Here is a 72,089-nt window from a genome sequence, read left to right as displayed (position 1 = left end):
GTGCGAAATAAACCACCTATACAAAAGAGATATGCAGCAAAGAATATACCCACGGCCCTTGAGAGTCCTGTCATGAATGGCGTGGTAGGTATCTGCTAGCAAAGTGGGAACCGGATTCCTGGAATGGAAGATCTCAATAGCATTCATGTCCACAAAGTTGTCGAGGTTTGGAAAAAGAATGAGCCCGTAGATAAGCAAAGCGAGAATAGCCTCGAGTGTATCCTGACAAGTAGTACTGAGATTAGCCTGCTCAAGAAGATACTTCGAAGTGAACCCCCGGATGTGAGACTTGGTAATAAGATGGTGGGAGACATCGGACGTCTTGAGGTAGAGATCCTTAGCAATAACCAGAGGAGTAAGAGAAGTCCCGGGACCGGTGAAAGGCGTCTTCTCGGCTATAGGTAAACCCACTAGATTGGAGTAAGCCTCGAGAGTAGGAACCAACTGGAAGTCCGGGAAAGTGAAGCAACGGAAGCTCGGATCATAAAATTGCACTAGGGTGTGTACTAGCTTCTCTTCCACATCGGTTCGGAGCAAAGTAAGCAATCCCCCATACCGGAGTCGGAACCCTGTTTGACTCTTGACCTTGAGTGCCAACTCTCTTAAACTGACCAAATCCACTTCCTTGAACTTGTAGCACTTAGTCTTCTTCATACCTGTGATTATTTACAAAAATTTCCATTTGTTTAAGCCCTTCGATGAATGCATGAAAAATGTTTATGCATGAATGCATGTATGCATGATTGTGTTGTTTAGTTACAAAGAACAAGGTGGGTCGAGATTCAAAGTAACAGGGCCACGGATGGACACGGCGTCCGGTGAACTAAGGCTTTGGATAGTAGTAACCAAGGTTCTAACACAGTTCCCAAACTGCAACCTCTCTCACATATATCATGGTAGTACAGGACGACACCCGTTCCATGATTATTTGTGAGAAGGTCTAGTTTTAGTGTAGTATCGCGTGACGACTAAAACTCGAGACAACACTCGGTTTAGCCACCGCACTACGTCCTAAAAAAGGCCAGGGATGGGTTTGGTAACTACGGTCCATAGCATCGTCGAACAATTGAAAGCAAAGTGCCTAAGCATGACAACACACGCCGACAATATTACTTCCAAAATGCCTCAGCTATGTGAGATTGATCGCATAATCCAATACACGAGGCAACCCTCGGATCGAATTGTCGATTATATCTTTACCTATTCATAAGTTCACTCAGCCCGGGTATAGGACTTTTGATATTCTCACCCCACACGTCAAATGAAAGTAAACAAGTATTCACATATGTAAGCAATAAAACAAAGCGTAAATATAAACTAAGGAAAACTAGGCGCGACCCGCTAAAAAAAAAAAAAGTCCCCAGTGAAGTCGCCATTTCTGTTATCGCGATTTTCGGGTGTCAAGTCATAAATTAGGCTTGAACCTTTCAATCTTTGATATTCTCTATTTTTCTTGGGAAGGGCAAAATTGAGAAAAAACCCTTAGATTCGAAGTTCGGGGGTCGTTTTCGCTACGGGAAGGTGTTAGGCACCCGGAACGATTATGGTATTCCATAAGAACCGTTCTCCTAAGTTTATTTCTACGCTTTATTTTTATTGCCTACTTATTTAAAAGAGAAATTTTATTTGAGTGAAGAATGGGGGGGAGAAAGTGTTTGAGGTTTTATTTTAGTGGACTTGGAGAGGTTTTGACCTCATGCCTACATACCCATTTAAGGGATCAAACTCCATGTAGTTCTCTCTCAAAAAGGTTTTTGGTGTGTTTAGTTGATTTTAATTTTTTGTTGGAAAATGGTTTTGAAGAAAAGAAAGAGGCCTTAAAGGCATAAGAGAAGGAAATGGTGAGTGTTGGTTCAATTGTTTATCAAAAAAGTCTAAGTAGAAATTAGGGTTCATTTGGATTTGTTTAAGAAAATAAAGGAAGAAAATCAATGGAGTTTTGACTCCATGGTTTGTTTGGAAAAATTTGAGTGATGGAATTGTTTCATTATTTTTTTTGAAAATTGGCATTTGTCTAAAGATCGCGTTTCCTAAACATACATCTAAACGGTAATCATGCAACGTGTGTGCGTGTCGGTGCTTGTGTCGGTGTACATCCCTTATAATGTCCATAGTCCTTTACATTGTCCTAGATACATGCTATGGTCTTTGTGAAGAATTTTAAAAGGAACTAATCTATCTAAGATTATTACAAACCCAATTGATATAGAAATGAATAGAAAAAATGATGCCAAAACTATAGGATGAATGAAATGTGAGATGAGATGGTTAGTATCATAAAGCATAAAAATAGTAGAAAGGTAAACAAAATTGAATAGAATAGCAAGAGAGAAAAAAAGTAATGAAATGAGATAAAGTGGTAAAAATACACCTAGAATTTAGATATAACACTCATACATGCATATGACCTATAATTCCCTCATTATAGCCATTTTTTGAAAGGTTTGAATTTAAGCTACAATGTGAGGATCATAAGAGTACACACAAGCAAAGCATTATATCATATTCCTAGAGATATTTTCACACATTATTTCACATGTCAAAATATCATAATATGAAAAAAAATGCATCAAGAACATATATGGAATTTAATGAGCAAGAATTAAAAGAACAAAGTAAAGAAAATAAATGCAAAAATAAGCAAATAAATTCTAACACTTGGAGGAAAAATTAAAATGATAGGGAAATATTTTTAGAAAATTTTTTAGGAGCATAAAATGCCAAGAAAGTGTAAAAAAAGTATTTAAAACACAATTAAAAAGCAATTAAAAAAAAGGCTCAGCAGGATTTAATCTGGTCCGCTGGATGAATCCAGAGGTCCAGATCTAACTCCCAAGATCACATCACAGCCACTGGATCAAAGATCCAAGGGTCCAAAAAAAAGCACAAAAGATAGTGTAAAAATGCAGGAAGCACAGTGACCGTTAGATCAAAGATCTAACGGTTCAAACAGAAGATATACCATATTCCACACAAAAAGTCACACACAGGATTCAAAATCAAACACACAGCAGCCATCAGATCTTGGAACAATCCAGATCTGATGGTTCACAGAGCGAGGGAACACAACAAGAGCACGCACGCGCGCGCGTGGGAACGGAGGGAGTATAAAAAGGATTTTTCACACAAAAAACTCACAAAACTCTTCTCTCTCTAAGTTAAACTTAGAGAGAGAAGCTCTCCCTTCTCTCTAAGAACTCGCCGCCGGCGAGCATGAGGTGGTGGTGGTTCCGGCGCGGCGGCCGGCCGGTTTCCGGCGGCGGCGCCACCGCGCCGGAAAATTCAAACTACTTTTTTTTTCAAAATTTTTACATCAAAAGTTCCGTCACCACCTCCTCTACACAAATCCGGCGTTAGTTTTAGCGAGAACGGTTCGGTTCGGACTAGATCTACATTTTTCTTTGAAAAATTTTCCACACTTTTTTTGAAAAAAAACCACGGATCTAGATATCCTTTTCGCTCTAGTGTCCGAATCCGGCCTCAAAATTTCCAAAATCCGAACGTACAAGCCTAGATCTACAAATACATATCCGTAACAAACTTTTTCACACCTTTTCTACACTACGTGCGCGCGCGAAAATGAAGAAAAAGAGGAGAGAAATGCGTTACCTCTGTCGTAGAACGGAGAAAAATCTTCGGAAAACTTCGAATCTCCCTTTTTCCCCTCCGTGCGCGCGCGCGTTTTGCTCCGCTTGTGGTTGTTTTTGCTCGAAAATCCGGTACGTTTTTGTGTTGATGTGATGTTTCGCGGTGGTTTTGAGTGAATCCGGTTCGGATTTGTTGATTTTGTGGTGGTTGGGGCTGTTTTGGAGCAGATCCGGTTTGGATCTGTTGATTTTGGTGATGAAGTGTTCTTGGTGTTCTTCCTCTTTTTCTCAGCTTTTTCTGTTTTGATTCTGTTATGGATGAGAGAGAGAGAAAGATTCTGTTTTGAGAGTGATTGTGATTGATTCTGATTTTTCTGACTGATTTGACTGATTGTGATGGATCTGACACATTTACTATTTATAGCCTGCCATGTGTATTGGAGACCCAATGGAAAATTGACACCTGGACTGTTTTGGACTTATGGACTAATCTGCAAAAAAGTTAATATGAGGACTAATCTGCAATAAAAAAAAAAGACTAAAAAAATGCAATTAAAAAAAGTATTGGACAAAAATGCAATTTTGGGACTCTTTTGGGGGACCGAAATGTAAATAAAAAATAAAATGAATTAAAATTGGTAATTGGTAAAAAGGTAAAGTGAAACGAAAAATAAAATCAACAAACGGACTAAAACGAACAAATTACCGACATGAGGTATTTTAAAATACCTCCCTGTCGGAATTTTAACAGGAAAAGACCAAAATGCCCCCTAGGGACTAAACTGACTCAGATGCAATTTTTGAAATGATTTTAAAAAGAGACTCAACAATAATTCGTACAGACAAGTTGAAAAGACTCAGAGGCAAACACAGGGACTAAAATGGGTTCCACTGCAGGAAATGACCAAAATACCCTTTTGTATGATTTTTTGAAATAAAATGCAAGAAAAGTAATGCGACGTTTCAGAGAGTTCTTAAATGACTTGTAATGTCAGAAAAGACAGACAGAGGCAGTAAAATATGCTTAAAAAAAAGAGTAAAGATTCAGAGAAAAAAAATAACAGAGAATTGACAAATATCAGTGTAAAAAAAAAAATTTGAACGAGTATTTTTAGGTTCAAAATCAGGGTATAACATAAGGTAAGTTATTTTTTGTGAACTCTTTATGGATTAACGGTTAAGATTTGCCATTTGATATCAAAGATAACCGTAGATCCAAGTATTGTTTACGATTATCACATTTGATTAAACAATGTCCAAATAATGGAGTTCATGATTAAAACAGGTATCGATCAGAAAATCACATTGCATCGAATGAAGCACTCACGGACACTGACTTATGGAATCCGTTAATAATTAGATAAAATAGAAGTGTGATAGTATGTAATCGCAAATGTTGCACGTATAAATATAGTAAGCCAAACTTTCCTTAACAATGCTTGGTTGAAACATATATAATTTAACCTATAAAATAGCATTACAGTTTGTTTTTCTTAAACAGTTTCCTGTAAGAATCAAGCTCGGTTTTCCAAAGCTACTGCTGCAGAATCAATATGTACAAGCAAAGAAGAATAAATTTTTTGCTTCAATCTGTCAATAGTCTCAACCAGACCGTCACTTTCCGAGTTTAAAGCTCTTCTCAAATTTTCTAGCCACTCATTTGCATTCTTAAGGTGGGACAATGTTACCGCGATGTGGTTGGCGTGCGCCATTTCTCTTCCTGCAATAACCTTACTTTCCTTACCCTTCTCTTGGAAAACCCTAGAAAATCCAGCATCCAATGTCTTCTCCAAGTACTTAATGAACCATGATCTTGTTTCATTCAAAAAAACTTCTTTGAGTTCATTGATCTGTTTTATACCATTCTCTTTCGCCCATTCTTGTTTTTCGTTTCCTGATAATTCAGGTAAGGATTTTGCAGTCTTTGATGTGTTTTTCGCATGTGCTAGACCTGCTTTTTTGCCATATTTATGTTTTTCTGCAGGAGATTGAATGTTATGTGACTCAAGAGATTCGGCTTTCAACTGAGTTGTACCATTTGGCCGGTCCATGAGCTGTAGGAGTGCAAAAAACTTGTCCAGGATGACATGAGGGTTCTCCGATGCCGCAGAAGAGCAGATATTTGCAAATGTACTGAAACACAAAGATTGATTTAAGAATTAACTTATTTCAGTCTTTAATAACTAATGTCATATTTTTTTTTTATTCTTATATCTGTGATAAGGTTTAGATTACAACTTTACATACCTTAAGCACTTGATTATCTTTGCTGCTTCCGATGCTTCTTTTTGAGCTTCTATTGCAACTTGAGACGCTAGTTGTTTCCTTCTTAGAATTCCCTATAAAATTAAAATAAGGCGATTAAATGGGAATATATAAATATTATGACGGAGAAATTAAAAAATTGTTCACCTTTCCTGGCTTTAAAAGATTAGCTGGCAAAGCGGACCATGAAATTGTCTCGGGGTAATTGCTTTTTTCTTGACTATGTGACAAAAAGTTCAAGTTCAAATTTTCCTGTTTAGTAGAACTGTGCTTGGCGGAGGTGCTTTTAGAAGGTTTTATTACTGTCTCCTGAATGTTTGATTGAGAAATGTCTTGCTTCGTTGAAAGTGCTTCAAATCGAGTACGAGTTGAGGTTGTCGGGGGTACCTGTTATGCTTAAATCATTCAGTTTCACTTTTTGTCCTTTACTAAGGATATCATCAGAACTAAACTTGGTATTTTTTTTTATTTCAAGGTTATCTTTTATTCAATTACGATATATTTGTTTTCTGTGATATTTTATAATCTTGGAATGGAATTAAATCATCTTCAGCTACTGTGCATATAAGGATTATGCGGTTTCCCTCTCTGCCTTGATCATCAAGTTTCCTAAACTGATATGGTGTTAGCTCGTAATTTTGCTAACTAACATCCAACTTTGTGGTAACATGCAACTTACATTGTTGTTGATTGATAATAGAAAAGAAAAGACTCGAATTGGTGGCATCCAAAAGAGTTTATATGTTAATTGAAATTCTTTACAATTTTGATTTTAAGGGACTAGTCATACTTGAGAGAATAATAATTTTCATTTTCTAACTATTTCATATCCACTTTAAGGACGATTCGTTCGGGAGAACCCGAGTTTTAATCCTGACTCAAATAAATCTTAGCTAGACTTCAATTTCTTCTGGCCGAACTCCAAATTATCAGGGCCTCTTCCCTACGGAAGTGACCAGAGTTAAAATCAAACACTATTTCATAGCCACAAGAGAGGGAGATTTAGTTTTTCAACTATACACATACTTGAGCCTTCGAAAATTGAAATTCCGGATCAAGAATCATACCTGACCTTTAATCTCTAGCTGCTTTCCTTTGGTAGATCCCATTTTCCTACCATCTACACCATTCTCGAAATCATTTCCTTTGCTTCCTATATTAGTATCCGACGCATTCACTTTTGAGTTTGGATTTAGAACACCCTTCATGTACCTAGATGCAACAGAAACCTTTTCTTCTTTAATAACAATCTTCTGCCTTGAACTTGTGTTCTCTTTGGCTTCTATTTTATCGGTCGATTTTGAACCATCAACTCCATCGTTTTCAGGATGCATTCTACTCTCCGATGACTCCATCATCTGCATTAAATCCTTAGGGTTACCTTCAAAAGGGTGTCTTCCCGGAACAGGCCTAACCGATACAAGAACTGGGACCGGTGTACCAGCTTCCATCTTATCAATATAAAAGAATTGTCCAAGCTGCAACTTATTATTCAGAATAAGCTCATTGTCTTCCTTGGAAAGTGAAACATAGGTTGAATGAGAAGAATCCGAGACTTTTATAAAGAAACCGTGGTTAGGCCATAATTCAGAACCGGATAATGCAGGAACGATGCTTATCACTTGAAGAAGAACTGAACGGTGTTCACCGCGAACTTTCACATTAGAGTTCATTGTTTGGAGAAGCTTCAGTAGAACTCCAGGTATGAGAGATGCCATCTTCTTCGCGTTTTGTTTAATTATATTTAAACTTTTACCTGTTAGATGGATCATATTCAAAGAGTTGGTAAAAACAGAAAAAAATTATCAAAGAAAAATTATTAATTTATTATATGGTGGCCTACTTTTACCATGAACTGACTTAACTGAATTTTCAATCTTATAACTAGATCTTCAAAATATGAAAGTTAGGTTGCTAAATTGTTTTCTTTGATATAAAAATCAGTTTTAATTTAAATAAGTGAATAGATTTTTAAAATAACATTTTTTTTCGTATTAAAGCAAAATATACATAATCATATATGCAAAAATATATTTTTGAATGATTACAGGCTAAGTCAATACAAAGGAAAAAGATATAAAGCCCTTTTCTGTTTTCTAATTATACGGTTTTCAAGAGAAGAGGATTCTGATAATACGATGTTCGACTGGAATATAAGTAAAGTCTTATAACCGATTCTTGACATAAGGCCTTTTTTGATAAATCAATACAAAAATTGTTGAAATATGATATTAACTTTGTATTCAATAACTTGTATTGTTTCAAAATATTATTTCCAACATTTGTGCTATAAACACTAAAATTTGATTCCATATTGTCAATGCTTGATTATATTATTTAAACCTTTTTTCTTCAAAAAATTATTTAAACCTTTTCTACTTGAAAATGTATGAAACATTCAAAATTTGAACAAAATTCTTATGGAAATCCGAAAACAATATATATTTATAAGCAAAGAATTAAGATCTTACCGTAGCACACTTTATAGACACAATCTATGCTCCTCAATTGTCCAAATTAAACCAAATTCAAATCATACATTTCTTCACTCTCTTCAATCCTATACAAAGAATGTGGTTTAGAAATAGATATGAGGAATATAAAATGCATAAGCAATTGAAACAAAAATTTTGAGAAATATTTAAGATCAAGTAACAAATAAATTGAGTTAGTATTGTAACATACTAAAAACAATATGATAGAATTAAAAGCCAAGAACATGAGAAATATGAGCTTAACAAGAACGTGTAAAGCTTTGCATGCTAGACAAGTAACCATCGAATTCTACTTGGCTTCAAAGCTAAGTGACCTTTATATTACTTTACTTAAGTGTGACATTAAATATGAAACACTTTTGTGAGACATGAAATTGACATATTAATTAGCTCCTAACTTGTGTGTGTTGTTTGGTGCAAAAAGCAATTTTATGAAAATTATGGTCTCTAACTCTCTGTGCGTGTGGGGCTCAATATGGTAATATTTCACTTTAAGTTAGTGGCAAAGTAACTATTAAAAAAATTAAGGATATTCCCATGTCAATTTCATGTGTGATTATTAGATATGTTCTCGTTTATATTTTAGAACGTATTAAATATTTTCGTGAACATAATTCAGTTGGTATAGATAATACATTGTAATATGTAGGAGTCGAGTTTCGAATCTTGAGAACTTTACCAAATCGTCTTAAAAGATGAATTTTACTTATTATGTCACTTGAAGAAAAGAAAAAAAAAGTCTATCAACAACAAGTCTTTTTTACGCTAAATGAATGTGTTAAAGTGAAACTTAAAACTACTACCAAAGAAAAGTGCAATTTAATTTAAAAGAATTTCTTTTTTCTTTTCTTGCATTAAAACTACTAACAAAGAAAAGTGCAATTTAATTTAAAACAAAAACAAATTTTATTTTATTTTTCAAGAATTTTTCGTTTTTGTTTGGCATATTAAGAGGTAAATCAAAACAAAAAAAAAAGAAAAGAATTACAGGGGGTAAATCAAAAAAAATATTTTACAGCAGTAAAATCGGAAATGACCTATATTACAGGAGGTAAAGACATATTAACTCTTTAATATATATAATATATGAGTTTTGTTACAATAGATCCATTTATTTTTATAAAAATCTAAGTTAACAACTAAACTTTATCCCAGTAAGTAAATATACCCGGAGTTGTAGAATCATTTTGACTTTGTACGACAAAAAAGTACTAATCAAAACCAAAAAATATATTAATGAAGGAAAACAAGAGGACCAAGAAGGTTCAAGGTTACGGTGATGAATCTGTGCAACTTGCCGTAACTAGATTGAAAATTTTGAAAGAGAAATAGAGAGCATTGTGACTGAAATTATGCTATTTCTTAACAAAAATGTTACAATGAGGGTGTATCTCTTTATTTATAAGCTAACTCTAGTGGTAATGATCATTGCATTTTTGCAATAGTCTTGTCTTGTTTTTTTATTTTTTGAGAGAATTTTACGCTTAATATATAATACGTTTAGTATGTATCTATATATGTCCTTGTGAACTTAGCTCAGTTGGTTGCATGATATATGTATGATCTAGGGTTTAAATCATAGCCACCACAAATGTGGAATGGTATACCGATGCAGATTGAGGTGGATATGCATATTATCAAAGAAAATCTTGAGAAAAAGGTCATGAAATATATGTTAAGAAAAACTGTCTCACGTAAAGTCTTCTACAACTCATTAGATAATCATTGAGCATTTGTGTATTTAATTCATGTCATGTTAGATTATATGGTGTATTGCACATTTGCCTATAAGGTGTGTCATTATATATTTCCTTATTGCAATTATGTCCCTCATTAAATCAAAATTAAACATGGATTCGCATTTGTTCATTAAGATCGAAATTTCTTTAATATTTTGTATGAGAACTGATTTATAATAAGGTAAAGTTTAGTTTTAGAGTGGTCCACTAGCAGACACTAACTGACATGACTTCCACAGTTATACTATTAATTAAATAAAATAATTTTTCCAAAAAAGATAATTTTATGACTACTTCGTAGAAATCCCTATCAAAAATATCTACCTACCAACTTGAGGGGGAGTGTTGGTGTGAGTTGTTTCCTATGTTATTAGTCAATGTTGAGGAGATACTCATTAGTGTAAATCGGTGATTTATAGGCTATTTTATTTTCTTGTCAAATATAGCTTTTAGTCAACTTGTATATGTTATAAATCCTATTTATTACATTGTTGTATATATACCCAATAAAGGGCTATGCTGTATATATACAAAAATATAGAAATACACCCTCCAGTCACTAATATAAGCAAAAAATTACATTTTCGATTCATTCATTTAATGATGCACATGGTCTTTATTATAGATCACATACATCATTAAATGAATGAACCTAAAATGTAATTTTTTACTTATATTAATGACTGGAGGGTGTATAAGCAAAATAAACTTTTTTCTCTAAAATGCTATTGTTCTGATTTAACACAACAAGAAGCTAGGCATATATATAAAACCATCAATCCTACAAGATTACTTGTCAATTACAGATTCATTGTACCTGCCAAAAGCCAGTCTGTTTTATATAACTTTCATTAACATTAATTCATATTATAGCTTCTTATAAAGAAAAAATATATATTAACTTAGATTATAACAATGTTTCTCATCAGAAATATTCAAGGAATACCTGTGCAATTTCTCAATCAATTTTAATTTCGTTTTTTGTGATAAAATCCAAAAAGAATATTAAAAGTGAAATAAAAAATGCAAAATTGGGAGACTATGCTAAAACCCATGTCCAAAATAAAAATTTGGTCAAAAACAAAGAACATAAAGCACAAAAAAAAGTTAATTTCAAAGAGAAAAATATGAATAAGAAAATGGCAACATAAGTAATCACAATAAAAAACAACATAAGAATAAGAAATGTTAAACAAACAATAAAAAAAATATATATATGAAATAAAGAAAGTAGCAATACATAATTAAGTATATGAGGGAGATAAAAGAAAAGAGAATGAGGTTGAAAGTAGAGACTTCAATTGTGGTGGTTTTTTGATGTAGCAATGCTTCCTTTATATACTAATGTGGGTAGAATGAATCTTTGCATAAACCGTGGAGATTGATTTCTTTAAAATCAAAGGATCATAAATTTTTAGGAATGAAATTAGTGTCGAATTTCTTTGGTTGATAAAATTGCAGTAAAATTAATAGCATTGAAGACATTGATTATTTTTCTAAAAAAAAAAAATCATACACTTATATGAATAAAATTTGGCAAAACAAAAGTGTGATAAAAAAATTGTAAATGTCCCTCTAAAAAAATTGTAAATGTCAAGTAAATAGATTCAATAACAGAAAATCGTGGATTTGAATTCTCGTGATTTTGTTTCTAAGTTGAGATATATGAATTGATGAACATTAAAATATAGTATTGACGTATTGTTTTTTATTTACTGCATCTTGAATCAAAGAATGATTATTTTGATACGATGTTTGTGGCTATAAATATTGGTTTTTTTCTCTCACACTTTTCACGACACACTTTCAATTCACAATTCATATTATTGAAATTTTCTCAAAAATTATACTTTTTTTCCTCATTGTTACATTGTAACTTTTTTTGTTTTTTACCTAATTCTCTTATTTCATTTCACTATTGTCTTCCGTTGATTTAAGTGGGAACTGACCATATTTTTCATTTCTCTATTATCTCCACTTCATTTCCATTTCAACCTATAACCACTACTTTATTTTGACTTCATTTTTATTTAGGTTTATTATAGAAAATATCATCTCCCTCAGTGTTCCTTTAATTGTTTTTTAATCACAAGAAATTGATGCACTGAATATTATGATTTATGTCATTGTTGCATTCGCTTATATAGTTTAGTGATTAGTTTTTTGTGTAGAAAAGTTGGATACATGTGATAAACCAAATATACTCCTTGAAGTATTATGGAAAAATATAGGAAGAAAAGTTATTTGTATGAGAAGATGATACAAGGTTATAGATATGTGTAGTAATTAGTAATTATCATTAGTTATTAGTGAGAAATACGTCACTAAGTGAATGAAATTGTACTATATAGTTAGTTCTGTTTTTTCTTTCAATCTATGTATATGGGCAAAGCAAGTTTTTGCACACCTTGATTTTGAGTTTTCAATCCAATAAAGATAATGTATAAACATTTAAAATTAATAATTAGTACATAACTAATGACAACCAATTTAGAAATAAAAATTTCTTCCACTCATTCATTTCACCTTTGTTATGTTTTTTTCCTTCTTTTTTGATAGGCAAATGTTAATTGTTAGTAAGTTGTTCAAGGGAAGGGGATAATGTTAGTTTTCATTGATCAAATCTGGAACCTCTGACTTAAATCTTCTTTATTGAAAACCATAACTATTATTTCATTTATTTGCATTCCTACCTATTTCATATCTTGCAAACCTTTATATATATATATATATATATATATATATATGGGATAGGATCAAATGACACCATGGTGTCAAAATTAGTTTGACACCAAATCTTATCCATTCATTTCATTTAATCCAAAGGCTTAAAACTATCACCAAATTAATTAACATACATCAAATACTCCCTATCACCTAATTAAGAAACATATCTATTATCATTAATTCATAATCAAACAATACCTTCTTGTTTTTTGTAGATTCGAACCCTTTTTATTTTCCCCTAATTTTTTTCTTTTGGCCATAAGCACAAACTCAAACTTTATAATTTTTATAAAATCACGATAAATCTTAATTCAGTTAAACATGAGACACAACGAGTCCTCTAAAAAAAATTAGACCTATGAGTCACAAAATAATCTAATTAGCATGAACAATTCAAGAATCATTTGTCGAGCTTGTTGGTTTTTTTTTAATACAATTTAATTCATTATTAAAAAAATATGAGTATATGAGATAAAGACTAAGAAATATCATTGATGGTGATGATGACTCAAACAACCATAGATATATGAGTTCAACCATTCATTTTATAAAAAAGTTTAGAAAAGAAGTTTGAGTATGATTATAGAAATCTGAAAAAATTTATAAATTTGGGGAAATAAAAAAGAGGAACAAATAAATTTGAGGAAATAAAAATGGAATGTTTGATTATAAATTAATGATGATAGATATTTTTCTTAATTAAGTGATAGAGAGTATTTGGTGTATATTAATTAATTTGGTGATAGTTTTAAGCCTTTGGATTAAATAAAATGAAGGGATGAGATTTGGTGTCAAACTAATTTTGACACCATGGTGTCATTTGATCCTAACCCTATATATATATATATATATATATATATATATATATATATATATATGGGATAAGATCAAATGACATCAAGGTGTCAAATTAAATTTGACATCAAATCCTAGCAATTAATACGGTTTTAATATAACGGCTCTCATCAATTCATTAAGTGCTCACATGCTTGATTAAGTGATCCATCTTTTATTTTTAGAAATAATTTATTCTTCTCTGATTTTTTTTATTAAGGATTCTACATCTTTTATTCTTAGATATGAATTACTCACAACATTGCATAAAGAACTTACATTAAAGAATTAGTCATTATTCATTTTGTTCATGTTTTTAGCATCATGGCCCTTCTTTAAAACAATTTTCTTTTGAGGCTCTTCGAAAAAATAGTTAATAGAAATAAACTCAATAAAGAAATAAGGTTGTTATAGGATGAGCAAAACGATAATTAAGTTTTGGACAGCAGCCACAAAATTAAGTTTTCGACTAGCATAGGAAAAGAGAAGATGGAAGGTGTAATGGTGAATAGCTTGGGAAGTGAAGCATAAAACAATGGTATAGCAAAAAAAATGGCAATTAGGTTTTGGAGTAATGAAATAGGGGTAAATCATGTGCAAGAGAGCCCTAAGAATAAACGATGTAGAATCCTTTATAAAAAAAAATAGAATATTAGAATTTTTGGAAAGGAATTAACCAAAAGAAGAAAGAATAAATTATTTCTAAAAATAAAAGATGAGTCACTTGATCAAGCATGTGAGCACTTAATGAATTGATGGGAGCCGTTAGATTAAAACCGTATTAATGGCTAGGATTTGGTGTCAAATTTAATTTGACACCTTGGTGTCATTTGATCCTATCCCTATATATATATATATGGGGTTTGCTATGATACACCCACCAAATTTTATTAAGGTGTGTTTTAGCAAAGATATAACTAAAAAGTTGATAAATACACCTTAAAGTGAATGTTGCTAAAACACACCTTCCAAAAAATAAGTGGGTGTGTATATATATATATATATATATATATATATATATATATATATATATATATATATATATGTGTGTGTGTGTGTGTAATTCATTTATCATCCATCAAATTATTTTTCCTAATTTATTAATTATAAAATTGTTTAATAAGCATTCATTTTGTCAACTAGGCGTAACAAATTAGCATTTTCGTTGGTTAGATCCCATCAAAGACAAAATGTGAATGAATTTAAAATAATATAAAAAACTGAAATAACTTTTATATTTAATAAAAATATAAAGCAAATGGACTCCAAAAACTAACAAATGAGTTTAGAGTTTTGAGGTAGTCTTCAACGGGTTGATGATTATGTTTGTCTAAGAGAAACCCTACAAGTGAGATTGACACTACATCTTCATCCAAAAACTTAGGACATTTGGTATGTTCGTCATCTCACTTATATGTTGCTCAATATTCACACCTGAATTTAATATAGAAGTTTAACTTAAACATGACACACTAACATTTCACCTTTAAATGTGAGACTCTTTGTGTCTATGATATGGTGTCAGAGGTACAAATGGTAAAAAAAATAAAAAAAATATGGATTGGTTGCGGTTTAATAGAAGATTTTTCTCCTTTCTTTCATGAGAAAAGAGTAGGTAAATTAGAAAATGAATGAATATGAACAAAGAATTTGAACGTGAAAGAAATGATAAGGGAAAATATTAAGTTACCGATAATTTAATGGTTTTATTGATCGAGTTGAAGGTTATTGGGTTATTATACTACAAAAATATTATAATCTTTGAAAAAAATGCCACATCATTTTCAAATGTTCAAATTGACGCCACATTTGTTTTTAAATTCTTAGGTACATGTATATGGATCATATCACTGATATGTTATTCAACATCTACTCTTTCATCCATCGTAGAACTTTAGCTTAAATTTGACACATTAACATCTCTCATTCAAGTGTGCAAATCTTTGCTTCTGTAATTATGTGACATAGTCAAATAAGATGAAACGAAGGCAAAACTTGGTCAAAAAGGTCATTTGATTGTAATTTAATAGAGAGATGTTTATGTTCTTTTCTCTAATGAACATGTATTTTGTTAACTTAACAAAACACACACTTTTTCATTGTCAGATCCTACCAAATACCAAAAGTAAAGCAAATCAAAATAATGAAGGTTGAAGTTTTTTTTCACGAAAGAGAATGACATAAAAAGACTAAAATTTACGATAAAAATTTAGACAAATGAGACCCAAAAACTAACAAAATAAAATATCATAATTTTAGGACTTCCGTGGTAGACTACATTAGGTTGCATAATGATGTTAGACCAAGAGCAACCACACAAGTAAGATTGACATCACTTTTTCATCCAAAATCTTAAAACAACATGTATATGGGTCATCTCACTTATATGTTGCTCAATATTTACTCTTGCATACACTGAATTTTAACTCACTTTACACATTAACATCTCTCCACTAAGTGTAAGACTCTTCGTGTTCGTGTTCCACCATTAAGAGCCACTCATGGTCTCCCGCAATGTTAAACTGGGACATCATACAACTGTTAAGCCTTATGAGGAGGCAACACTGGTGTGCATTGACACATTTGAGAAAGAGAAACCACAAAAATGAGAATGATACTACATCTTTATCCAAAAAAATTAAGACTAAGTATGAGTTTTGTCACTCTTTTATCTAATGTTGAATTTAAATGACATTTTGATACATCTCAGTATCCTCTCCGTAATTATGACGAATTTCTAGCCCGTGCTTGGCACGGGTGTCCATACTAGTTGAGGTGATATATGAGGAGGAAATTTGAAGAATGAATATTTGAAATTTTTGATTTTTAATATGATTTGAAATATTAGAATTAGAATTGAATTTGAATTTAAAAAACTTCCTATTATACATAAACATGAACATTAAATACAAATTTGTGAGGAGATTGTGGTGAGAGCATTTTGTGAGGATGAATATGGTAAGACTATTTGTAAAAAATAAAGGGACACATGTCAACATCAAAAGAATAGAAAATCATTTCCATAAAGGGACTTGAAAAAGGGTCTCAAATTTATATAATATAAATATAAATATAGATATAGATTAATGCATATTTTCTTTTTATTTGTTAAAAAAAATGCATATTTTCTTTTAAAGAGTATTATTGTGGTATTTGGTATAAATTTTTGACAAACAGATATCTCTTTTAATGGGTTGGAAACAAATTTTCTCTCATAATAGTAACTGAAATGACACTAATTTTTTATATGGATTTTGAGTTTTTTAGGCTAAACTACTTTTATTATAAAAAAAAAAAAACTATTCATGTGCTGCCACCATCCTTTTTTTACTCAACATGTTGAAATTATTCAACACAAAAGGCAAATCATATATATATATATATATATATATATATATATATATATATATTTGTTTAATTACTGGGACATCGAAAAGAAAATTATATATATTCATGTGCTGCCAATAGTCTTAGAAACAGTCCTTAAAAAAAATAGTCCTAGAAGTGGTATAATTGCCGGTTATAGATCATAGCATTGGACTTTTACAAATGAAAATCATATATATATTTAATAATTTAAATTGTATTTTTTTTTTTTTTTTGGATAAGCAAGGAAAAAAGACAAACATCAAGAGGAAGCAACGACATTTCAACTAGGTTGACATCCCGAAGAACCTCCATCATATGCCGTCAATCTCAAAATTTTATTAAAAAAAAAGGAAAAATATATACAAAAGGGAGACTATACCAAAACCTTCGAAACAAGAAAGAAAGGAAAGAAAAACAGTGGACTAAGCTTATACCATCCATTCCTAGTCATTGACAACTTCAGACTTGAAAACCACTGCAAGTAGCACCTCAGGCATAAGCTAGTAGTAATGGTAAATACACTTATCCCATGCCTAATAATTTATCAATTGAATAGCTCTTTCTCACTTGGACTACTGTCAGATGACATTCGCATTACACAAGCTATATATGATAACTATATAATAGCTGCAAGCAAACTCTTCATGGGGCCACATCCAGATATGCAACCAGTTTAGAATTTTTAAGTTTTGAGGCCATAGCTTTAACCAACACTGAAATGTCTTCTACACCTTGCAGCAATGATTCTGCATTTTTTGCTGCAAGGATGGTTTCAAAACAGCTTCATCCCATCCTTCAACAGATAGTGGAGCCTTATAGAGATTCAGAACTTCTGTATTCAATTTGGTAGCATCATATCAAGCACGTACATTCTAGAGTGAAAGACCCTCGTACATTCTAGAATAGCCATTCTAAACTGAACTATTACTCTAAATTAAGAAAAGTTAGCTTATGTTAGGCTTTCTCCTTTTCTTTTTTGTTCTTGTTTGTTTTCTTGTTTTCTTGTTGTCTCCCAATTTTTTCAATTTCACTCCCCAACTCAGTTTACAGATATGAAATGAAATGCTGTATGCACTCAGAACCTATTTCTAACATCAAACCAGTGATTCCTACACTCAATTCACCCAAAAAAACCAGAATTCAACTTAAACCCAAAATCCCTAATTTCTACCATAAACCTGTTAAATCAAAATCAGAATTAAACATCTACACTACTGAAGCAAACCTCACCCTTACCTTAATTCAGACGAACAAATGCACAAAAATCTGGTTCACTTGGCTCTACTTGTCTCTTCTCCCTTTTCTCCCAAAACTTGTTTTCACGTAAAACTGCTTTCTGACTGTTTCTTTTCCTAACTCCCAATACATAACTCCCCTTTATTTCATTTAACTCCCTCTTAATTCTATTAATTTCTAATTAAATCCCCAACCTCCAAAATAATAATAATTCTCACATTATTCTATTAATATTAAAATAAACCATATAATAAAATAATACACACCACATAATCAACAATAATTATTTAAAATCATATAAAAGACTCTAAATAAATCATAAATAAATAAAATAACGACTAGGGAGTTACACTAGAAGAAAGATTGGATATGGCTATGGGAAACTCTGAATGGCTGCAATGTTTTCCAGAAGTCAAACTTACAAACTTGCTTACTTCCCACTCTGATCACACTCCAATATTGCTTGATATTGCCCCTACGGTTCGTCAGAGGTATGTTCATTCTTTTAAATTGGAAAACAGTTGGCTCTTAGAGGACGATATTGAGGAGGTGGTGGTGGATGGTTGGGGTGGTAATATGGGGTTAGAGCTCGGAGATAGAGTTGTGAATTGTTCTACGAAGTTGCAAAGTTGGGGTAGAAGGAAGAGAGTTCGGTTTAAGGCAGAAATTAAGCAATGTATTCGTATTTTAGAGGATCTCCGTACCCAGCCGAATGGTATGATGCGTACGCAATACGTTGCAACCTGTGAGAAGCATGCTCGACTACTTGTACAGGAGGAGGTCTTTTGGAAGCAAAGAGTGAAAATGCACTAGTTGAAGGAAGGGGATATGAATACTAAGTTCTTTCATACATCAGCGATAGCCCATGGCAAAGTGAAGAAGGTTAGTAAGCTCCGCACAGATGATGGGAGGACGGCTACATCGCAATAGGATATGTGTATCGTGGTACAAGTTTATTTTGAGCAATTATTTTCTGCTAATGCGGAAGTCCATAAGCTGGTGCTGGATTTGATGAGCCAGTGTGTTTCGATGGATGACAATATCATGCTTACTTCACCTATTACAAAGGAAGAATTGCGTCAAGCCCTTTTTCAGATGCAACCAGACAAGTCCCCAGGTCCAGATGGTTTTAACCCGGCATTTTACCATAGATTATGGCATGTGTGTGGTGATGATATTTTTCAGGCAGCGGTTTCTTGGTTTGATCGTGGTTACTTTCCCTTAAACCTTACATAAACAAACATTTGTTTGATCCCGAAGTGCGGAGGCCCGGATAATATGAAGGATCTTAGGCCTATATCTCTTTGTAATGTTTTGTATAAGATGGTGTCGAAAGTGCTCGCTAATCGACTGAAACGTTGTTTGGATAAATGTGTGTCAGAGGAGCAGTCAGCGTTTGTCGAGGGTCGCTCCATATTGGACAACGCGTTAATAGCTACCGAGATAATCCACTTAATGAAGAGGAAAACAAAGGGATGGAGAGGGGAATTGGCTCTCAAGATTGATATTAGCAAGGCTTATGATAGAGTGGATTGGGGGTTTCTTCGTGGCGTGCTTATGCAAATGGGATTCAGTAAGAAATGGATTCAGTGGATGATGATGTGTGTTAATTTTGTTACTTATTCGGTGCTTATCAATTTTTATAGAATGGGGCCTATTGTGCCCGGTCGAGGGTTGCGCCAGGGTGACCCATTATCACCATATTTATTCATATTGGTGCTCGAGGGTCTCTCGACTCTAATACATAAGGTAGTTAATAGAGGCGATATTCATGGAGTACAAGTATGTCGCGGCGCACCAGTAGTATCTCATCTGTTGTTTGCAGACGATTGTTTCTTGTTTTGCAGGGCTAATGTGCTGGAAGCACAAAGTTTACTCAATATTCTTAAAATTTATGAGGCAACATTTAGGCAAGAAATTAATTTAACAACAAAAAAAAAATTGCTGGTATTTTTTCTGAATCAGCCTTTTTTTTTTTTAACTTCTCTTTTAGGTTTAAGGTGGGATAATCTAGAAAGTAGGTTTAAAAGAAACACCATGGAGTTAGGCAAATCCTACTCGTCTAAAGAAGAAGATTCTCGCAATCTATAATGAGTTTAAGGTATTAGAGAACTAAATTTACATGACTATGATCAAAATTGTAACTTTGTCTCGTAACAAAAAAAAAGTTCCAAAAGCAACCTCAAACTTGAACACTTTACATATTCAAACACATACACCATGTCTAACTCTAAAATAACATTTGGGTTAACATTTCTAAGGTCTCTAGGCTTGTAATATGGTTCGTCACCGAAACAAGGGGACTAACCTATATGCTCAACTTGGCCTAAGAAAAAGGATAATTCAAGAACAACAGATTGGCTTCAAAAGCTAGAGGTATAAACAATTTGCTTTAGTGTGCACAAAATAGTTAACTTCTGATAGAGAAAAGTTAGCTTATGTTAGGCTTTCTCCTTTTCTTTTTTGTTCTTGTTTGTTTTCTTGTTGGCTCCTTTCCTTTGTACCTCAGAAAAGGGGGTCAAATTGACCCGTTTTAAAGTTAAGGATCAAACTGAACTATTACTCTAAATTAAGGAACTAAATTAACAAATTTTAAAATAATGGAACTAAACTGGACTTTTAAAATAACGTAAGATATTAATATAGTATTTAAGTCACTTTTTCTTTTACGAAAACTTACAATTTTCATCTGGTATATTGTATAAATGATATACTAATTTTGTTTATTAAAAGATAAATCTTGTATCAATTATTTTTAATTAATTTAATAAATATTTTCATATTTTAAATAAAAAGACAACAAAAACTTAAACACGTACCCAAAAGTATAAAAACTGTATACTTAATCTAAATCTATTTTGGGTAAAAAGAAAATGTGTACTCAATAACTTAAACAAAAAATATTTCGTATAGTTAACCACAAATTGCTTTAAATAATGAACTGCAGATGACAAAAACAACTCAAGCAGGCTTGCCCGAGTGGTCTAAGGGGGTAGATTTAAGACCTACTGCACTGAGTGCGCGTGGGTTCAAACCCCACAGCCTGCACAAAAAAAAAAATTTATAACTACGTAAGAATAAGATAACACAACCATTTCACAACTTCTCACAACCTATAATAATCTAGAAATTAGGTTTAAAAGAAACACCATGGAGTTAGGCAAATCCTATTGGTCTAAGCAAAAGATTCTCACAACCTATAATGAGTTTAAGTTATTAGAGAACTGAATTTACATGGTTATGATAAAAATTGTAACTCTATCTCATAACAATTTCTTTTTAGCTAGTATTTTTGATGAATCGGCTTTTTTAACAACAAAAAAAAATAATTGGTATTTTTTATGAATCAGCCTTTTTTTTTTTTTTTCACTTCTATTTTAGGTTTAAGGTGGGATAAACTAGAAAGTAGGTTTAAAAGAAACGCCATTGAGTTAGGCAAATCCTACTCGTCTAAACAAGAAGATTCTCGCAACCTATAATGAGTTTAAGGTATTAGGGAACTAAATTTACATGACTATGATCAAAATTGTAACTTTGTCTCGTAACAAAAAAAAAAAAAGTTCCGAAAGCAACCTCAAACTTGAACACTTTACATATTCAAACACATACACAATGTCTAACTCTAAAATAACATTTGGGTTAACATTTCTAAGGTCTCTCGGCTTGTTATATGGTTCGTCATCGAAACAAGGGGACTAACCTATATGCTCAACTTGGCCTAAGAAAAAGGATAATTCAAGAACAACAGGTTGGCTTCAAAAGCTAGAGGTATAAACAATTTGCTTTAGTTTGCACAAAATAGTTAACTTATGATAGAGAAAAGTTAGCTTATGTTAGGCTTTCTCCTTTTCTTTTTTGTTGTTTGTTTTCTTGTTGTCTCCTTTTCCTTTGTACCTCAGAAAAGGGGGTCAAATTGACCCGTTTTAAAGTTAAGGATCAAACTGAACTATTACTCTAAATTAGGGAATCAAATTGACAAATTTTAAAATAATGGAACTAAACTGGACTTTTAAAATAACGTAAGATATTAATATAGTATTTAAGTCACTTTTCTTTTACCAAAACTTACAATTTTCACCTGGTATATTGTATAAATGATATACTAATTTTGTTTATTAAAAGATAAATTTTGTATCAATCATTTTAATTAATTTAATAACTATTTTCATATTTGAAATAAAAAGACAACAAAAACTTAAACACATACCCAAAAGTATAAAAACTGTATACTTAATCTAAATCTATTTTGGGTAAAAAGAAAATCTGTACTTAATAACTTAAACAAAAAATATGTCGTATAGTTAACCACAAATGGCTTTAAATAATGAACTACAAATGACAAAAACAACTCGAGCAGGCTTGCCCGAGTGGTCTAAGGGGGTAGACTTAAGACCTACTGCATTGAGTGCGCGTGGGTTCAAACCCCACAGCCTGCACAAAAAAATTATTTTTATAACTATGTAAGAATAATATAACCCAACCATTTCACAACTTCTCGCAACATAATTGTGTATTTGAAAGGTTCACACACACAACATGCAAGACTACATATTACCAAAACTTGAAAAGTCTTAAGCATCAATCAAATACAATATCACAGTGTACACTTTTTTGGGTTTTATCAAGGCTTAGATTAAAGGTATGATAATCTAGAAATTAGGTTTAAAAGAAACACCTTGGAGTTAGGCAAATCCTATTGGTCTAAGCAAAAGATTCTCACAACCTATAATGAGTTTAAGTTACTAGAGAACTGCATTTACATGGTTATGATAAAAATTGTAACTCTATCTCATAACAATTTTTTTTTAGCTAGTATTTTTGATGAATCGGCTTTTTTAACAACAAAAAAAAATAGCTGGTATTTTTTATGAATCAGCCTTTTTTTTAACTTCTCTTTTAGGTTTAAGGTGGGATAATCTAGAAAGTAGGTTTAAAAGAAACGCCATGGAGTTAGGCAAATCCTACTCGTCTAAAGAAGAAGATTCTCGCAACCTATAATGAGTTTAAGGTATTAGAGAATTAAATTTACATGACTATGATCAAAATTGTAACTTTGTCTCGTAACAAAAAAAAAAGTTCCGAAAGCAACCTCAAACTTGAACACTTTACATATTCAAACACATACACAATGTCTAACTCTAAAATAACATTTGGGTTAACATTTCTAAGGTCTCTAGGCTTGTAATATGGTTCGTCACCGAAACAAGTGCACTAACCTATATGCTCAACTTGGCCTAAGAAAAAGGATAATTCAAGAACAACAGGTTGGCTTCAAAAGCTAGAGGTATAAACAATTTGATTTAGTGTGCACAAAATAGTTAACATCTGATAGAGAAAAGTTAGCTTATGTTAGGCTTTCTCCTTTTTTTTTTTGTTCTTGTTTGTGTTCTTGTTCTCTCCTTTTCCTTTATACCTCAGAAAAGGGGGTCAAATTGACCCGTTTTAAAGTTAAGGATCAAACTGAACTATTACTCTAAATTAAGGAACCAAATTGACAAATTTTAAAATAATGGAACTAAACTGGACTTTTAAAATAACGTAAGATATGAATATAGTATTTAAGTCACTTTTTCTTTTACGAAAACTTACAATTTTCACCTGGTATATTGTATAAATGATATACTAATTTCGTTTATTAAAAGATAAATGTTGTATCAATCATTTTAAATTAATTTAATAAATATTTTCATATTTGAAATAAAAAGACAACAAAAACTTAAACACGTACCCAAAAGTATAAAAACTGTATACTTAATCTAAGTCTATTTTGGGTAAAAAGAAAATCTGTACTTAATAACTTAAACAAAAAATATGTCGTATAGTTAACCACAAATGGCTTTAAATAATGAATTACAGATGCCAAAAACAACTCGAGCAGGCTTGCCCGAGTGGTCTAAGGGGGTAGACTTAAGACCTACTGCACTGAGTGCACGTGGGTTCGAACCCCACAGCCTGCACAAAAAAATTATTTTTATAACTATGTAAGAATAATATAACCCAACCATGTCACAACTTCTCGCAACATAATTGTGTATTTGAAAGGTTCACACACACAACATGCAAGACTACATATTACCAAAACTTAAAAAGTCTTAACCATCAATCAAATACAATATCACAGTGTACACTTTTTTGGGTTTTATCAGGGCTTAGATTAAAGGTATGATAATCTAGAAATTATGTTTAAAAGAAACACCATGGAGTTAGGCAAATCCTATTGATCTAAGAAAAAGATTCTCACAACCTATAATGAGTTTAAGTTACTAGAGAACTGCATTTACATGGTTATGATAAAAATTGTAACTCTATCTCATAACAATTTTTTTTTAGCCTTTTTTATAACTTCTCTTTTAGGTTTTAGGTGGGATAATCTAGAAAGTAGGTTTAAAAGAAACGCCATGGAATTAGGCAAATCCTACTCGTCTAAAGAAGAAGATTCTCGCAACTTATAACGAGTTTAAGGTATTAGAGAATTAAATTTACATGACTATGATCAAAATTGTAACTTTGTCTCGTAACAAAAAAAAAAAGTTCTGAAAGCAACCTCAAACTTGAACACTTTACATATTCAAAAACATACACAATGTCTAACTCTAAAATAACATTTGTGTTAACATTTCTAAGGTCTCTAGGCTTGTAATATGGTTCGTCACCGAAACAAGGGGACTAACCTATGTGCTCAACTTGGCCTAAGAAAAAGGATAATTCAAGAACAACAGGTTGGCTTCAAAAGCTAGAGGTATAAACAATTTGCTTTAGTGTGCACAAAATAGTTAACTTCTGATAGAGAAAAGTTAGCTTATGTTAGGCTTTCTCCTTTTCTTTTTTGTTCTTGTTTGCTTTCTTGTTGTCTCCTTTTCCTTTGTACCTCAGAAAAGGGGGTCAAATTGACCCGTTTTAAAGTTAAGGATCAAACTAAACTATTACTCTAAATTAAGGAACCAAATTGACAAATTTTAAAATAATGGAACTAAACTGGACTTTTAAAATAACGTAAGATATTAATATAGTATTTAAGTCACTTTTTCTTTTACGAAAACTTACAATTTTCACCTGGTATATTGTATAAATGATATACTAATTTTGTTTATTAAAAGATAAATGTTGTATCAATCATTTTAAATTAATTTAATAAATATTTTCATATTTGAAATAAAAAGACAACAAAAACTTAAACACGTACCCAAAAGTATAAAAACTGTATACTTAATCTAAATCTATTTTGGGTAAAAAGAAAATGTGTACTTAATAACTTAAACAAAAAATATGTCGTATAGTTAACCACAAATGGCTTTAAATAATGAACTACAGATGACAAAAACAACTCGAGCAGGCTTGCCCGAGTGGTCTAAGGGGGTAGACTTAAGACCTACTGCACTGAGTGCGCGTGGGTTCGAACCCCACAGCCTGCACACAAAAAATTATTTTTATAACAATGTAAGAATAATATAACCCAACCATTTCACAACTTCTCGCAACATATAATTGTGTATTTCAAAGGTTCACACACACAACATGCAAGACTACATATTACCAAAACTTGAAAAGTCTTAAGCATCAATCAAATACAATATCACAGTGTACACTTTTTTGGGTTTTATAAGGGCTTAGATTAAAGGTATGATAATCTAGAAATTAGGTTTAAAAGAAACACCATGGAGTTAGGCAAATCCTATTGGTCTAAGCAAAAGATTCTCACAACCTATAATGAGTTTAAGTTACCAGAGATTTGCATTTACATGGTTATGATAAAAATTGTAACTCTATCTCATAACAATTGTTTTTTTAGCTAGTATTTTTGATGAATCGGCTTTTTTAACAACAAAAAAAAAATAGCTGGTATTTTTTATGAATCAGCCTTTTTTTTAACTTCTCTTTTAGGTTTAAGGTGGGATAATCTAGAAAGTAGGTTTAAAAGAAACGCCATGGAGTTAGGCAAATCCTACTCGTCTAAAGAAGAAGATTCTCGCAACCTATAATGAGTTTAAGGTATTAGAGAATTAAATTTACTTGACTATGATCAAAATTGTAACTTTGTCTCGTAACAAAAAAAAAAAATGTTCCGAAAGCAACCTCAAACTTGAACACTTTACATATTCAAACACATACACAATGTCTAACTCTAAAATAACATTTGGGTTAACATTTCTAAGGTCTCTAGGCTTGTAATATGGTTCGTCACCGAAACAAGGGGACTAACCTATATGCTCAACTTGGCCTAAGAAAAATGATAATTCAAGAACAACAGGTTGGCTTCAAAAGCTAGAGGTATAAACAATTTGCTTTAGTGTGCACAAAATAGTTAACTTCTGATAGAGAAAAGTTAGCTTATGTTAGGCTTTCTCCTTTTCTTTTTTGTTCTTGTTTGTTTTCTTGTTGTCTCCTTTTCCTTTGTACCTCAGAAAAGGGGGTCAAATTGACCCGTTTTAAAGTTAAGGATCAAAGTAAACTATTACTCTAAATTAAGGAACCAAATTGACAAATTTTAAAATAATGGAACTAAACTGGACTTTTGACGGTTTGTTCACTAAGAAAAAAATGCAATTGCATTTATTTATAGCTAATGAATTGTTCACAAGAACCATCAACGCACGTGAGAGTGGTTATGGTGCATAAGAAAATCCTTATGCACCGTGCATAATTGCTTCCTACACCCCAAACCATTTTGTCATACACTCCCCCAAACCAAACATAAACCAAAAGCCCATAATCAAAATTCTGAATTGGAAAATAACGTAAAAAACAAAAACCTGAACACGAAACTCAAACGCTCACCGTCGCCGAAAACCAAACACTCACCGTCGCCGATCAGTTGCTCACAACCTCGCCGTCGCCGATCAGTTGCTCACCGTCATTTCAATTGCTCGTCGTCACTGTGTTAGAACCACCGTCGTTGTGTTCATTGCCATCACCGTCGCTGTCTTCATCGCCATCACCGTCACTGAAATCATCATCACCGTCACCGAAATCATCATTCATCAAATTCTAAATACTACAAAATAATTTTTCCTACCTCAAATGGAAGTTTGGTTTTTAATTTCATGCAAGTTTTTGGAAATATTCAACAAAAATGGTCATGCTCTGAAGTGGTTTCTGTTCATTTCTTGTATTTGGTATGTCTAGTTAAACTGCAGATATGTTTTTTGTTTTGATTCATACTAACTGATATGCTTAGCAGTTTAATTTTTGTTAGTATTCATAGTATTGTTTGAAGTTGGGATTCTTGTTAACACTTTCTGAAATTACGGATAAATAATATTTGATGTTATGAACCAGGATACACTGGTATTTTTTTTGAAGGAGCAATTTAATGTTTTCAATTCAATGATCACTTACGGTGTGATTATTTAGTTATCTACTGTATGCATTATTTGGTCTCTTGATGTGTTTTTAAGAAGTTAAAAATTGTGATTGTGCTACAGCTCTTCTTTCAACCTTTGTACTCCAAAACTATGTCAAAATCATTGTGCTGTGGAAATGGGTTTGGTGAGTTGTACTTCAAAACCATTAGATGTATGTAATGGTTTTCTTTGCTCATGCAGGTGAAAAAAACTAAAGAGCTAGAGCCATTGCCATCATTCAGTTTTGGACTAACACAAATGGAGGAGGAGGAAAGGAATGTCACTGATGGTGATAAAAATAAGAAGCAGAAAACAAGAGAGGCTAAGGGTAAAGATCCTTACTATCAAAAAATATAAAGGTTAACTATGTGTTTAGTCCATAGAAAATGAGACAATTTTGGTTTAGATCCTTGTAAAACATTTCATTTGATTTTCATGCCTCCAAAATCTGAAATCAGTAAATTACTGTTTTTGGTTCTTGTAAAATAGGCAAAATTTAGTTTTAGTCTTGGTTAAGTTTTTCCTATAGTTTTTCATCCTTCTAAAATCTAAAATGAGGTGTTAATGCCGCGCCTGAAAGGATTCTTTCTTTCTTTTGTTTTCTTTCACATTGTAGTGACATTCTTTATCCCAAAATCATTAGATGTATTTAATGGTTTTCTTTGATCCAGCAGGTGAAAAAAAACTAAGGACCTACAGTCATTGCCATCATTCAGTTTTGGACTCACACAATTGTAGGAGGAGCAAAGGAATGTCACTACTTCATCATCTGGTGATGATAAAAATAAGGAGCAGAAAATAGGAGAGGCTAAAGGGAAAGAAAAGAAGCAGCACATAAAGAAACCAAAATAATTTGTAATGGTTTTGATGTTATACACTAAAATTATTACTGAAACCATAAGTATGGTTTAATGGTTTTGATAGTATTGTATGTGAAACCAAGATAAATGTGTAATGGTTTTGATGTTATACACTGAAATTATTACTGAAACCATAAGTATTTATGGTTTAATGGTTTTGATAGTATTGTATGTGAAACCAAGATAAATGTGTAATGATTTTGATGTTATCCACTGAAATTATTACTGAAACCATAAGTATGGTTTAATGATTTTGATAGTATTGTATGTGAAACCAAAATAATTGTGTAATGATTTGCATGTTATACACTGAAATTATTACTGAAACCATAAGTATGGTTTAATGGTTTTGATAGTATTGTATGTGAAACCAAGATACATGTGTAATGGTTTTGATGTTATACACTGAAATTATTACTGAAACCATAAGTATGGATTAATGGTTTTGATTGTATTGTATGTGAAACCAAAATAATTGTGTAATGGTTTGCATGTTATACACTGAAATTATTACTGAAACCATAAGTATGGTTTAATGATTTTGATAGTATTGTATCTGAAACCAAGATAAATGTGTAATGGTTTTGATATTATACACTGAAATTATTACTGAAACCATAAGTATGGTTTAATGGTTTTGATAGTATTGTATGTGAAACCAAAATAATTTTGTAATGGTTTTAAATAATGATTAAGATGTTATACACTGAAATTATTACTAAAACTATAAGTATGGCTTAATGGTTTTGACAGTCTTCAATGTGAAACCAAAATAATTGTGTAATGGTTTTGTAATAAAACAAAAGAACAAATGTGATAAACATTTAAACCATTATTCACTAACTATAGTACACACTTATATAACATTAAAACAATTACCAAATGTGAATTTATCAATCAGTGACCACTTTTTTTGTAAAACCTTATCATCTCTCTTTTGTTTCTTCCGTTGCAAAATGAATTTCTGCCTTTGTCTAATGGTTTTAAATAATGACTATTACTGAAACCATAAGTATGGTTTAATGGTTTTAATAGTATTAAATGTGAAACCAAGATTATTGTGTAATGGTTTTGAAACAAACTATAATCATCAATACGTAACAACAAAGAAAATGAAATGTATAATTTCAAATAGATCATATCAAAATATTACCAATAAACTCTAGTACAAAGCCTCATCATCTCTCTTTTGTTTCTTCCGATTTATAAGGAATTTCTGCCTTTCTCTAGCTTTTTCATAATCACTTTTAAGTCGCTCCTTTGACTTAATTGGATTTGGTCTTTCTTTGAACTTTGGTGCAGTGGACTTCACCCCAGCAGATGGTTCACCGCCAGAAGCTGCTTTTGAAGACTTAGATGGCGTCACGGAAGATGAGTCGGTACAAAATACCTTTGGAAAGAAGAAACTCTTATGCCTTTTTCCCAGCTTCAAGAACACCGTGGAGAAAATTTTCAGATGCCTCCGGATCTGCGCAAAAACGTGTAGAAAGCTGAACTGTAACAACACAAATTTGTTGATATCGTTGTGATTGAGTGGTGTCTTCAGTGCCAACATTGATGGTAGATTTCAGCTTATCAACAGACGGATGCACATCTCTAGTCCAACTCTTTAAAACATATTGTCCAGGTATTGTCTTCAAAACCAATAAAAGCAGCTGAAATGTAAATGAACTAAATCAGAACAAAATACAACATATATATAAATTACACTAAATAATGAAAACAATCACTAATAGACCAAGCAAGCAAACAAGTAGTAGCGTTGGTTTGATAAAGACAAAGAAGGACAATGATTAAATTTTCAGAATCAAATAAGATATGTGAATACAGAGAGGCACACGTCACAAGTTGACAAAAGAAGTGACATTCTTTGGGTGAATTGTGTAGGCTGCACAGCATGTCCCAAGCAACTAAACTTTTTTAATATTCATGCTTTTCTGGTTGAAATATAAGAATATTGAGAGTTGCTGCTTTAATTATCATGTTGCAGATGGATTTAACCCTCTATGACCCTAACGGCTCGAAAACTTCAAATGTCGTTCCTTGTGGTGACAGTTTCTGCACCGACGCATATTCTGGTCCAATTTCTGGATGCAATCAAGACATGTCTTGTCCATACAGCATAACTTATAGAGATGGAAGTACAACCTCCGGATCCTTTGTGAACGATTCTCTTACGTTTGACGAAGTTAGTGGTAATCTCCATACCAAACCAGACAATAGCAGTGTGATTTTTGGGTGAGTGTGATTTTTGAAAGTAAAAACAAAACAAAAATGAATCCAACCAAGTGCTCACCCAAACAAAAAATTATATGGAACTATCTGTAGCAATACCCAAACAGAGGATATCTAATGACACTGACTAAGTAAAATATGCTTGCGCACGCATACACAAACTAACATACTATCTTAAACATGCTTCAATATATGTGTTTAATCAAATGATACAATAGTCAAGGAAAGGTATCGGGAAGAACATGCTCTAAAATGGAAAGACAATCAAAATCAGCAGGCTTTATTTCAGTATGAAATACTTTAAATTGATATGTTGATTTCAAGTAAAAAAACAACAGTATATCTTAAATATAGTAGATTGGAGATTTTTCATGCACAAAAATAAAAATCAGCATAAAATCCTTCAATATTAACCAACAGATTCTAATACAAAGTAAGGAATAGTACATTTAGTAAGGATTTGAATTTTTTCAGAGAAAAAGAAAAATCAATGACAGGAAAAAAATGATAAATATGTTGTTTTAACATTTTTTGGGTGAGAACTATCAGCATGAATCAGTGATGAAGTTTCAACACTCAATTGTCCACTCTCAGATGAAGTTGATATCAAATCCATTGAAAACAGCAACAAACACTATTAAGAACAAAGAACCATTAGATATGATAAATTGAAGCTAAATTGTTCCTTTATTTACATATCAAATCAGAAATTAATCCTAATATCACCAATTGAATCACTAAATTAATCCTAAGAGCAAGGAGCAAGGAGAAATTTGAATCAGAAACTAAATCACTAAATTTTGAATCACTAACTTGAATCAGAAATTTGAATCAAAAACTAAATCAGAAATTTGAATCAAACCCTAAATCAGAAATTTGAATCAAAACCTAAATCATAAACATGATTACCTCTTCAAAATGCAGTACAAGCAAGGAGTGCGGGCAAGGAGTGAAATCCGTGCAACCTCGTCGGTCAAATCACGTCCCCGTGACCTCGTCGGTGAAACCACGACGGAGCGTGCGAGAAAGGGTGAGCAAGAGCAAGGAGTGCGAGCAGGAGTGAAATCAGGTCGCCGTGACCTCGCCGGTGAAACCACGTCGGAGCGGCGAGAAATGGTGAGCACGTCGGAGCGGTGAGCACGTCGGAGCAGTGAGCACGTCGGAGAGTGAGTGCAATCAGATTGTGAAAGTGTGAGCTGAGGGGATGAGCACCCTAGGATTATTACAAGATCTGATGGTTGTGATTTCCTTATGTATGGTGCATAAGCAAATCCTTATGCACCATAACTTTTGCCAATGGCGGAGCCCTTCATGGGCTGGGGTGGGCCACGGCCCACCCGGAAAAATAAAAAAATCAACGATCATAGGTCTATTTTGCGAGATTTTATGCAATTTTGTGTCGGTTTTATGTTTTGGTTTATCCAAATTCCTGCAAAGTGGTGTAGTGGCCCACCCGAAAATTTAAATAATTCAATTATAGATCTATTTTGCGAGATTTTATACAATTTTATGTCGGTTTTAGGTTTCGGTTGATCCAAATTCCCGTAAATTGGTGTAGTGGCCCACCCGAAAAATTTAAATAATTCAATTATAGGTCTAATTTACGAGACTTTAAACAATTTTTCAATAGTTAATTTTAGTGGCCCACCATAATATTTTTTTCTGGCTACGCCACTGTAATGAACTAAGTTAACTCATCAGAATAACCACCCCTCCTAGCCCGATAGCACTTTACGAAAGTTTCATGAAAGATAGAGTCCAACAGTTTAATGTATTTATTTCATATGCACGTTGGCACCTACAATTGATAAGTAGAAGGAATTTTTTTAGTAGCTTTCATATTCTACCACCAACAACAAATTTAAGAAGAAATGAATTTGGGTTTTCAATTTGGGAAGTAGGGTTCTTATAAATTGTTTCTATTTTTTCTTTTTCTTTTGCATTTCTTCTTTTTATCTGTTATTTTGTAATTTGTTTGTTTATTTGGTTAGTTATTTATTATTATGTAATTCATAATGATATGTAATTCATGAATACAGATGGATTGTCCCACCTGATTAAAAGACGACACATCATCAAATTTGAGTAAACAAAGTGAGAGGGGACTAAATCTGATTGATTTTAAAATAGGAGGACCAATTATGTGAGTAAGGTAAAATAAGGGGATCAAAACTGTAATTAAGTTAAACGTTAAAAGTTTTTAAAATATTTATTATACTAATGTAAAGTATTATACTAATGTCAAAAGTTTTTAACGAGTAGATCTTTAATATATTTTTATGTGGCTGTTGTTCGTTGGTTGCCTATGCTGGTTGGAAGTTGTTGTTTCCTTCCCATAAAAAAATTTAGAAGGTTTGGCCAATCGAAATTGAAATTGTTGGAGTAGTTGCCCAGTAAAAGCACTCATGTTTTTACTTGCTCCTCGGATAACCTCAAACATTAGATAAGGCATGTACCGCTTTCATGAGCTTGCTCACAAAAGTTACAACTTCCACCATTGATTGAAAACTTTACTACTTCTTGCGCTTCCAAATTATTAGCTAGTGCTTCGATCTTATCGCTAAGAATTTAGTTGCTTGCTAGCAAGGCGTCGTGTGTTTCCAAACTTAGAACTTCCTAAGTCTTAATACCAACCATATTCTCGCTTTGGAGGTGATACTCGTTCAAGGATATGATATCAGTGAGCTCTCTGGTTTCTGTAGCTGTTATGTTCTTCATGGTACCTCCGACTAATGCATCTAAGAGCATGCAGGTTGTCGCGTCATTTTTCGGAGATCAAGGCTATTTGATTAGCTTTTTACTCACTAATTTATTTCACGACTGAACATTTAATTTTATTATGAAAAGGGGAAAAAAGTTCAAACTACCCCTATTTGAAAAGATTTTGGGTTCGGGGGTTAGTTACATAAAGGGAAGGTATTAGCACGCTTTATGTCCGTAGTACTCTACGGGAACCTCTTGATTTTATTTAATTAATGTGCTATAACTTGCTTGCTTATTTTTAAAAAGAAGGAATTAAAGTGGAAAAATAAAGACCTAATTATCTACATTTTTTATTGATTTGGAAGGACATGGTCCTCTGCCTACGTACCCGTGAGGGATCAAAACCTCGTAGTTCGGGGTAGAAATTGACGTTTGATTGGTTTGTGTTTTTTATTGGTTTTGAAAAAGGTTTTAAATTGAAAAAGCCAAGTGGCAAATAAGATTAGGTTTGTATTTTTTTTAAAAGAAAATGGACTCAAGGTATGATTAAATTGATTGAAAGTTTGATTAAGAAAAATAAAATAAAAATAAAAAAATGATCACTTGATTTTGGAATCAAGGTTTATTATGAAAATATTTTTGTGATTTTTGATTATTTGCATGTTTTTGTTGTTTTTGGAATATTAAATGAAAATTAAACTAACGGAGCAATAAAAATAAAAGCGCATGGATTTTTGTAGTGACGTTGGATCACCACAAAATCCCTAATCTAATTTTTTTGCATTTTTGGATATATATATATAAGGCGGTAAAGAAATAAAAGGACACACACACCCACACACTTTTCTCATTTATATTTACATTGGACCTAAATACATTCTAATTGCTAAAAAATAAATAACAATAATTAAAATGCTAAATAGAAATAAAATAAAATGCAAAAATGCTAAAAAGAAATAAAATAAAAGAAATGGACAATCGAAGGGACAAAAATTACCGAAGCGACGAAATTCCAAAGGGACTTTTCCGAATGGACTTTTTCCGAAGGGACAGAAAAAAGGGGGAGGAGAAAAGAATAGCTCGTTAACACAAGCTAAAGAGGGAGAAGAGAGAAAAGTTCTTTGACAACTCAAGAGAACTTTTGGTGTGTGAAATTGTGTGGAATGAGGGCTCTATTTATAGGTGAGGAGGTTGATGAAAAATGGAAAATTGGTTTAATGGAAATGATGGACAATTATGGTGAATTTTGAAAAAGAAATGTTAAAGTTGACACTTGACTTGAAAAAAAATTTAGACCTTGTACATTTTATTTTGGACCTATTGACACTTTGTTTTTTTTGGACACTAATTAATTAAAAAGAAATAAAATAAAATAAATCTAATACGAAATAAAATAAAAACAAATTAAACTAAATTATTTAAAGAAAAATAAAATTAAAAGATCGAAAATAAAAATTATTAAATATAAAAAAAAAGTAACTAATCTTAAAATTAAAATTAATAAAAGATGGAAAGAAAATAAAAAGAGAAAAGAGGGTCCGACTCGGAATCAAAAAATGAGGCATTTTAAAATACCTCCCTGCCGAATTTTTTTTTACTGAAAAATCAGAGATCGATCAGAGTCGAGTGACATGTGTCAGTGGGGCCTTAGGTCAAAAATTGGGGTATGACACAGGTTTTTGACTTCAGACCATCTGTGATAATCATTGAAATAGTTTGTATCTCTCTCATGCATCGTACAAATTTTCTATGTCTTCTTGCTGAAAACAAAAAAATTCCTTTCTCTTCTCTATGTACTTTGATGTTAGGAAAGGTTGAGATGAAGTGAGTTTGTGTAATAAGTCTTCAATGGTAGCAGTGAGAAAAGCACTTCTAACCATTGTTGTTGCGGCGAAACAAACATGAAAGAGTAAAGAAGAGTAAATTGAAGTGAAGAACACCTCTTACTTTAAACTTGTTAGGGTTTATGTGAAAATAAATTGAGTTCACATGGGAACAAGTTCACGTACGAGGCTACATCAATCTGAAAACCACCTTCGGGATAGGCGTAAATGCCAAGGCAATCCGGGTAAAATATCTAGTTGTAAATTCTACCAAGTCTTACAATATTATCATAGGCCAACCTGCTTTTAATCTCCTAGGCGCTTTCCTTTCAAATAAGTTCCTCGTAATGAAATACCCACTAGAAAGTGGACAAATAGGAATGATTAGGGGCGACAAAAAATTGTCAGAGAATGTTTCCACAACAGCATGTGTCTACAAAAAGGCAAGAAAAAAGCAGGCATTGTCAAACCCCACAGTGTTAACATGATAGACCTTGACCCTTCTCGCGGTGATTTTTGGACATCAAGCTATTAGATTAGTCTTGAATCTCAAGTTTGGACTAACCGCCGATCTTGTATTTTTTTCAAGGAAAAGGGAAGAAGTTAAAAAAAAAAAACCTATTTTTAAGAGATCAAATGTCCAGAGGTTGGTTACGCAAAGGGAATGTTTTAAGCACCCTAAACTTCTATGGTATTCCATACGAACCTCTTGTTTTTAATTATCTTGTGCTAAATTATTTTGCTTGTAAGAATTCCTAAAGAAATCTAAGTGTGAAAGAATAGAGAAAGGAACATATTTTTGTTATTTTTTATTGATTTGGAAAGAAAAAGTCTTTTGCCTACATACCCAAAAAAATGGGATCAAAATCATGTAGTTCATGGTAAAAATTCTGATTGATTGGAGACACGTGTCCAAAAATGCCACGATTAGAACATGTCACCATTAACGAAGAGTCTCTCAAAAGGACCAGCTCGCCAGAAGGAAAGAGAGATCGCCCCAATCTGAAAACAATCTTAATCACTTCGCTTAATACTAACACTCGTGATTGGGGGACATCTAGAACACCATTTCGTCCTTTCAAGTACAGTTCCTTCGTAAAAAGGTTTTCTCAGGCTAAGTATGAACCCCTTTTCAGGGACATCACACCACGATGACTATGTAACAAAACAGCACACAACGTAGTGATAGAGAATGATGAAGAATAATATGGAAGTCTCTAAAACACTAAAGAACAATGTGGAAGTCTCTAGAACATTCAAGAATAATATGGAAGTCTAATAAGGAAGCTATTAGATACTCTACTAAATTAAATTAAATTAAATTAAATTAAGCACTAGGGAAATCTTAATGTTTCTAGATCCTTCTAGTCATATGTACTAGAACATCCATATCTCTAGACTTTTCTTGTTTCTAGATATTTTTAGTTTGTAATGGAGAGTCTTCCTAGAGTAGTATAAATAAGGCTCACCACCAAGTGCGTAGGCATACTCAAGCATTGAAGCATTTAAATAATAACAACTTTCTTTGAGAACATTAGAGAGTTTCTCTATTTTCTCTACCTTTCCTTTTGTCCCTGAGCCAGATTTGGCATCAGAGCTGGTTACGATACCTCGGCGTTGAGTTTGAGCAAAAAAATCAACGGAAAGTGGGTTTTCAAGTGAGCAAGGACTTGCCTTTGTAAAACTTCACTTTACGGCCATTTTGTTCGTGAAACTAACACCGTCATTTTGTTTGGGAAGTGAAGAAAACCCTTGGTTAACAAGTCTTCACCACCAACAAAACCACCACTCACCACCACAATCTTCACCAAATATTTTGTTAAACCACCATCGTCAAAAGGCCACCAAAAACACAAAACCAAAGACCTTTGCATGAAATTGAGATGGAAGAAATGAGGCGACAGATTCAACTACTCCAGGAAACTGTCAACGCCCAACAAGCATTATTGGAAGCACAACGAAGAAGAAATGACGATGATGGCTCCGGTAGTGACTCTTCATCTTCCAGAAGTAGTCGCTCACATCGACGTCAAACTAGGATGAGTAAAATCAAAGTAGACATTCCAGATTTTTAAGGGAAGCTACAACCTGATGAGTTTGTAGATTGGCTACAAACTATTGAACGTGTATTTAAGTATAAGGAGGTAGCAGAGGAGCAAAAAGTAAAGATCGTTGCTGCCAAGCTGAAGAAACACGCTTCAATTTGGTGGAAAAATCTTAAAAGGAAACGTAACTGTGAAGGGAAAAGCAAGATCAAGACGTGGGACAAAATGCGTCAGAAACTAACCCGTAAGTATTTGCATCCTCATTATTATCAAGACAATTTTACTCAAAAAAAAATTATCCAAAAAATATTCATACCAACCTCTTTCCTCCACCAAAAATCAAATTGATTCTTATAAACCACTAACCCATCAACCTATTTTCTCATTTAAACCCCAACATAACACACTCAAAGAGAGAAATACCAAGATACCTAAATGTTTCATGTGTCAAGGGTATGGACACATAGTCTTAGATTGTATGAATCACAAAGTAGTCACCATCGTTAATGGGGAGATAAATAATATTTTTGAAGAAGAAAAAAAAGACATTCATGAATCGTTTGAAGAAGAGTCGATGGGAGAACTAATTTACGATGAATAATATGATGGTGCTGACATTTGTGAAGTATTTGAAGAAGAGGGAGAAAAGGAGATCCAATATATAATGAATATGTTCTCGATGACATTCATGAAGTTATTGAAAAAGATGATAATGAAGAACCAATGTATGACGAAGAATATCTTCATGTTGAATATGGTGAATCTTTGGAGGTTAAAAGAAGCTTGCAAACAACAATAGCCAAAGACATGGTTTGTAATGCTATCGTCGATAACAAAAGTTGTGAAAATTTTGCATCAAACTATATAGCAGAAAAGTTAAAGTCCCAACCGAGTAATCGCCAAGATCCATACAAGCTGCAATGGCTCAACAAGGATAATGAGGTAAAAGTATCTCAACACTCCATTTTCTCATTTTCCATTGGCAATAATTATAAAGAAAATTTATGGTGTGATGTTATTCCGATGGAAATTTCCCACATTCACGATGCCTTGTCAATATGATCATCGTGCATTATACGATGGTTATGCCAATACCTGCACTTTCTTGAAAGATGTGATTGAAATCAACTTGGCACCTCTACCACTCAATGAATTCAATGATGGAAAAAAGGAATTCAAGCAACTTGGACTTTCACTCGCAAAGGAACCATTCAAGAAGAAAACAAAGTTATACATATCTCGTCTAGATCCTAAGCCACCTTGGGAAGATGTTACTATTAATTTTTCCCTTGGATTACTTTGGACTCGAAAACTAAAGGATTCCAAAATGGTAGTCGAAGACAAGTCTTCAAAAATGGCTCATTTCATCATATGGTAGACGAAGAAAGAAATCTTGACTCGAAGACGAAGAAGGAAATCTTGACTCGATGACGAGTCTCTTCAAACCTGGGGAGAATGATAAAGAATGATGAAGAATAATATGGAACTCTCTAAAACACTAAAGAACAATGTGGAAGTCTCTAGAACACTCAAGAATAATATGGAAGTCTAATAAGGAAGCTACTAGATACTCTACTGAATAAAATTAAATTAAATTAAGCACTAGGGAAATCTTAATGTTTCTAGATCCTTCTAGTCATATGTACTAGAACATCCATATATCTCTAGACTTTTCTTGTTTTTAGATATTTCTAGTTTGTAATGGAGAGCCTTCCTAGAGTAGTATAAATAAGGCTCACCACCAAGTGTGTAGGCATACTCAAGCATTGTAGCATTCAAATAATAACAAATTTCTTTGAGAACATTAGAGAGTTTCTCTATTTTCTCTACCTTTCCTTTTGTCCTTGAGCCACGTAGCCTCTAAGACAGATAAATTCATCACTTCGTCTTGTCCCAAGACTTGTGTTTGGGGGTTGTGGACCGTTAATGTCTCTCTAAGGGAATAAACGCCCTTCTTAAGGGCTCAGACGCCCTTCACAAGGGCCAAAACGCCCTCGTGGGAGCTCTTGAGGCCTAGGCGCGTCCCTCCTAAGGGCGCCGCCTCAACAACTTCTTAGAAGCTTCTAAGAACCTCTGAAAAGACTCCAAGACCCCTCTTGCTTGAGGCTTAAGTCATGCGAAATCAAACCCATAAAAGATTATAGATACCACTCTTAAGATCACTCTCAAAACATCTCATAAACAATTTAAATCCTAGTTTTCTAGTATTGTACTCACTGCAAGTACAAGAAGTGTTCCAATAAAATGGTTAGTAAGCACAAAACACGCCAAAAAGGTTTGGATTGGTTTAATCGCCAAGACGTAAAATTGTCAGGGATATTATATCTCACTAATTTCAATATGTCCAACTGTAATTCTATTAGATGAATAATCTTGAATTTTGGTGGCTAATAAGACTTTTTATAGTAGTGGATGGCAATACTAGTTAATTATAAGTGTCAAATTATAATTTGGAAAGCGCAACCTTGAATTAACTTTTTAGGCTCTGTTTGGTAAGATCAAGAAATGAGTTTATAATTTATAGCGAATATAGCTTATAAGTTCGTTTAATAAAAAAAGTCTCGTTTGATAACGGTCTTCTCAAAAAGAACTTATAGTTTAAAGCTTATCATCTTTTATTCCATTTTTACCCTTATTAGTCTAACTAAATTCCATTTTCACCCTTTATCATTTACTATATTATAAAGTAAAATAAGTATGTTTTAAATAGGCATATATGAAAGATTTTTTTAATGAAAGATCTTATAATAATTTTTATTATTTTTTTAAAACAATTTATTCTATTGTTTTTTTTTAAAACTGGAACTTATAATAATTTTTTTTTCAGTTCTAGCCTAGTAATTTTCTCAAAATTAGTTTTACACAAAAAGTGACCTAAATTTAAACCCCATTTTTTTCCATTTGTGTCGATACAATAAAAATACTACATCCCATAACTAGTTAATTATCTGTATTTCCTTGTGCATGATAAATAAACATTTGATCAACTCATATTATTTCTATAGTTAAAATTGATTGCTTTGATATGAAATGTTGTCTTAAAAATTCTTATAGTACCTTTAATTTTTATAAAAAATAAATGTTTTCACCTCTTTGATGCATTATATATATAATAGCTGTTAATTACTTCTGTTTTTCGTTTCGGATTTGGCCCTTATACATTTTGAAAGTCTAAAATATATATAAAAATCATTTTGATGATCATGAAGAATTTTATGTGCGACCTTTACAAAACTTAATTGATCTATTTAGTGATCTAAAGGGATACACAAGACATATCGATTATATACATTTAACATTAATTGCAATTTTTTAAATGGCCTCTTCCAAGTCCTAAGTTCCAAAAACTACTTAATTGAACTTAACAAAGCATGGAATTTTCAACTATAAAGTGGCCAAAACAATTTTGTTTATCACACGCAAAGGGGGAAAACATGTCTCAAATTTTCATGTTTGCTTATGTTTTGATCATCTTTCTTTCTCTATTTCATGTTGAAACAAATATACGTATGTTATTTTTAACAACATTTTCAAATTTTCTAATTTATATTATGAACAATAATATATCACCTTTGAGTAACATTCTTTTCTTCTCATTTGACAATACAGATAAAATCGGCTGCAAGACTAGTGAAGATTGTCCTTATCTTGGAAAGTGCATTGAAGATTTTTGTCAGTTCAAGAAATAATAAAATTTTAAAATAAGGGTCATGCTAACCGGTATTCCAAGACACTAGTTAAGCATATCAAAAGAGAAAATTATTAGCATAAAAGAAAACTATTTTTTATCTTTTATAAATTAATTACACAATTTCAATGTATTAACTATTATATAATTTCCATTTTAATATACTTAACAAGTGCTCCGAGGCATGGATTAGCATTTCCCCCAAAATAATTACACCTAAGCGTATAATTTTATGACAAGGTCAAAAGTTTCGTTACCTATTCAAGATATCACAAACGACAATGTCTATGCATGACAATGATAAAATACTTCAATAAATAAATGTAGTTAATGATTATCATGTTTTTTGTTACAACATTTTTGTTGCTTCACTCTTTTTTCTGTCACCGGCCTCATTTTATTCCATCTTAGGTAAGATTTTTAACGAGATATTTGCATCTTATTGTTTCCTAGTTGACCAAAGGTGTACTCTCTTTTTAATGTTGCATATGATTGATGGTGTGACTATAGATTAAGGAAAATGCTAACTTGTTTGATCAAGGCATAAGACCATCTACAATATAGCATTCTATTTTGGATGTTTAAGTGGATGCATGTACGTGTCATCTATTTTATAATTTTCAATGATATTATTTAATAAGTACTCAATCTTTCTAACCCAGCACTTTACAAAAAAAAAAGTTATTAAATAGGTCGTATTAATAATTCAATGTCATTGTATTTCAACAAAATTTCTTGATTTGTGTATAATTTATTGCGTATAGGCCACGAAAATTAAAGAGAGAGATGGTGCTTATATAGCCACCCTTCTCTATAAGCATCAAATATTTTCTCTCCACAATGGGGTGCTTGTTTATTCCGGTGCTAATTAGGTGAAATACCTCTCTCTAGAAAAACTTTTCTCTTTCTTCTCTCTTACTTCCACTCACAACCGTATTACACTTTCCCCTCAAATCCAAAAAAAAAAACATCCACCATGTAGATCTAGATGTGTGGTGGTGTGAAGAGATTCTTCCATAGATTCTCCGCATCACCGGCGTACTGTGCAAATCTACCGACGGCGGCGGTTGCTCAATGGTCTTTTTTCAGATCTACGAATGTTGGTACTGGTTGCTGACACTGTTCACATGGTGGTTCTTATATATGAAGGTGAGAAAAACACAAGAAGGGGGGGTTGAATTGTGTTTTCTTTTTCTCAAGATCAAATCTTCTTCTGAGATCACTTCAGAAGCTGTTTGAAAAAAATGCTTCTGATGTGCAGTTCAGAATTGGATATGCAGCGGAGTAAAACAGAGTAGAGAGAAGAAAGAGAGACACAGGCAATTATACTGGTTCCTTCCACAAACCGAAAGTAGTCCAGTTTCCCTTGCACTTCCAAGGAGATTTTCACTAAGTTTAATCACACAGATTACAACTGCTCAATACTACACCTAGTATGAGACTTCAAATTGCTCAAGCACGCAAGCAAGAGACTTCCTTTGCTCAAGCACTAAAGCAAGAGACTTCCTATGCTCAAGCACTAAAGCAAGAGACTTCTATTCAAACAGAATTACACATAAAATTGTTTGAGTTTGAACACTTGATATACAATCAGTGGTGTTCACAATACAATGCAAATGAAAGACTCTCTAGATGCCACCTTTCCTTTAGTCTTTCGCTTTCTTAGATGAGGTTGAATCCAATAAACAGCTTATTTGAAACTCCAGGTTGCATCTTCTGATGAATTGTAGCTTCTAGTGATATACAGCTTCTGATGAACTTGCTTCTGATGACGTCATCACTTCAGAGGCACTTTGTCTTCAGGAGCACTTCAAAACTTCAGATGCTTTAGGCTTCTCTTTTTGTTGATTCCTTTGCTCTCTTTTGTTCTTCCAAGACCTTTTAAAATGATCAACTTTGTCTATGGTCATGTACACTCGAACAAATATTAGCAATGTCCAATTGACAATTTTTAATACCTTATTATCATCAAAATTTATTAAAGTTTATTGTAAAACACATTTTGTTCCAACAATATTTTGGGTGACTTTGTTCTTGTTTTGGTCCCTAATCTTGTGGAGTTGTTGTTGTTGTGAGCATTTGTTGGTGTTGTTCACTGTCTCAATATTCTTTTGGTCTTAGGGTTTGTTTTTTCTTAAGTTTTTTATGTTGTTGCTACAATCTTTATCCGTGGCATAGTTGTTGTTTTGGAGGCTTCTTTGTAGACTTTGAGTTAGTGTGGATTGCTCTCCTTGTATTTCTTAGGTGGTGTGTTTTCCCTCATTCTTAGATTTGCTTGGTTCCTGCCATTCGAACCTTTTGTCTTTCATGGGGTCTTCTTGAGTTTACAATGAGGGGTTATTGGTGTTGGCACCATAAGGGGTGGTTGTTGTGGTTTTGATGGTGTACGGGTGGTGTGAGGCCTGCTGTGGTGGTGGAGATATGGTGGTGGTGGTGGGTGGTGGTGCCGATATGTGTGATCCGGTTTCCACGGCGGCAGGTGTGGCGGTATCTCTTCCATTCATGATTAATCCTCCTTCAACGAACTCCTGGATCGTTTGTCGTCGTAAGGATCGTGGTGGTTGTGGTTGTTCGTGCCGGTGGTCGTGGTGCTTCGGATTTTGCTTGTTTGGTGGCTACTTGTTTATGGACGGGAGCTATATAAGGGGGTGGTTGGTTTTGTTTAGGTGAGGAGGCAGGTGTTTTGTGGGTGGTGATTTCTTTGGGAGGTTGCCTCTGTTACTCGGGTCCTTGTTCGTCGTCAGTAGCTCTTGTTCACGTTTTTTTGGGGTTGTTAAGGTGTTTTAGGGTGTTTAGAGGAAGCGGATCTCGTTGAGCTGTGACTTTTCCTTTTGATATGTTTGTTGTTTGCACCACCGCATATCATGTCATTTGTCATTCTTTTTTGTGTGTTGGTTTCCGGTGGGCCGATTAATTTTGATTCGAGATCAGGAGTCGGTGTCTAGCTGCAATTTTGTTTGGCGTGATTTGGTGTTTCTCTGGTGTACCGAGAGTGAGGGGTGCCCTTCTGATTTGGTCCTAAAGTCTGGCGGGCTGATCACTTTTGATTCGAGATCGGGAGTCAGTTCTTTGTCTCAACTTTTTGGTTTTGGTCTTTTTATGATTTCTTTCGGTGGATCGGAGGTCGAGATGTGGTGGAAGTTGAATGGTCTTTCGGTTAGGAGCTTTTCGATTGTGGCTCAGCTTTGGTGTTCAGGACGGGGGGTTATTTTTTAGGGGTGTTTTTCTTTGGGGGTGAGTAGTGACGGTGGATGGTTGGATGTCGTTTTTACAGTGGTGGTTTCGTGAAGGAGTCTGTTTTAGGTGGTGACGTGTATTTTGTTGGGTGTGGTCCTCATGGGTGTTTTTTATGGTGTTTATTTTCGGATGTTCCGCCTATATACAGCGTCTTTTGTTTGTATTATCAGTTTCACCGGTCTCTGTTCGTCTTGAGCAGGGATCAGGTTGTTTAATAAATTTTGTTGTTTCAAAAAAAAAAACACCATTGTAGATGATCTAAGTTAAGTTACTGAATCAAAAATAGAAATAGGTTATTGGAATGTGTGCATTACATTTAATTTTAACTTTTTAAAGAATTGAATGCACAAAATTTTAAAAATATTTCTTCTTTTAGGTTTTTTAACATGTGCCCTAAGAGCACAAGATAACACTACCCTTATAAACATAATAAGGGAAATACTAAAGAGTGTTCTTAGGACATTGGATAAGAGGATTAAAATAGAAATATTGTATTGAAAAATGATGAATTTAACTTTTCAAAAGTCAAAATGTTATTGAATCCAATGCAACATTCTACTTTTGATTTCCTTAACAAGTATCTTTAAGCACTTCTTAGCATAACCCGTATAATAAAGATCTAAATTACATACATTATTAATATATTGTTCTGTTATTCAATGTTATTTAACGAGTATAACAAATATTTATTTGAACTTTTGACAATTTTTTTTAAGTTTAGTTTATTTCAACAATTTTTTAAATATACACTAAATGTGGAAGATGAATAAAAAATGTCCATAATTTTTTTTATAAAACAAGATTACAGATAAAGGAATCAAATATTAAGAAAGGCCTCCCAACTACGTTTAAGAAAGGCCTCCTAAATCATTAAAAAGTTAAAGATTAAATATGATGCACACATTTCAATAATCTTTTTTTTTTTTATTCATTAACTTGTGTCTTTTTTTATTCATTAACTTGTGTCTTGAGGACACAAGTTAGCATTCCCCTATTTATAATACATTATGGTTAAGACAAAAATTATCATATTGATTAGTTAGGACTCTCTACATCTTTTAAAAACTAGTGAGGCATGTTACTATATATATATATATATATTTTGAGAGTGTATATAGGATACAAATGGTTACATTTTGAAAATAGGGGGTATTAATTTGATATTAATATTAAAAAAAACTATAAAAATAGAGATAACCATGTGGTTTTTTAAGAAATGGAAAATATCTCTACATCCAATAAACAAAGATAGGCAATATACAAGACACGGACTTTAAATTTACACTTAATCATTTTATGAATTCATGAAATTATTTATTAAGTTGTAGCACATTAGTCAAGATAATTTAGTAACTTATGGTATTAGTAGTAAAAGGCACACATGGTCTTGACCGAAAAAAAGGCACACATGGTGATCTAGTGTTTAGAAAAATTTAAGTGCCATGTTAAATTCATGTATTTTATGACAAGTTAGAAATGAAGGTAGAAATGAAATAAGAAAACAACATTGTCTTCCGTTTAAAAAGTGTATTAAATTGTATCGATATAATAATAGTTCAATTCGTATCTACATGGGCTATTCTAATCTCTTCGTAGCAATTTCATTAATATTTAAAATGTATTTAAATGGGAGGTTCACTAAAGCAATTGGTTTGGTTGCAATTTTTAAATATATAGCAGAAAGTAAATTGTTTTTGCAAGAATGTTAAGAGAAATGGTCAGGTCTTTCAAATTATATGTTCATCATTTGTTGGTAATATGCACCTAAACAGTATAATTGTTCCTCTAATTTACAACAATTAATAAAATAGCTCAGGTCAATCTCTTGACTCAGAGCCCTCTTTTTTAATTATAATTCTCTAATCCCTTAGGTGAACATATAATCATCAAAGGTTTTAATGTCAATTAATTTCATAATCACAATTCAACAACTTTTTATCCCTAGATTGTCTTTTAAGTTGAACAGCATTGCCGCGTCATTTTTCGGAGATCAAGGCTATTTGACTCACTAATTATTTCACGACTGAACATTTAATTTTATTATGAAAAGGGGAAAACGTTCAAACAACCCCATATTGAAAAGATTTTGGGTTCGGGGGTTAGTTACATAAAGGGAAGGTGTTAGCACCCTTTATGTCCGTAGTACTCTACGGGAACCTCTTGATTTTATTTAATTTAATGTGTTATGACTTGCTTGCTTTTGAAAAAGAAGTTAATGTGATGATTAAAAGAAAAAGAAAGTGAGACCTAATTTATCTACATTTTTTATTGTTTGGAAGGACATGGTCCTCTGCCTACGTATCCGTGAGGGATCAAAACCTCGTAGTTTGGGGTAAAAATTGACGTTTGATTTGTTGTGTGTTTTTTAATGGTTTGGAAAAAGGTTTTAAAAGGAAAAGCCAAATGGCAAAATAAGAATTGATTTGTGTTTTTTTATTAAAAGAAAGATGACTCAAAGTATGATTAAATTGATTGATATTTGATTAAGAAAATAAAATGAAAAAAGAGACGATCACTTGATTTAGGATCAAGGTTTATTATAAAAAAATGTTTTTTGTGTTTTTTGTTATTTGCATTTTTTGTTGTTTTTGAATGATAGCTATACTAAAAATTAACACTAACGGAGCAAGAAAAGATAAAAGCGTAGGTACCTTATGGTGGCGTTGGACCACCACGAGGACCTTTGACCTAAACTACAAAGCAGATAAGAGGCATACACACACGCACACATGCACCTACGACTATTACATAAAAGCCTATTTACATTCTAAGGTCTGCAATAAATAAATTACATTAAGCCTATATTTACATTCTAAGTTCTATGCACAAAATAAAAATAAATTACATTAATAAATAAACATGCATGAGAGAATATAAAATACTAATTACAATGCTAAAAGATAAATAAAATGCATGAAATAATAAATAAATAAAAAGTGGTTCAATCACAAGGTGGGGGGGTGCAGCAATATTCAGGAGTGTGCAGAATTGAGAAAAGAAGCTGAGTTGGGCTTACTGGGTGAACAGAGCGCGCCAGTGGGCTTAAGGGGAACCGGTTTTGGTTCGGTTCGGTTCAAGGGCTAAACCGGTTCGGCCAAACAGTATATATAGGCTATGGACGGTTTTTCTTCATTTCTTACATCCCTTTCCCTCTCTAAAGATCAAACCCTCTCCCTTCTCTCTAGATTTCTTCGTCTTCTCCGATGAGGAGTACGGTGGTCGGAGCAACCTCCGGTGCGGTGGCCGGTGAACCCTCGCGGCGGCGCCGCCGTACCGGAGCTAAAAAGCTCTCTTTCTTTTGTTTTTTTTTTGCGTTTTCTCTCGACTCCCTCCCCTCTATTCAGTTCTAAACCTAGATGTTCGAAAACATACACACAGAGACCTAGATCTAAAGGTAAAGAAAATACTACCTCTTTTTGTTTTTTCGTGAATCCGGTTTTGTTATGGTGCTGGCTTGCAATTTCGTGTTGTGACTGGTCTACCTTCTACTCCCTTTTGTGCGTGCGTTACCGTCTGTGTGTGTGTCCGGTTCATGGTGTGATTGCCGCTGTTGTGACGGTTTGGAGGCTTGTACGACTATGAGTGTTGTGTTGGTTTTGAATGAGATCGAATTTGAATGGTTTGTGGATCGTGAATCATGATGTTGTGAGGGTCGTAGGGAATTTTGAGGGTTTCTTTGTATTGAGACTTTTTCTTGTGCAGGTTTTGCAGTTTTTGATTCTGATGCTTGAATTTGGGTGTTGATTGATAAAGAGTTTGAATCGGTGTTGTAAATTTTGTTATGCTTTTCTGTGAATTTTGGTTGTTGTTTTTTTGCAGGTTTTGTGCTTTGAATTTCGGCCGTGAAAAATGTTGGTTTCTTTGTGAATTCCGGCTCCTTTCTTTTGTGTTTTGCAGGTTCTATTTATAGTGAAGGGATTTGAGATTAGGGTTTGTTAAAGGATGCAGAAAATCTGCACTTTGGATTGGAATGAAAGCTGGTTCTTGGACTTGGATGGGAGAACGCGTGACAGCTTTGCGGACTCTCTTTTTTGGATTTTATCAAATAATAATAATAAAAATAATAAAAGAAGGTAAATATACAGACTTGGACAATTGGACTTATTTTGACAAAAGAAACAATGACTAATAAAAAATATAATAAAGTTAAAAAAAAGAGTTAAAATTAAAATAAAAGATAAAAGATGGAAATAAAGACTAAAATAAAAATAGAGAGATGAGGGTCCGACTCGGAACCAAAGAAAATGAGGTATTTTAAAATACCTCTCTGTCGAATTTTTCACTGAAAAATCAGAGATTGATCAGGGTTAAACGACGCGTGTCAGTGGGATCTTAGGTCAAAAATTGGGGTATGACAAGCATAAATAAATCTAAGTTATAAATTGGTGTCATCGGTCATAAAATCTCTAAGTTCAATTTATACTGGGTCAAAATCATAAAAGCATTAGACAATAAATTTACTGAATAAATTAGAATTGCAATCATATTGATATAGAGTTATAGTCTTATAGATTACATAGCCAACAAGCTAGAACATAATCATCTATGACCTAATCACAATGGATTTAGTTACTCATGACTAAAGCATAAACAACTAGTAACAAAGGAGGATTCATTTCATAAATTGGATGACTGGCTATGAGTTTTGATGGTCTCCCATCGGTTCTCCAGATCTCCAACACCAAAAATGTCATTTTCACTCCAAAACTTCGAACCCTTGTCTCAAAAACACATGTGGCTTTAATAGGTTTTAATTTTATATCACTAAAATTGTGTCCCGAGTCTTAAAATTGTGGCCCGATTTCACACAAAATTCAAATCGGCGCTCCTCCAAAATCGTTTCCCAATTATAGGAAATCGTGGCACGATTTTTGTCAAATGAAACTTTTGGATTTGGCAAAAAAAATGTGCCCCAATGATACAAAATCGTGGCACGATTTCTAATTCCTTGTTTCCTCTTTTTCTGTCTTTTTCCAACTTTAGGACCATGCAAATTCATCTATACTGTACTAAAAATACATGAAAATAACCACTAAACTCATATGTGACATTGTGTCATCACAACCTCAAACTTGCATCGTTTCTTGTTCTCAAGGAACAAACTTAAAAATAAAATTTAACAGTAAAATAATACTTCCTTCACCAAAGGTCATTCAAAAGTTCATCTCCTTAGTTAGCAATTGATGAGCTAATTTTCTTGGTAACACATCCATTCCACAATTTGTCGCAACATAATTGAGTATTTGAAAGGTTCACACATTCAACATGCAAAACTACTATATTACCAAAACTTGAAAAGTCTCTAAACATCAATCAAAGTCAATAACACAATATACATTTTTAAGGATTTTTTTGGATTATAACGGGGCTTAGGTTAAAGGTGGGATAGTCTAGAAAGTAGGTTTAAAATAAACACCTTGGAGTTAGGAAAATCCTACTGGTCTAAACAAAAAGATTCCCACAACCTATAATGATTTTAAGATACTATAGAATTGGATTGACATGACTATGATCAAAATTGTAACTTTGTCTGGTAACAATTTTATTTTATTTTTTTAGCTGGTATTTTTGATAAATCGTCTTTTTTTTTAACTTCTCTTGAGACAAACAGTGATCTCTCTGTTCTCTAGTACCCCTATCCATAACTTATATTGTTGCTAGTTCCAAGAGCAAACCCCAAACTTAAACATTTTACATATTCAAACACCTACACAAGCCTAACTCCAAAATAACATTTGGGTTAACATTTCTAAGGTCTTTAGGCTTGTAATATGGTTCGTCACCGAAACAAGGGGTCTAACTTAAAGGCTCGACTTAGCCTAAAGAAAAAAAGATAATTCAATAACAACATGTTGGCTTCAAAGGCGTGTGTTTGATTTGTTAAAAAATGAAGGATAAGACAGAACAACTCCATAGTCCAGTGTTTGATTTGTAAAACTGTTTCAGGGACAGAACAAACTGGAGGCAAGGGACAGAACAAAAACTGAAATTTGTGTCCCTCACCAAACCACAACACAACTTTTTGTCCCACGTACAATTGTCTAAAACACCAAAATAGCATGTTGTCCCCAAACAATCATATAAAACAAGAAATTATTCAATACCACAAAAATTTGATCTGTATTATTATGCCTTGTATTGTGCTGTTCTGCATTGTACTGCTCTGTCTAGTACTTACTGTTTTGCAAACCAAACGCACCCTTAAGGTACAAACAATTTGTCTTAGTGTGCATATAATAGTTAGCTTTTGTTAGGGAATATTCAGCTTCTGTTAGATTTGGTCCTTTTCTTTTTTATTCTTGTTTGTTTTCTTGCGGTCTCCTTTTCCTTTGTAACCAAAAAAAAGAAGCCAAAATTGACATATTTTAAAGTTAAGGATCGAATTGAACTATTACTATAAATTAAGGAATCAAATTGACAAATTTTAAAATAACGGAGGAACTAGATAGAAGATAGGTAGATAAATAAAAAAATTGAAAATGTCGAAGAGCTCGTTTCAAAACGACGTGCCATGGAGAGCTTCATCTTCTTCAGCAAAACCAATACCCAAAATTCATCACTCTCCAATTCTTCGCGTTTCTCAGAATCCCTTTTCAGATTATGCAATTTCCATCATGAGGCATCCAGACCCTATTGGGGATGGTTTGGGTGATGACGCTATAGTTGAAGCAGCTGGTCCTGAATGCATCATATTTGGTCAAGTTACTCCCATTAAATTACTTGGCCTTAAGGTCTGGCCTATCAAAGTTGACCTGAAATTTTTGGAACCAATTGGCCGAGAACTTAAGCAGCAGCTTGGGAAGGTCATGGATGACGTTGAGGAACTTATGAGCAAATCATTCATAGATCGTTGATACGGTGGCCTTTGTGAAAGATGAAGATTTGGCTCGTTTTGTGTCCAGTCTCACATACATCTTTCCAAGAGTAATATAAGATAGTATTGTTATGTACTCGTTCCCCAGCCCCATCTTTCTTCTGTACATCGTTTTTTTTTAATCTCTTATTTAACTTTTTCATTATAGTCTATAAAAAAAAAATTAAAATATGGAACTAAAATGGACTTTTAAAATAACATAAGATATCAAGGTCGCATTTAAGTCTCTCATTTATAAAAACTTACAATTTCATTTGATATATCATATAAATGATATAACAATTTTGTTTTTTTAAAAACAAATGTTATATTAAACATATTTAATATATTTAATAACCTATTATCTACTTTCTAATAAAAAGACAACAAAAAATTAATCACGTCCACAAAATTTAAAAAAAAAAAGTGTACTTAGTCTATTTTGTGTAAAACAATAATGTATAGTTAAGTACGAAACTATACATAATTCAAACATCTCAAGCAGGCTTGCCCGAGTGGTCTAAGGGGGTAGACTTAAGACCTACTGCACTGAGTGCGCGTGGGTTCGAACCCCACAGCCTGCAATAAAATATTTTTGTTATTTTTGTTTTAAAATTAATTTATGAACTATACATGACTTTATATGTGACTAACCCATGCATTATTTTTAAAAAATTAAATTTTAAGTCGGAAAGACCGTCGTTTTCATTGTTTTTTCATCTTCTCATTTCATTTCACAAATCGCTCACTATAGAGAAAGAAAGAGGAAGTTGAAAAACATAATAGAATTGGTTAAACTTTGCATAGAAGCAGCATGTAAAAGCATATAAAGCATTGATAAAATGGTGGTTACATAGACGCTTTCTCGATCGCTTGCTTTCTCTTCTGACCGACGCATCACTCGTTTTCTCCTTCACTCATCCCTCCTCGAGGTTTTCAAACACAGCGTGGAAGAGGTTGATTTGAGAGGCGATAACTTTGTCGATGTAGAATGGATGGCATATTTGTGAGCATTTCGCCATTTGCGTTATTTGAACATTGCTGAGTGTGATCGAATCAATCCCTTCTTCTCTTTGCTGAGTGATTCTCCAAAGTTAATGATGCTGAAATTAATCATATCATTTTTAATTCCTGATTCGAAGAAGTTATGCACATTTCCAAAACCAGCATCACTGCCAAAGGAATCAAGCTTCTTGTCTCACTTAAACACTTTTCATCTTGATTCGGGAAGTTTTTCTGTCGATCATGGATCTTTAGCTTCGTTACAGGTACTGAAAAATCTACAACACATTGAACTCTGGGACATTAAAATATCAAACAAAGGTGCTTCTGTTCTTAATATGTTCCCTAAGTTAAACCATCTAAATCTTGATTGGACTAGAGTCACAAAATAGCTTGATATAACAACTCAATCTCAGCTCATGTATGATGATTCTGTTGAGATAGTCGCATGTATTGATGGAAAGTGGAAAAAGTTTAGCTCTGCTGGATTAGGAATTTTAGCTGGATATGTTCCCAATCTTGAAATTCTATCACTATCTCGGACATCAGTGGATGATACTACCCTCTTATTTATCAGCATGATGCAGGAGGGAAAGTCTGACTTGGCCTCGCTCTCTCTAACAACAACCAAGCTTTTTCCCGCTAAATAGGTCGGCTACATGGATCAAATTACGCTATAATGTTCTAACGTACATCATATCTCGGTCTAACTCATTAATTTCCGAATCTTTCTTAATAGTTTCTCTGATAGTTTTCTAGGTGTTCTTATGTCTTTAGTGATCTGATCTACTCTCCTTACTACAAAATTTATAGACATTCTCTCTACATGTTCAAACAACCTAAGTATGTTTTCCACCGTCTTTTCTACTATAGGTGATACCCCGAACGCTCTCTAATCTGATCACATCTAGTCTTACCACACATCCAACGGCCCAACAAAATTTTAAACAATTGCAAAGGCTGAATTTGGAGCATACTCAAGTCACCAATGAAGCTTTATTCCCTTTATCAAGCTTCCAAGAGCTGGTATATTTATCTTCAAAAGTCCATCTCGCATTACCATCTATGATCATTCATTAGTCCCTAACAAAAGAAACTATCTTATCATTCTCACAAATTGAAGGCATGAACTTGTCACGGTGCTTCCTTTTGAAGAAATGAACGTGATTATTCATCTCTATCTTGATTAACTTCAAAGACTATGCAAGCAGCTAGGTTGAAGAAAGAACATACATCCTTATCTCCAAATTTTGTAGATCAAATGGTGAAATATAGCAGAGATGTATTATTTGCATTGCAGTTTATGTATTTACCTCTTCCATCAAGTGGTGAGAGAGATAACTCAATACTTGAGAAGCAATTGGATTCAATATAGTAATCTCTTACCATGTGCAACTCGTCTGCATGAGGTGAAAGCTGAATAATGTCAACTGAATGCGATTGAGTTATATAGAGCCTTGGCTCAAACCTAACCTTGTATTGTGTAGATATGGATTTTTTTTTAGGGGTGTACTTGTAACATGCGGATATGTAATGTCAACTGCATGAGTAGAATGAAATTGATTATGAGTTTGGACATTCCCCATCCGCGTCTTGAAGGGAGAAGGAGAGAGTGACGGGAAGAAGATGATCATCTGATTTGCATTTTGAAAGTCGAATGCATGTTATCAATATATAGAAATTTCAAAAGCTAAAATACATTAACAAACTAAACTCTTAATCCTAACAACAAAACTAAATTCTTCTGCATATAGTCGATGGTTAATAATAATGAAAGATCCACGATCTTTAATTACATTCATCTTCGGAAAAAATTTGTTGCTAGTGTTCATTCATTTCAACTATTGATTTCATGATACTTTATCCCAATCCTAAGTTTTTTATCCTCCAAGTTCTAAATGCACAATATCAGTTTTCAATCTCTTCCATAAAATAAAAGCTTTAGAATTCTCTTCCTTTTTACTAACTTGTGAGTTGGAGTCCCGATTTAGTGAGGTAGAAAATGATATAATAATTTGCAACACTATCATGAAAATTAAAAACCAAGTAAACCATATTGTTAGACAAATAATTTCAGAAGAAAAACTGTATGTGAATTCGTCAAATTGAACCATAATATCATTTGCCAAATATTGTTTTTAATTGAAAATCAGTTTTAAATAGCAAAAAAATTTACAGCTTCGTTCCTTTTTAATAATAACACTTTGTAAGATTATTTTGTAAATGCCAAAAAATCAATAAATTATGTTAATTTGAGAAAATTATTTATCTTTTTCATGAATATCTTAAATTATTGATAATATCATTGTATAATATGAAATAGTCAAAGATCACGTAAAAAAAACAGCTAAAGACGATTTTTTTTGTCAAAGTTGCCCAGTGGTTAGAAATTCACCTCTTAAGGTAAATAAGTAGGGTGTTCGGGGTTCAACCCCGGCCACTGTAATGGAGAGTTTCTTAATTTTGCAACCCTAATTGCAAGACTATATATTTGTAACCATTTGACAATAACCAATGAATCACTTCGCTATTTAGGGATATAAGATTGATCATTACACATGTTAAGAGTGTTGCAATAAGAACAGATGAAGTTAGATCCCCACATTGATCATTACACATTTACACAATGTTATTGCAAACATCACTAATTTAAAATACTGGTTCACCAGCATATTTATTCATCAATATCTGTATCCAAATGCTCCATATATGTTACAGTACAATCTAAGGTAAGGTGAATGTTCAAACAAAAGTTAGAGCGAATTCCATTCAAAAATTTCGCAATCATATCATCCAACAGCAACTTTATAGTAGCAGATACAAGCTAACCAGTCTATGATGTGATTAGATCAGCGTTAGCAACAAGACAGGCGTGTAATATCCTATATACATTGCTTGCTAAAAGAATACAAAAATCATATGCTTATTATGTACATTCATGAGATCTTCCGCTGACTTTAATGTAGGCGACTATAGTGACTGTTTCTTCTGAAGCTCATCATGGAACTTGCAACAACAGAAACAGTAATGAAGAAACTTTGATTCCATTGGCCACTGAAATGTAGATAATTGCTTACACTACTCTGTTTGATGTCATCAAAAACTTGGAAACTCACAACATTCTGTTTGCCTCAATCATCAAAGATTTGCCCTGTTAAGAGTAAAAGGTGAGTTATGCTGTTATACTGTGTATGATTTTTGGTACATAGAGACAGTATATATCAAGGAGTGTTTTACAATTTAGTACGGACACTTCATATTGAATATTGAAGATGTGTCTGGTATCCAACACGTGTCAGTGACACGGGACATGTGGTTATCGAATCGTTACTAATGTCATGTTTGGTGTCTGTGTTTCATAGGTATTTAATGTATGAAACATCATAGGCATAACATTTCTTGAAATGGAATGTACCAGCCACCAACATAGGAAAAGCAAAGGGAACAAAAATCAAGCTGAATATGATATTAGTTACTTGCAAGGATATATATATATATATATATATATATGCGTGTGAGAAAGAGAGAGAGAGAGAGAGAGAGAGAGAGAGAGAGAGAGAGAGAGAGAGAGAGAGAGAGAGAGAGAGAGAGAGAGAGAGAGAGAGACCTCAATTTGTGTGCCATTTTCTGAAGGGAACCAGTGCATGAGAACACCCAGATTCATGACAGCCGGTATCAATTTAAACAAAAGCGGTGTGGTGACCTGTTGGAAATCATCAAATTTATGGTTAAACAATAGGAATGAAGGAAAGTATGGACACACCTATGATTGAAACTTACCAGACTGAGAGCCGTCGTCCCTAGAAGGAGAAGATACATTTTCCCCTAAAATGTTGTAAGTTAGCATGAGAAAATGACAATTCATATCACAGAAGAAAGGATAAAGGCAACAAATGTAAAGAGACAGCAGATCATCTATACAGCTGTACTATATTTTACTTGTAATTCTGCCCGGTAAGAAGAAAATTCAGTTACAGGGATTTAATGTAATGTCCCAGAAATTCAGTTAGGGTCTTTGCAGGACAAAGATCAAACCACTTTCCTACTACTGTCTATATTCAACAAATACATACACATGACAAATTCATTAGTTACTCCTCCACTCTTTCCCTATCGCCTCCATTATTTTCCAAAACGTGTAAACTTTATTTCTCTTGTAGCCATTGAAGTCATTACACCAACAGAAGAAAGCCTGATAGACAAACCTTCTTTATGCTGATGTACCTTGTAATGCATATCCATTTGGTAGACAAAAAACCATCTTCTACTTTGTGAAGTGTTGTATCCAAGGATGAAACTGGACGAGGTAAAATAAAATCAACTTCCAATATGAAGTTGTTGGAAGAGTTCAATCCTTTACATTTGTCAGTTTCCTTGCTACATCCATCAATTAGGGAAATCCTTTACAGTTGATGGAAGAGTTCAATCCTTTACATTTGCAAGGAACCACCCTTGCCGTTTGCCAATGCCACCAGAGATTGTCTTGACTCAACTCTAAAACATTAAATCTATGGTCATCCCACTTCTATGGTCCCCATTCGGGACATTCATTTCCTATGTTAAGTCTTATCCACCCAAATTCTAATACCTCTTAACTATTGTCAGATCAGATTGCACAAGCCCGCAAATCTTTAGATACAGGCAAACTAGATGAAAATTAAATGCTTAATTTAAAAGATCGGATGTGTCATACTATGCATGCACATAAATCATCTACGGAAAGATATTCCGTAACAATTTACCACATAAGGTCGGCATGCAGAAATAAACAGAAATAACAAAATAAGCGGCAGGAAAATCTGTAATGTCAAACTTAATGGAGCAGAGGAAGAGAGGAAAAAAAACCTCAACAAGATGAAGATTTGAAGCACGACTCAGCAGAACAAAAGCAAATTCTCCAATTTGAGCAAGTGAGATACCAACCTAAGTTATCATGGAGACAGGTAGTGTTAACATACGAAAGCCAGTACAGTTAACCAATATAATATACAATCCAACAAGTTGGCTATATACTTACAATAAATGCTGTCTTAAGACTGTACCCGAAGGCCTTTGTAACTATAGCAACAACAGCAGTCTTAACAACAACAACCAAAATAACAGATGCAAGCAAGATATCCACATGGTTCCAAAGGAACTGCACATGTATAAGCATTCCAATACTTGAGAGGAAGAGAGCTGCAAAAAGGTTACGAATCGGTTCCACCTACAGTAGACAAGTATAAATGTATTTTGTTAGGTGGAAATTTTCTAATCTTATTACAAGCAAAATGTAGTTAATAATACTTCAGAAGCACTAAATTATCCAAAACACGTCATTAATACTTTTTTCATGGGGCAAAAAACAAATGGAGCAAAAAGGAAGTACAATAAGGAGGAGGATGAGGAATCCTTCAAAACAAATCCATGAAAGGTGAAAAAGGTAAATAAAGAATCAATGAATCTGTCTTATCCATCTTCATTTTAAGATACCAACTCCCTTAAAGCTGCTATGAGCAGAATATATCGAATGTCCAATAGAGACATCACAAAACATTTTACAAGCAAATTGTAACAGGTTGCTATAAAATATGTAACAAAGAATGGATAAACACAACTGGTTAATTGAAAATTAATAGTTAATAATTAATTAACCAATGTAAATTAAATTTCAGTGAAGTACGTATCTATGGTTTCCAAGATAAATGTGTGTTAAAACAACAGAATATAGAAAAACATTATGAAAGCTGTGTATGCAAAAAAAAATAAGTTTCATGACTTTGATAAAAGTTGAAAATAATCAACCATGAACAATACCTGGTCCAAAGTATGTTGAGCAAAGTCTGTTGTAGAAATCATAACACCAGCCATAAATGAACCCAGCTCAAGACTAAGACCAAGCTTATCACTGCACTGGAAAGTGATTTTAAAACGTTAACAAAATGTGCATCATCGCAAGTAATCAACTCCAATAAACCCAAATATTAAGTTCTAAATCACTTTTCTGAATATACAGAATGGACTGCCCTTGCCCTGACGTATGACAGTATGCGTGTTAAAGTTCTTTTCAAATAAAAAAAGTAACAAGACCATTGAGTTCCAAATTACTTTTCTAAAACAGCAGGATGTCCACCCCCACCCAAAGTTACAAGACCATTGAGTTCTAAATTACTACTATACATATAATAAAAATGTTCTTTTCAAAGAACATAGGTACCCTACAAAATAAATTGCAATATGGAATTGAAAACAGATCTTATTAACAAGAATGCACAACTTCTATGAATAAAAGATGCTACAGAATGATAAGGAGTCACGAACAGCAATAAACATAAGTTTTCTTACCCATGCAGATAACAAGCAGAAAGCAACAGCAGCTAGCTGATAAAGTTCATTTGTCTGGAGAATGGAAAGAAAAATTAACTCATGAACTGTCAAATTGTTAATATTGCTATTAAATATGCTTTAACCTAACCTGAGATGAAAGCCTCATCATTAGTTTTAGAAAGCGAGGAACAAACGACCAAGACAGTACAGATGTAGCAGTGAGATACAAGGACAATACTAGCAACCTGAGATTAAAAACTGTTAGCATGTAATAAAATATCATATAATATCTTTATATTATATTAGAGTATCTCAAAAAGGGATGTTGTTTATTGTTTTGTAGTAACTCAATATCAATCGTATTTCTTCTTATTCTTCTCCTTCTTTTATCTAAAAACCATAACTTCAATATGGCATCAAAGCCTAGTTCAATCTATGGACCTATCCATGTGCAGTACTCACTCATATAAATATATTGTTAAGAGTCCCACATTAGATGAGATAAGGTACATGGGTTTGTAAGTGAGTTCAATCCTCGCCTTACAAACCGGTTTTGTAAGGATGAGTTAGGCCTAATATAAAAACTTAATAGATATTATAGAGGCCATATGCAAACTGTTGTTCATTTTCTTCATATAAAATCCAACACGATACATCAAGTTTCCCGGTGCTTTGCTTTCTAATATTAACATGCACATTTGTGCCGAAGCTTACCTACAAACTATAGTCTCTCCCGCTGGTATTTCTTTATCTAGTTTAGCAGACAAATCTCAATATTTCTTGTTAAATTCCAAGTATTTTTGGCCTAAAATTCATAATGTGCAGTGTTACTAGGTTTTTATATTTAATGTACCGCTAAAGTTAATTTGGACAAAAGTATTAGAAAGGTAAAGTTTACCATTAAATTGTAGTCATGCGTGGATGAAAGCATATATTTATAAAAGTATATAACAACATTACAAAATTCAATTGGCTCTGAACAATTTTTTTTTTATCATTAAGCAAAAGGGAGTTTTTCAAACTACAGAAAATCCAGATGGACAGACTTACAGTTTTCCCATTGAAATAATCCCTTGTAAAAGACCACTGTTACCACCCAAGACAGGGAGCAAAGCAAATAGTAAACCCACAGCACAGTCCTGATATAAAGGTGGTAGAGGAAAGAATGATATTAAAAATTAGATGAAAACTTCAGAGTACATTACTTCATGATATCTTAACAAGTTTAATATTCAACTCGAGGAAAGATACCTGAAAAATAAGAGTGCCAATTGTAACTTGAACATGAAGAGCATTATTAGTATTCCTCTCCACCAAAAACTTTACCACCTGTAAAAAGGTGAAAGTAAATAATGAATCAGTTTTGGAATCTGTTGCACTATCAATTACAATATATAAGTTTCAGGAAATGGGATGAAGGCATACCACTGCTGTTGATGACATTGACAGAAAGGAACCAACAAAAACACCCTCAGACAATTTTCCTCCACATAACTGTAAAGAAAATTTCCAATAAAATTTAGTATCCTGTAAAACACAATCGTACTGAACACCATTTCACAAGCCACAGTCAGCACCATACCATGGCAAGAATTCCACAAAGGAACATGAATATTACAATTTGAAGTAGCCCTCCAAGAACAGCAACAGGCCCCACAGCTTTTAACTAGATGGATTAAGATTTCAAAACAAATTCATATTAAAAAATGGAAATAGAGAGAAAATAATTTATCAATCTGCCCCCACAAATATGTGAAATGGAAGTTTTGGCAAGTCAGGAATACAAACCTTGGCCAAGGAAAACTCCAGCCCCAAAGCAAACAGAAGAAATACCACCCCAAATTGTGCGACCGTTTCAACCTTTAGAAAAACGATACGTAAAAAATGGTAAACATGATTAACACCATGACACTAATACAACTCATTGAACTTCAAAGTTCAAACACTCAATGGAAATATTATTCTTGGTTGTTTCTTTAATTGACGAGCAGTTAATCATGGACTACCAGAAGTTATTCTATAGGAAAACTCCAGTTACATGATGTAATACTTATTAATAATACCAAAACTCCTAACCTACATACACCTTACAGGTTAAAAACCTGAGTAAACTAACAGCTCAGTAAGAAATATGTAATTCCTAATGGATGGAGAACCATTTAATGGTGATGGAAACTTGTAATGATCATCGTTACAAATGGTACTCATATGGACTATGTAGGAATCTACATTAAAGACACAGGTCAATGTTGAATTTTTTTTTTTTTTGTGGTGGTCGGGGTTTGAACCCCAGACCTTGCATATTTTATGCATTGTCCCTTCCAACTGAGTTAAGCTCACGAGGAACAGGTCAATGTTGAATATTATAAGACATAGTCTTCGGCTTATATAAAAAAAAATTATAATAAAATAAAAATTTTAAGAAATAAATAAATTAAATGTAGTCTTTAACCACTACAGTAAGTGAAGCCACGAAATTTAAAGAAGAAATTAGAGCAGGCGCTATTAAAATTGATCAAAGCTTGCTTCAGCCAAAAATGACAATGAATCACTCAAAGCAACATACCTGAACCATTTCACTAATGAATTTCAAACCCCCTGGTCCAATGAGGGAGCCTGCAAGAAGATAGCCCACAATAACCTACATGTAATTAAAAAAAATGATATGAAATCCAACACTCTGCATAGGTCACTTAACACTAGGGTCAACTCAAAAAGATCACATCATATCACTAAAATAGAATTCAAAGACGGAAACCAACTAGGACATTATATATAGCAGGAAGAAATAGTTACTACAGACCGGTTGCCCCAAACAGGAAAAGACAATTCCACCGATGGCTGCAGAAACGATGATGACCACCAAATCTGATATTAGCCTGCACGAATGCACAATTACTAGATTGTTATTAAATCTCTTGAGTAAATTGCACAGACTGCAACGACAGAAATACAAAACAAGACATTAACATCTAACAATAACAAATGCATATATAATAAATTTGGCAAAAAGGAGTTGTTCAAAAACTAAATAAATCCATCATCATGAGATACCTAGAAATTAAAGAAAACTATCATCTCATTTATTCTTCCAACTGAAGAACAAAAAAGAAAAATAAAGAGAAACACGACTACTTGATGATTCACTCGACTAACAGTCTACACAACATCATGTTAACAAATTCCACAACCCAGAAATATAGATTCATGAAACAGCATGCTGTTGAAGTTTACAGCTTGTGGAGCGGAGCAGAGGACCTCAAAACTGGGATCGTCGGGTGCGGGATGGTCCATATTTGAATTATTTGGGCAATAAGATAAAAGCACAAACAGGGAACCTGGTGCACAAAACAGGTGAAAAAGAAAAAAATGAATAAATGAAAGAACCTTTGTTCTGTGAATCTGTCTCACAGAACAGAGGAGGAAGAGTGACCAGAAAAAAACACAAAAAGAAGAAAGAATACCCTCAACACTGGTGGGTGGGAGGTGGGACGATGGCACAGGCTGTTGCAGCACAAATAGAAAGAGGGTAATGTGCAGATAAAGCAAACAACGTGAAGAGAAGAGGGGAAAATAGGGTCTTTACTGTCCTAAAATGCCTATGTAACAACTCTAATTTAAGGGTATTTCTCTACTTTACGGTTATTTCTGGATTTTCAAACCCTCAACATTGTAGCACCCCTCTAGCAGCGCACAAATGGCGAAACACGCAAAACCAAAAAGCCACAGCCGCACCTACATTCTGGTCTGCACCGTCACATACAGATAGCGGCTAGCCACTGTTCTACTACACCCTCAGCCCCACCACAATCTAGCGCTATTGACAACATAAGTTTAAAGCAATATGTAAAACAATATATTATTCATCAATTAGTCAACCAAGTTGATAAACTATTCCCTGAATAGTAATTAAAAATTTAAAAATCAAAGATAGATATCAACCTCAAATCGACTTGAAGCACGGGATATTTGGATTTCTTGTTTGACATCACAAAGACATTGTCCTGCCAAGCAATAGCATATATAAGCAAGAATGTTCAAACATAAAAAGATGTATTTAACATCTTAGTAGAGAACAATCCTGAAAGCTACAGATCACTTTTAAGCTCACCTTTTTGTCAATCAAGGTTGTCACATCATCAGAATCCTCATTTTCCAAAGAGAACACGTCTTGAAACTGAAATGATCTTGTGCCACTGTGGAAAATAATTATTTAAAAATAATTAAAGTTATGGCACATGAATAAAGTTACATCTGAGTATCCATTGTAAGAAGTAACCAAGAAATTACAGCAAACATATGACCATACTTTCCCTCACGCGTATCATTTCTCTTAGCTTTATCATGAGTAATTTTAGCTACAGTCTCCAATACTCCCTGCAATAGAATACCAGGGTGTCAAAACACATCTTTGCCTCTTAAAAAATTATGAGAATAATGTTTACATGCAAACCCACTTAACTAGGGAAAAACGGTAAGTATTAGATTATCTCATAACATACTCAGCATATCTTAGACAAATTTTTTACTACCTTATTTTATTATTTGTCCCTTGTTTTGTTTAGAACTAACAGTAATATTGTATTCCATTTGGATTTTATACGTGTAGCACTACACTTGTACTGAAACTAATTAGTATAAATAGGACTATTGAGTTACTACCTTTTTTATTTTATCATCATACATCATATCAATATGATCTTATTCTTTTCTATTGCTTCACTTTCTATTCCTCTTTCCCTACAATAACAATATAATTTCTATAGAAAGAAGCCAAGAAGTTATAGTTAATGGCAAATGTTTGATGGTTATTATTTTAAAAATAAGTAGCTCAAAAAACATTATTGGAATTATGCATACACCTAATATACCAGAGGAGGAGAAAATAGGATGAAAAGCTCATATTTTAACGCTAATAGATACTAAGAAAAAAAAACCAATGATTCTTTAATTGAAGAACATGAGATGATTAAACGTATCGATTAAGATTTGAGTTTGAGGTGTGGGGAGGCATATCCCAAACACAAATTTGGTTCATTTAAAATATATTATATGAATTTCAAATTGACAGGTATATTGTATCAGACCTACCTGCTGATCAGCCACAGTGCTATTGAAGCTGTTTTTATCAGGCTCTGTTAAAGAAGAAAACAAGCAATGAGAATAATTTCCAAACTAAATATAACAAACATATAAGCTAAATGATTCACTTTTTGAATGCTGACAACTGAATGTAAAGTTTTATCTCACATGTCACTCTCAAAAGTAAAGCTAATATTTTCAACAACAAAAAAGAGAAGAAAGTAACATTTAGACTATGCAATAGTAAAAGTACAATAACTATTATAGAAAGGGAAATGTTATATAGATAAGGACAGATCATATCCATGTCATGCCAATATATACAACCATGACATGTACACTTAAAAATACATAAAACATCTTTATTTAAAATTAGAAAGGAATAGCTTCATAAGCCCTTTTTGATTAAGAGCTAAGGCAGCGAGGGAGAAATGCAAATTATGCACATTCTTGGGGCTCTCTTGCGAAAATCAGACCCAATTCCCATGCATTGTATATTCATTGGGGCTACCTTCCTTATGCCCAAAAAAAATAAGAAACAAAAAGTGGCAGCAAGCTGAAGTGTACAAGCAAATTATCAAGCAATGACATCGGCTACTTGTGGGCTCATCTGACTCAAATAGTTACTTCAAGAGCTTGGATTTTGGAAGGTGGCACAAATGACACCCATCAATATTATTAATCAAGCTGCATTGTATATTTCCCTTATATCTAGTATTTCATGGGAGGACTAAGTAAACAGTGAGATACATTGTCATTTTATTAGAGAATATATATTATATAAAGACATTGTTACTAGTATTACTAACTCAAATGATTAATTGGAAGATTTTTTCGCTACTTGGTATCCTCTTTCGCAATAGACTACAAAACTAACTCGGGATCTTGATTAAGGACATACACAACTACAAAGTTAAAATTTCAGCTAATAATTAAAAATAAAGCATTTTCACAACCTTGCACTTCAAAACCTCGATTTTAAGGACCCAAACTGCATTTCTAAATAGCACCAACACTTGCCAGTGTCTGATACAAAACGATGACAATCACAAGACACTAACACATGTGGTTACATTCAATCACATTTACTCCCTCCAGTCTTAAATATAAACAAAAAGATATTAGACCAAATACATGTACCTTTTTGTGTATACTTAACGCAAGATGGAGTATTTTCTTAAAATATCACCAGAGTTTACATGTGTTAGTGTCATTGTCGTGTTTGGTATCTGTGTCAATCTTTCATAGCCCATTTACCGTTGAATATTCAATCCAACTAAACACATCTATAGTACTCCAAAACTTCCAATCTAAGCTAAACCATTGCATCAATCCATTTTCACATTTAACAATAAAACAAAAGAGTCGCAAACTTTACTACCCTATAAAACTATAATCTCAAAAAACCAAACAAAACAAAAAATAAAAACTACAATGCAGCCATTAATTTTCTAAAACATTAACTACTGATTGAATAATCACGTTCATAATCCTTCAATTTTACACCCTTAATTTTAAGAACACAAATCCCATTTTCTAAGCAGCACCAACACTTCAGTTTAAAGGCATGTTTGTTGTCTGATACGTGTCAGTGTCACTAAAACGACACGAAATCATGTAGCAAAATTCAGTCACTTCCATTTTTTCTATTTTCTTAAATTATTAGTGGTATCTACGTGTGGTATCTACGTGTCAGCTATAAAAGCAAGTTTTTATAAGCTATAAAAGGCAGCCCGGTGCACAAAGTTTTATAAGCAACAAAACCCACATATATATCACCCCAGAACAAAAAAGTTGCAATAAAAAGGTCGCAAACTTTACCTACCCTATGAAATCGTCACCTCCAAAACCAAACAAAAAAGGAAAACTAAAATGCAAAATTAAATATAACAAGTCCCTCTAAAAAAAATTTAGAGAAGTCTCTAAACTATATAAAATTCATCAATTTAGTCTTGAAGTATAAAAGAATCTGTCAATTTAGTCCATAACATCTTAATAGCAAAGACAAAATGGACGGAATCTATATACTTCATGGACTACAACAACAATAATGAAGCCTTATCCCACTAAGTTGGGTCGGCTACATGGATCAAATTACGACATAATGTTCTATCATAAACCATATCTTGGTCCAACTCATTGATCTCCAAGTTTTTCCTAACAGTTTCTCTTATCGTTTTTCTAGGTCTTCCTCTGCCTCTAGGGATATATACTTCATGGACTACCTATTATATTTACATAGTTTAGGGACTAATTTGAAGTGAGAGTCATAGTATAGAGACTATTGTCATGTTTGGATAAACAACTTATTTGCAGCTTAGAGCACAAGTGCTTGTCATAATAAGCACTTATGTATTTTTATATCAAAAAAGAAAATAACATAAAATTGTCTTTCATATTGCTACAAGTTTTTTTTAAATGTTGTAAGTTGTTTTTATAAGCTATAAAGGGCAGCCTGGTGCACAGAGCTCCCGCATACACAGGGTCCGAGAAGGGGTCTCACCATTCGGTGTATACTGTATTGTATACAGCCTTACCTTGTTTTTACACAAGAGGCTTTGAGTTGTTTTCATAAGCTATGTTGAAGAACTTATGAAATTAAGTTGAAAAAAGCTTATGAAAATTGTCATAAACTGCTTTCATAAATTTTCAAAAACAGTCACACAAAACTTCCACCATAAGATAAGCTCAAATAAGCTAATCCAAATAGGCCCTAAATCGATCGTCCATTATACCTTCAACCATTGCATGAAAACATTTTCGTAAGTGGCAATAAAAAAGTCGCAAACTTTACCTACCGAATAAACTATCATCTCAAAAAACCAAACAAAACCAAAATGCAAAATTAGAAAAATGAAGATAATAAGCAATTAAGCTATTATCTCACTTTGCAACTACGAAGCACTAACACACAAGCACACGACACACATCGACACCGATAGTGATAGTAATAATTTAATAAAACGACATAATTGAATGTAATCACATGTGTCAGCATCATGCTGAATTGTCAGAAACTCCTTCAATCAGAAGTCTCGTGCTACGAAGATTTACTATAAAATAAAATAAAAAGTCGTAAACTTCACCTAACTTATGAAACTACGATCTCAAAAACCCAAACAAAACCAAAATGAAAAATCATAAAAATGAAAAAGAAAAATCAAACCTTCAGGTTGATCATTTTCAGAAAACTCTTTCTCAAGAACACGATCGAACATTTTAGCCAAAGAACCATCATTAGATTCAGGAGCAGTAGAATTAAGCATGTTCCCATAAAACCTATCACGCGTTTCTTTATCGGATCTACCAGATGAACAAACCCTAGCACAACAGATCACGATCACGCAACAACACCATATCCATTTCTTCTTCGGTGACATTGTTGTTGGGTGAGTTTTTAGGGTTTTGGGTTAAATTTGGGAATTCGATTGAGAGAAAAACATGAACGGTGGATTGAACGAAAATTGATATGAAATGAAATGAAATAGTTTGTTTGGATTTTAAGATTCTGTTTTGTGCTGGTTATGGTGGTTTTTCAGTTTCTAGTTAGTTGTTGTGTGTGTGAAGAGACTTTAGAAATAGAAAAGTGGGTACTTTTTCATATATTTATAATTTTATAAATGAATTTAATTAGAGAATAAAAATAGTTTTGGGGTTTTTTTAATTTGTGAATATTATTTTTTTTATTTTTCAATATTAAAATAAGTTTCTTTTTTCTAGGAGTGAAATAAGATTTAACTGACATGTATGTACCGACTTTGTAAAAATATGGTGACAAGGAATTATAACCATAAGATATATAGAAATGTTTGACTTTTTTTTAAGTAAGAAATGTTTGACTTTTGTTGTGATAATCTACAACACATACAAATGAAACTCTTTAAAATACTATTATTATGTGTAATAAATATTTTTCAACGACTTTGATGATTGAAGTTCGGAGTCTGTGATTGAAGTTCGGAGTTGACATGATGAAAAGATGAATGACATCACAATTGAAGTAAATATTCAATTGATTAATAGTATTAGTTTTTAATAAAATTCGAGATTCTTCATTCATAAAATAAATTACAATGTTTGAATCTCATTTTCAACTCCAAACTTAAAAGGAAGCAAATAAATGTCATTTATTTTCTTTTAATTAATTTTCTTAAACAATGGTTCTAATTCTTAATAATGATAAGATCAAAATTAAAATTATCTGTTTTTTTTTTTTTACAAAATCAAAATTAAAATATTATTTTTGTCAAAAAGAATTAAAATATTCTTGTAAATTTTCTTAGTAATTTTTCAACAGAGTCTCTGATTAATAACAAAAAATTAATTTAAAAAATTATAACTATCGTAGGATCAAATTGGTTAACGAAGCAATTGAACTCGAGTGTTAATGAGCTCATAAATTATTTAAAGAACCCTCGTTCGATTTCTGTGTGAAATAATTTTGGCTCAGACTTTACTTATCTCCGACCAAACTCCAGATTATCATAGTTTCTTCCCTCTGAAAATCGAAGGTTTAACCCCAAAAAATAGAACCAAAATGGTTTACGTCTACGACTACCTCAATTTTTTCCCAACTCCACACATCTCAGCGAGCGTTTGGCTACTCCAATTTCTTACCTTATCCACGGCCTTTTTAGGGAAGTGTATTGGCGACATTGTGATAATGACACATTATCCTAAATGTTGATGGTAGTGCCTTAATGAACCCATCTTTAACAGGATTTACTCTTTGTTGGAAAACATATTTGTATTTTGATTCCCTCCATGTTGTTCAGTTACTGGCAAAGGAAACACAGACGTTCCGTCATTATGCTAACCTCTAGGAGATACTTTGAAATTATTTGGTTAAGGATTGAGATATATTCGGTCACCACATTCTTAGAGAAGAAAATTCTTTTGCAAATATTATTGTCAAGTTGATAGCTAATCATATGGGATCTCTAGTCGAGTAGCTGCCTTGTCTATTTTTGGCCCTGTCAGTCAGTAGATATTGTAGGAACATCTACACATGACGTAGTTTCTCTTTTGGTTTTTTTATTTCTTTTCTTTTATCTATAACCAAAAAGGGTTTATGTGACTTCATTACCAATATTTCAATTGTCGGCATTTGAAGTACAAAGCCAAAATTTGATCGATATTCAAATGGAAGAAGAACTTTTTTTAAGAAGCTAAAATGGAATTATATAACCAAACAATTTTATTTTCTCCGCACAAAGAGTGCTAGAGAGAAGTAAAGAAAAAGTGTGGTTACGTCAACAAACGGGAAAAAAACATCAAAAAGAATGCTAAAAAGTAATTATAGCATAAATTATGATTGAGTCGCCACATGTGGTTTCTATAATCAAAATTAACGGGTTTCACTTTTAACCACTTATAAGAGAGGTGACATTTAGAATACACACAAATGTTTTTGGGTATCATACACAAATAAACTTTTAACCATTGATATATTAGTATTTTATTCAGTGGTTATGATTAGAGATGGGTCACCTTCTTAGTAGGTTTGTGTGATATTATGTGTATTTACAATGTCACCCCAAAATTATATGTAATTTTATTTATGAATATTTTAAAATTAAATAAAAATTGCTTAATCATTTTAGTGCTAATGAATCGTGCTAGCTTGCATGCTGTCTTTAAAAAAAACTTATAAACTGCGTAATTAAGTCAATGACGTTTACTTAACCATTAAATAAAAAATTAATTTTTATTTCCAAAAACCCGTTAATTAATCTTGTAATTTTTAAAAATAAAATGATAATTACCTATTTTGAAAAATTATTGTCACTTGGACACCAAAAAAATATTGTTACTTCTATTGATTTTATTTTTTTACAAATCATTTATACATTTTTAAAAAAATGAAAGAAACATTAATCTGCTCTCAAGAAGTATCACAAGAATTATTCAAAAGATTAATGCTCTAACGAACATTATTGATAATTATATGCTCTTTAACGAACAAAAGAAATCAATGAACTGCTCTGAAATTGAATATTTCATCTAAGAAGAAGCGAACAAAAGGGATAAAAGAAATCACAGATCTCAGAAGGGAAATTGCATATTGCAAATTGTATATAGAAAGAAATGAATTAGAAGAAGCTTAATTTGGTGTTGGTGACATGTTTTCCTTGATTCAAACACTACCTTCATAAATAATTTTTGGTTGACAACCATTTAAGATCTCCTTTTCTTTGGGATAAAAATTACTGTAGAAACTAATTAGACCAAAGTAGTAGTATATTAGGTTGTTTTGGGGAGGTTTTTTCATTTAAACTACAAAAGGGGTCATTTAAGAATTACAAGTAAAATATGTTCATCTAATATCAAGGGTTAAACAAACTTTTTGTATGATACACAAAAAGAGTGCCTTGTGTATCCTAACCTTCACCCTTATAAGAATAGGCCTTAATTTTGTCAAGGAGATAGTGGATATTATCATCTTTATTCTTGAAGATTCTAACATTTCTTTCTTTCCATAAAATTCAAAGAGTGGAACACCAAATCAAATGAAATAAGATCAGTTTGTATTTTCAGAAACCCCCCAAAACACTAATATGAGATAACTGATTCGAGATACGGTAAGGAATAACCATGTCAACGCCTAACCAATCATAAACATCAATCCAAATATGACGAAACCAGTCGCAGTGAAGAAAAAGATGAACCGTGTCCTCCATATGACCACAACCTCCCACGCAAGATTGAGTACTAGTTGGAATCATAGTCCTCTTGAATAAATTGTCTTTTATTGAAAGGCGATGCGAAGTAAACGTCACACAAAAAGATTAACATTAAGAGGAACGTCTCAAAGCCTGATTATATGATTGTCATCTGCATTGTTTTGTTGATGGTAAAAAGATCGTGATTGTAATGGAAGAAGAATTTTAAGATAATATAATGAACCAAAATGAATAAAATGTTCATTTTTTAATGCATTCTTTGTAACTTTCTTTCTACATGTTTAGTGAATTTATTTATGCTCACAACTTTTACACTGAGTAACTAATATCCCTCTTCCTCCATTCTTGTTTATTTATCTGATTTATAAAAATATGTGTTCGTTCATTAAATTTCAAATATGTTACTTATTATATTCATGAGTAGTTGAAACTTATAAGTTGGATGTCTCATTCCTTCAAACAACTCCTTTGTACAAAAGAGAAATCATCTTTACATTTTGCAAAGCTTATTATAACTCTCAAACCTCACCATAAAAATATATTACTTTTTGGTATAAGGTTCCCTTTTCCAATTTTCTAAGTTGTGTAGGAAGGAAGAAAAGTATGCGTTTTGCCTTTTAAAAAGATTCTATTCATTTTGGTGGTTGTGTTCAATTTTTATGGCGTTGAATATTATTAGTCAGTGCTGCAACTAACGTGATACTTTTTGGATTTGAAAGATTGGATTATTTTTTTTCAAATATGAAACTTTGTATATATTATACATTATCAACTGAGTTAAGCTGATAAAGATTGACAAATTGGATTTATACATACATTTGTAAGGCTTCATAATTCATATTATAGTGGTAATAACTTTTTATTACACAAACCATCCAACAATATAAATTGACATTTATTTTTCTACATCTATTCAACGCATCGTTTTTTCTATCTTTTCCATCTATCAGATTACCAAAACTATCAAACTTAACACATCACTTTCTTTTCTTTTTTGTTTTTGTTTTTTTACACAAACATCACCCTAACCTTCCCACTTGGTGGTTAAGAAATTTCAATCAATGTTTAATGAACAACAGTGTAAAATTAACTAACAAAATTTTTAGTGGGTATTCTGTTCTCTTTCCACTATGCTTTTGTTGTCGATAGAAAAAAAAAATACATCTATAAAATAAAGAAAATACTAACGAATGCCCTGAAACACTATATATATATAAAAACCTTGAATATGAAAATTTATGCACATTAAAAATTAAAGTATTTGACCTTTTTTTTAAATATTAATTTTAAATCTTAGAAGTGTTGAGACTTGAGAGACACTCGTCAACAAGACTCATAAAATAATTGACGGAATTTGTTTCCTTTCCACATGCCTATTTCTCATTAAGGTCTCATAGTTGACAAAAGAAAAGTTCAACATCCAAGTATATTGTGACATTATTTTTTATCACAATTTCAACATATTAATTATGCAGTGTGTTGAAATATTGATTACTATACGGCAATATTTTCATCAATAGCATAACATCATACAAGTTGGATAGCGCACTTGGTACATTTCATTCGTTATTAGGGTTGATGTCTCGTATTTTTTACTCTATTAAATCAAATTTCAAATTCAAATCTTCCAATGTTGATCCAAAATAAATAAATGTGCTGACTACGTGATCGCATATTGAACCAACGCAATAGTTCAACCATCGATCAACACCCTTGTTTTAGGGCAAACCCACGTGACTCCACTAATAATAGTCTTCTATAATCTATATAAGGTTAATTAAGTAAATGATCCCCGTAAATATTCAGAATTTTGTTTTTAGTTCCTACAAAATAAAATCACATTTTTTAGTACCTATAAAATTTTTCATCAACATTTTTAGTCCTATAAAAATTTTCATCAGCATTTTTAGTCCCTATAAAATTTTTCCATCAACATTTTTAGTCCCTAAAATGCTTAAGGAAAATGTCACAAGAACTAA

The 72,089-nt window shown here is 32.8% G+C and overlaps 3 protein-coding genes, 1 long non-coding RNA gene and 5 other non-coding genes across 10 annotated transcripts; 7 read left to right on the top strand and 2 right to left on the bottom strand.

Annotated features, from left to right (window-relative positions):
• Positions 1-4,920: 4,920 nt before the first annotated feature.
• Positions 4,921-8,534, bottom strand: LOC25479989 (uncharacterized). Its single transcript, XM_013587558.3, has 5 exons — positions 8,324-8,534; positions 6,920-7,608; positions 6,000-6,239; positions 5,835-5,926; positions 4,921-5,720 (listed from the first exon to the last, which is right to left on the bottom strand). Exons 2-5 carry the CDS (start codon positions 7,568-7,570, stop codon positions 5,102-5,104), a joined length of 1,602 nt encoding a protein of 533 aa, XP_013443012.1. The 5' UTR covers positions 7,571-7,608; positions 8,324-8,534; the 3' UTR covers positions 4,921-5,101.
• Positions 8,535-21,217: 12,683 nt separating this feature from the next.
• TRNAL-UAA (transfer RNA leucine (anticodon UAA)) lies at positions 21,218-21,300 on the top strand. Its single transcript has one exon. It is a non-coding gene; the product is annotated as a tRNA-Leu (tRNA).
• Positions 21,301-22,605: 1,305 nt separating this feature from the next.
• TRNAL-UAA (transfer RNA leucine (anticodon UAA)) lies at positions 22,606-22,688 on the top strand. The gene has a single exon. It is a non-coding gene; the product is annotated as a tRNA-Leu (tRNA).
• Positions 22,689-24,126: 1,438 nt separating this feature from the next.
• Positions 24,127-24,209, top strand: TRNAL-UAA (transfer RNA leucine (anticodon UAA)). Its single transcript has one exon. It is a non-coding gene; the product is annotated as a tRNA-Leu (tRNA).
• A 1,372-nt stretch (positions 24,210-25,581) lies between these two features.
• On the top strand, positions 25,582-25,664 carry TRNAL-UAA (transfer RNA leucine (anticodon UAA)). The gene has a single exon. It is a non-coding gene; the product is annotated as a tRNA-Leu (tRNA).
• A 14,873-nt stretch (positions 25,665-40,537) lies between these two features.
• Positions 40,538-41,302, top strand: LOC112418335 (uncharacterized). The gene is made up of 2 exons (XR_003008574.2): positions 40,538-40,766; positions 40,869-41,302. It is a non-coding gene; the product is annotated as an uncharacterized lncRNA (long non-coding RNA).
• A 9,324-nt stretch (positions 41,303-50,626) lies between these two features.
• Positions 50,627-51,169, top strand: LOC25479994 (uncharacterized). Its single transcript, XM_013587563.3, has one exon. It carries the CDS (start codon positions 50,664-50,666, stop codon positions 51,036-51,038), a length of 375 nt encoding a protein of 124 aa, XP_013443017.1. The 5' UTR covers positions 50,627-50,663; the 3' UTR covers positions 51,039-51,169.
• Positions 51,170-51,538: 369 nt separating this feature from the next.
• Positions 51,539-51,621, top strand: TRNAL-UAA (transfer RNA leucine (anticodon UAA)). Its single transcript has one exon. It is a non-coding gene; the product is annotated as a tRNA-Leu (tRNA).
• Positions 51,622-54,684: 3,063 nt separating this feature from the next.
• Positions 54,685-67,010, bottom strand: LOC25479997 (K(+) efflux antiporter 5). Of its 2 annotated transcripts, XM_013587565.3 has the most exons (20): positions 66,594-67,010; positions 63,437-63,480; positions 62,655-62,722; positions 62,457-62,541; positions 62,288-62,349; positions 61,149-61,224; positions 60,912-60,986; positions 60,134-60,205; positions 59,928-60,011; positions 59,771-59,839; positions 59,597-59,674; positions 59,396-59,484; positions 58,494-58,590; positions 58,364-58,417; positions 57,836-57,931; positions 57,057-57,245; positions 56,885-56,962; positions 55,820-55,864; positions 55,647-55,742; positions 54,685-55,190 (listed from the first exon to the last, which is right to left on the bottom strand). In XM_013587565.3, exons 1-20 carry the CDS (start codon positions 66,805-66,807, stop codon positions 55,152-55,154), a joined length of 1,710 nt encoding a protein of 569 aa, XP_013443019.2. In that variant the 5' UTR covers positions 66,808-67,010; the 3' UTR covers positions 54,685-55,151. The 2 variants fall into 2 exon arrangements, with proteins under 2 accessions (XP_013443019.2, XP_024630403.2); XM_024774635.2 differs by lacking the exon at positions 66,594-67,010 and having other exon boundaries at positions 62,636-62,722; positions 63,437-63,482.
• Positions 67,011-72,089: the final 5,079 nt, after the last annotated feature.

This window comes from Medicago truncatula, chromosome 6 (genome assembly GCF_003473485.1).
Source record: "Medicago truncatula cultivar Jemalong A17 chromosome 6, MtrunA17r5.0-ANR, whole genome shotgun sequence".
In the NCBI taxonomy this organism is placed as follows: Eukaryota; Viridiplantae; Streptophyta; class Magnoliopsida; order Fabales; family Fabaceae; genus Medicago; species Medicago truncatula.
Note: the sequence above shows the minus strand (reverse complement) of the source record. Positions and strands in the feature narration are given on the sequence as shown.

Bases quoted from the DNA above. Each gene is read 5' to 3' on its own strand.
- LOC25479989 (XM_013587558.3), bottom strand. From the start codon at position 7,570: ATGGCATCTCTCATACCTGGAGTTCTACTGAAGCTTCTCCAAACAATG. The intron at 5,927-5,999 runs GTGAACAATTTT...TTAATTTTATAG, and splicing joins ATCTTTTAAAGCCAGGAAAG to GGAATTCTAAGAAGGAAACA. The intron at 5,721-5,834 runs GTATGTAAAGTT...TTTGTGTTTCAG, and splicing joins AAGATAATCAAGTGCTTAAG to TACATTTGCAAATATCTGCT.
- LOC25479994 (XM_013587563.3), top strand. From the start codon at position 50,664: ATGTCGAAGAGCTCGTTTCAAAACGACGTGCCATGGAGAGCTTCATCT.
- LOC25479997 (XM_013587565.3), bottom strand. From the start codon at position 66,807: ATGTCACCGAAGAAGAAATGGATATGGTGTTGTTGCGTGATCGTGATC. The intron at 60,012-60,133 runs GTTTGTATTCCT...TAATCCATCTAG, and splicing joins TGGAGTTTTCCTTGGCCAAG to TTAAAAGCTGTGGGGCCTGT. The intron at 58,591-59,395 runs GTAAGTCTGTCC...TTTTAATCTCAG, and splicing joins ATTATTTCAATGGGAAAACT to GTTGCTAGTATTGTCCTTGT.